Raw genomic sequence first — 72,089 nt, 5'->3', positions numbered from 1 at the left:
CATTTGGCCCATGTCCCTCTATACCCATCTTATCCATGTAACTGTCTAAATGCTTTTTAAAAGATAAAATTGTACCCGCCTCTACTACTACCTCTGGCAGCTTGTTCCAGACACTCACCCCCTCTGTGTGAAAAAATTGCCCCTCTGGACACTTTTGTATCTCTCCCCTCTCACCTTAAACCTATGCCCTCTAGTTATAGACTCCCCGACCTTTGGGAAAAGATATTGACTATCTAGCTGATCTGTGCCCCTCATTATTTCATAGACCTCTGTAAGATCACCCCTCAGCCTCCTACGCTCCAGAGAAAAAAGTCCCAGTCTATCCAACCTCTCCTTATAACTCAAACCATCAAGTCCCTGTAGCATCCTAGTAAATCTTTTCTGCACTCTTTCTCGTTTAATAATATCCTTTCTATAATAAGGTGACCAGAACTGTACAGTATTCCAAGTGTGGCCTTACCAATGTCTTGTACAACTTTAACAAGACGTCCCAACTCCTGTATTCAATGTTCTGACCGATGAAACCAAGCATGCCAAATGCCTTCACTCTGTCCACCTGTGACTCCACTTTCAAGGAGCGATGAACATGTACCCCTAGATCTCTTTGTTCTGTAACTCTCCCCAACGCCCTACCATTAACTGAGTAAGTCCTGCCCTGGTTCAATCTTCCAAAATGCATCACCTCGCATTTGTCTAAATTAAATTCCATCTGCCATTCGTCAGCCCACTGGCCCAATTGATCAAGATCCCGTTGCAATCGGAGATAACTTTCTTCACTGTCCACTATGCCACCAATCTTGGTGTCATCTGCAAACTTACTAACCATGCCTCCTATATTCTCATCCAAATCATTAATATAAATGACAAATAACAGTGGGCCCAGCACTGATCCCTGAGGCACACCGCTGGTCACAGGCCTCCAGTTTGAAAAACAACCCTCTACAACCACCCTCTGGCTTCTGCCAAGAAGAAGTTTAACAACACCAGGTTAAAGTCCAACAGGTTGTTGGACTTTAACCTGGTGTTGTTAAACTTCTTACTGTGTTCACCCCAGTCCAACACCGACATCTCCACATCATTTCTGCCAAGAAGCCAATTTTGTATCCATTTAAATACCTCATCCTGGATCCCGTGAGATTTAACCTTATGCAACAACCTACCATGCGGTACCTTGTCAAAGGCTTTGCTAAAGTTCATGTAGACAACATCAACTGCACTGCCCTCATCTACCTTCTTGGTTACCCCTTCAAAAAACTCAATCAAATTTGTGAGACATGATTTTCCACTCACAAAGCCATGCTGACTGTCCCTAATCAGTCCTTGCGTCTCTAAATGCCTGTAGATCTTGTCTCTCAAAATACCTTCCAACAACTTACCCACCACAGATGTGAGGCTCACTGGCCTGTAGTTCCCAGGCTTTTCCCTGCAGCCCTTTTTAAACAAAGGCACAACATTTGCCACTCTCCAATCTTCAGGCACCTCACCCGTGACTATCGATGCTCCAAATATCTCTGCTAGGGGACCCACAATTTCCTCCCTAGCCTCCCACAATGTCCTGGGATACACTTCATCAGGTCCCGGGGACTTATCTATCTTGATGCACTTTAAGACTTCCAGCATCTCCTTCTCTGTAATATGTACACTCCTCAAGACATCACTATTTATTTCCCCAAGTTTCCTAACATCCATGCTTTTCTCAACAGTAAATACTGATGAGAAATATTCATTTAGGATCTCACCCATCTCTTGTGGATCCACACACAGATAACCTTGTTGATCCTTAAGAGGCCCTACTCTCTCCCTAGTTACTCTTTTGCCCTTTATGTATTTGTAGAGTTTTTGATTCTCTTGATATAAGTCACACCACTTCACCAAGTCCATGATGTCTGAGTCGAGGCCAGGCCACCAGATGTAACTCCTAACTAGCAGTTTCATCTTGGATACTCCAGGGTGGCTGTTATGTAGTTCCGTTAATATCGGACTCTGGGTGAGGGACAACTACTTGGGACCCCCAGAGAATCATCCCATCCGTAACACTGAACACGTCTTTCTTAGTCCGATAGGGATTCATTTCTTCTGAGGATTGTCCTTGGAATCCATCATGTAGGATCATATGCCTTATTTTAGACAAGATTGGATCCTTTTGTGTCCAGGCGTTAATCTGCCTTCTGGACACCAGCAGTCTCCAAAAAATGTAGGTTCACCACGACCACTTCCAATACTGGTAAAGAAGCCAGGCTTGTGGGCAACAGGAGGCGTTGGTGTTGGCAATCTGAGTTCCAGGACAGTGCTTTAGAAGGTGTGCATAGGCCACAAGTAGCAAGGCCCAACGCTGTATCCGGGCGGAAGCTATAGGGGCATTGCCTTATCTTCTTTAAAACGTCCCGATAAGGGTTTATGGTCGGTAACTATTATGAAACATCTGCCATTGACATATTGATGGAACTTTTTCACACCAAATTTGGCCGCCAATCCCTCCCTCTCGATCTGAGAATACCTCCGCCTGGCAGTGAGAGGGCCCTGGATGCATATGCAATGGGCTTTTCTGTCCCATCTTTTGGGCGGCATGGTGGCACAGTGGTTAGCACTGCTGCCTCACAGCGCCAGGGACCCGGGTTAAATTCCGGCCTTGGGTCACTGTCTGTGTGGAGTTTGTACGTTCTCCCCAGGTCTGCGTGGGTTTCCTCCGGGTGCTCCGGTTTCCTCCCACAGTCCAAGGTTAGGTGGATTGGCCATGCTAAAGTGTCCCTTAGTGTCCAACGATGTGCAGGTTAGGTGGATTGGCCATGCTAAATTGCCCCTCAGTGTCCAAAGATGTGCGGGTTAGGTGGATTGGCCATGCTAAATTGCCTCTTCGTGTCCAAAGATGTGTAGGTTAGGCAGATTGGCCACGCTAAATTGCCCCTTAGTGTCCAAAGATGTGAAGCTTACGTGGATTGGCCATGATAAATTGCCCTTTCGTGCCCAGGGATGTGTCGGTTAAGTGGTAAGTGCACAGGGTTAGGGGATAAGGCAGGGGTGGGCCTAAGTGAGATGATCTTTTGGAGAGTCAGTGCAGACTCGATAGGCCGAATGGCCTCCTCCTGCACTGTAGGGATTGTGTCTGAAATAACGGCCCTAACCCTGTATGCCAGCACGAGTTCTTCCTTGGAGTCAAATGGGCCAATAGGTTAGATGACAGTAGCTGTTGTGTAACTTTGTCGAAAGCCTCTGCCTGTGGTGCTTCCCAGGACCCCTTTGGTATTTTCATAATAGGATATGCAAAGGGGTCAGCATAGAAGCCAAATTCAGGATAAAGTTTCCATAATAATTGACTAATCCCAGGAAGGATTTTAACTCTGTGATGTTTTGTGGAAGTGGTTTTTCTTTGATGGCTTTCACCTAATCATCTACTAGGTATAACCCTTTGCCATCTCCCCGATAGCCAATTCACGTGTACTCCAGCTCTTGAGAATCTCTGCAAGACCACTTCTAAGTTTGCCAGGTGTTCTTGTTCCAAAGCCCCCATGGCCAGAATGTCATCCAAGTACACTGCCACTCTGGGTAGCCCTTGGAGTATGTTCTCCACAACTCATTGGAATATGGCACACGCTGATGAGACCCTGAAGGGCCGGCGGGTATACTTGTATGGTCCCTTGTGTGTGTTGATCTTCACATATTTTCAGGAAGACTCGTCCAATTCAAGTTGAAGATGGATGTGGCTCATGTCCAACCTGGAGAACGTCTGGCTATCTGCTAACTGAGAATACAGTTCTTCAATTTGGGGCATGGGGTACCTATCATGTTTGGAAACCCGATTGACTGTTAGTTTATAATCCCCACAGAGTTGAACCGACTTGTCTGGCTTAAGGACGGGGACTACAGCCCATTCTGCAAATTGCACAAACTTTATTATGTCTAAACTTTCAGGGCCCCTTAGTTCAATTTCCACCTTCTCTAACAGGGAGTGTAGGACTGGTCTTGCTCTGAAATATTTTGGTGTAGCATCGGGGTCAATACAGAACTTGGATTTGGCCCATTTTATGTTTCCCAGTCCTCCTTGGAAAACACCAGGGTATCGACGAATAACTTCACACAGTCCCCTCACGCCAAGCAATGGAGATCTCCACCCAGTTCAGCTGGATCTGCTGGAGTCAATCTCTTCCCATAAGGCTTGGTCCATGCCACTGTACAACAATGAGTGCAAGATGAGCTGATTGCTACCTGGGAGTCATTGGGGGCCATTGTAGTGCTTTTCATTTGTCAAGTTTTCCCTGTGCAGCTTGCTGGGTTGGGTTCATGTCTTCTAAACCAGGAGTTGGATGTCTGTTCCCCGATAATAGACCGAAGCTCTTGTATCCACCTCCATTTACAAGGGATGACCATTCATCAGTAGTTCTACAACTATAGGGGTGACCTTTGTTGCGATGATGCGATTCAACTGTAATGTCACTATTTCTGGAAGTGGGTCGGTCAGCTACTGACCTTGGCTTCTTCACGAAAAGCACGCATTTTACCAATTGCTAAAAAGTTCACCTTGGCTGTGCTGTTTGGCAGTGCGAGCCATTGTCTGGCATCCGCACCCCTCTGGAATATATTCCCTCATATTCTTGGGGCCGTCACTGCCTTTCCTTGATTGCCTGGTGGTGTTGTGCGATCTTCGATGTTGTAAGGGACCCTCTTAACATCTTCTTGATGCAAGCACTCTGCTCTAAGAACTGATTGCATAAGGCCCCTCCCCCTAACTGGAGGACATTGCTGTAGCGCCTGCGCCCCTTTTTCTGCATTTTTAAAATCCAGGTTGGGTTCTGCCAATAGCTTCTTTTGGGTAGTCAGGTTATTTATGCCGCATACCAATCTGTCTCACAACATTTCATTTACAGGCAGTCCGAATTCGCAATGTTCTGCTAATTTTCGTGACCTGGCCAAAAATCCGGTGACAGGTTCACCAGGGGTTCTCCCTGCTGTGTTAAAGTGGTGTCTCTGGAGTATAACAGAGGCCTTCAGGTCGCCGTGTTTTTTCACCAAGCTTACTAGCTCATTAAAAGTTTTCAAGTCAGGGGCATCCGGATAGGTCAGACTTTCTATCACGCTGAATGTTGGGGCTGTGCACGCTGTCAACAAAATTATTTTGTGTTTTTCGTCACCTTCTGTTGTTAGCGCAGAAGAAGTAACCCATGTGTTCTGTACATCAGGCCCAGTCTGCCCTGCTGGTATCATAGGGTTCAAGTTCCCCGAAAAGAGGCATAATTGCTTTCTCTTCCTGGAGAATAGTTGCTTGTTCGTGACTATGGAGGTTGTCCGCAGAGAAATAAATTTGTTTTTCCTCCCCATCACCAATGTAATAATTCTGCCAAGGCCAGTCTTCCATCACCAAAAACCCTTTAATGATAACACGAGGAAGAGCCGCACCCACAGCTTACAGCATGCAAGTCTCTACCTGGGAACCTACAGAATATGGGTTCACGTTGAAGCAATGGGTTTTAACCCCTTGCTGCTCACTTCCCATTGGGTGAGCCTCTGCTCACTCAATAAAGGAGTTTGTACTCCACAAGCCCATGGGAAGATCTATTGATGATCCCCCGTGCTCATCATAATACACACCTTCCCTTTTATCCTTCCTCCTTCCCATCTCTCTGTGCCTCAGTGCTTGTTTAAAACCTGTTACAGCTGTAACTTTTCCCAGTTCTGACACTGGCCTGAAACAATAACTCGGTTTCTCTCCCCACAGAGGCTGTCTGACCTGCTGAACACTTCCAACATTTTCTCTTTTTCGCTCGGATTTCCAACATTCACAATATTTTGCTTTTGTGGAAGGCAGTGCTGGATAACTGAGACAATAAACAGGGTGGTTACTGTCACTCACTCAACTTTCCTTGGTTTCCCATTACTAGTCAATCACCTCTCAGAGAGTTAGACATTTCCTTCCCTGTTTCTTTCACTTGTGTTAAATATGGGCAGATTTAAAGCGGTGTTTCCTCACAGTGAGGTGGACGTGATGACGTCTCAGGTTGGGTGGAAACGAGGGAGGGACAGGTCCCCTCAATCAGAGTGTTTAAACTGCCAGCCTCTACCCTACAAACACAAAATTAAATGCCTGCATTGAAAACTATTGGAGGAGCGATGAACCAAACTGATTGCTCTGCAACTAACAGCAAGTTCCGTTTCTTAGGCCCTCTTTTTAAGGAATGATTCATAGATCGCAGAGAGTAAAGTCTGGGTGGCAAATGCCATCCTAGCCTCTTATTTCACTGGCTGATTTCATGTGCCCATAAACCCCCAGGATGGCATGTGTGGCAGTGATCAATGCCAGTGCCCTTACTGGCTACATCTGATGATCAGGCGGTGGTGCTCTCTGTCAACGATGGGATTATGTCACAGGGAGTAAAGTCAGCAAGTGTGAAGGGAGTCTGATGTTACCCGAGGGTGAGCCAGTTTAATCTCAACACTCACTGGGGTTAAGGCCCAGGGCGGGACTTGTCCTAAATACACATCAGTCACATCCAGTTACAGAGTCTCACAAAATCCCACTCCCGTTCACTGGGCAGATTTCAGTTTTAAAAAGGGTTCCATTCCTACCTCAATGTTAAAGCCTGTTGACTAGGCCTCGTCCCTCTGGAGTCCCGGCACTGAATCCATCCGAGGAAGCTGTGATCAAAGCCGTCTCCTGCTGATGTTTGTTAAGATGCAGAGATTGAGTGTGTGGACACATTCTCAGTTGTGGTCTTCTCCACGGTATAAAACTATCCTGTCTACGTATCCAGTAAAGGAATCCATCCCAGAGACAACATCCAGCAGTGGCCCCTTTGTGTTTCCCCCCAGATGACTGACAGATATTCAACATTGAACCAATCGAGGTGTACAGGTCGCCCTGTTACAAACATTGCATCCAAATATCCTGTTGCTGCGAGTAGCTGATTGTTGCCATGTCGGTATTTATCCCACATCAACAAGTGAATCTCAATTCATAAAGAGAACTTGCTAGAAGCATCCCACCGGTCAGGCAGCGTCTGTGGAGAGATAGAAACAGAGTTCATGTTTCAGCTCTGGGACTTCTGGCCACAAGAGAATCTCACCATTTGTCCAAGTGATTGCAGCATTGAGGTTTGATGGTGAACCAGTTCCCAATGTTCTTTGGGGAACTGCTGAGGTTGTTCCAGCTGTTTGTCTCCCACTGCCAGTGACCGTCAGCCTATAGTAAGAGAAAAAGACATTGTCAGCATTTCCTGTCCTGAGAGGATTTTGAGCTGAAATCAGGCAGGCCAGAGGCAGGAACCTGATATTTGTACTCAGTGACACTGGGCTGGATTTCTGCTCTCCAGAGCGGACTTTGGGTGGGGATGAGAATTGGAACAACTGTTAGAGAAGGATTGTGATGTGAAGGATAATGGAACCCTGGTCAATCCAAATAACACACCCACCACACACAATCATATGTTAAAACCCACTTCAGCCTGTGTCATTGTGTGTTAAAGATATGTTTACACAGAAATCTACAAGTGTGGAGGGGGACTGATGTTACCTGAGGGTGAGCTAATCAGGTCTCAGCACTGGTCTGGCTTTGAGACCTGACACACACCCACACCAGTGCCATCCAGCCAATCACTGTCACAAAAATCACTTCCAATCACTTACCACCTTCTTTCATTAAAAATAAAAGATGACTTTACGTGAGGAGAAACGAATTCCTTTTCTTTGGTGGAGCCTGTTGACTAGGCCTCGTCCCTCTGGAGTCCCGGCACTGAATCCATCCGAGGAAGCTGTGATCAAAGTCGTCTCCTGCTGAGGTTTGTTAAGATGCAGAGATTGAGTGTGTGGACACATTCTCAGTTGTGGTCTTCTCCACGGTATAAAACTATCCTGTCTACGTATCCAGTAAAGGAATCCATCCCAGAAACAACATCCAGCAGTGGCCCCTTTGTGTTTCCCCCCAGATGACTGACAGATATTCAACATTGAACCAATCGAGGTGTACAGGTCGCCCTGTTACAAACACTGCATCCAAATATCCTGTTGCTGCGAGTAGCTGATTGTTGCCACGTCGGTATTTATCCCACATCAACAACAGAATCTTGATTCATAAAGAGAACTTGCTAGAAGCATTCCACCGGTCAGGCAGCGTCTGTGGAGAGATAGAAACAGAGTTCATGTTTCAGCTCTGGGACTTCTGGCCACAAGAGAATCTCACCATTTGTCCAAGTGATTGCAGCATTGAGATTTGATGGTGAACCAGTTCCCAATGTTCTTTGGGGAACTGCTGAGGTTGTGCCACAGTAAGACAAAATAGACAATGTCAAAATTTCCGATTCCAGTTGTCGGAGCTGATACCAGCCTGATCAGAGATAGCAATCGTGACAAGATTATGACGAACTCAAAATAAGCCATGGACACAAAGCTGAGAATCCTGGAATGATGCATCAAACTGATTGGACACACGGGAGTCAGTATTGAACGAATAGTCATAGAATCATAGAAACCCTACAGTGCAGAAGGAGGCCATTCGGCCCATCGAGTCTGCACCGACCACAATCCCACCCAGGCCCTACCCCCACATATTTACCCGCTAATCCCTCTAACCTACGCATCACAGGACTCTAAGGGGCAATTTTTAACCTGGCCAATCAACCTAAACCGCACATCTTTGGACTGTGGGAGGAAACCGGAGCACCCGGAGGAAACCCACGCAGACACGAGGAGAATGTGCAAACTCCACACAGACAGTGACCCGAGCCGGGAATCGAACCCGGGACCCTGGAGCTGTGAAGCAGCAGTGCTAACCACTGTGCTGCCGTGCCACCCGTGAAGCAATGCAGGGAAGAATTGAAGTTGCAATTCTGTGGTTTTCTTTAGTTTTGCAGCATAGAAAGAGACCCTTCAACCCATCGTGTCTGTGCCGGCCATCAAGCACCTATCTATTCTAATCCCATTTTCCAGCACTTGGTCCGTAGCCTTGTATGCTCTGGCATTTCAAGTGCCCATCTAAATACTTCTTAATGTTGTGAGGGTTCCTGCATCTACCAGCCTTTCAGGCACTGAGTTCCAGATTCCCACCACCCTCTGGGTGAAAAAGATTTTCCTCAAATCCCCTATAAATCTCCAGCCCCCTAATTTAAATCTGTGCCCCCCGGTTATTGACCCCTCTGCTAAGGGGAAATGTTCCTTCTTATCCACCCTACCTCTGCCCCTCATGATGTTGGACACCTCAATCAAGTCCTCCCTCAGCCTTCTCTGCTCTAAGGAAAACAACACGGTAGCACAGTGGTTAGCACAGCTGCCTCACAGCGCCAGGGTCCCGGGTTCGATTCCCGGCTCCCGTCATTGTCTGCGTGGAGTTTGTACATTCTCCCCGTGTCTGCGTGGGTTTCCTCCGGGTGCTCCGGTTTCCCCCCACAGTCCAAAGATGTGTGGGTTAGGTGGATTGGCCATGCTAAATTGCCCCTTAGTGCCAGTGAGATTAGCAGGATAAATATGTGGGGTTACGGGGATAGGGCCTGGGTGGGATTGTGGTTGGTGCAGACTTGATGGGCCGAATGGCCTCCTTCTGCACTGTAGGATTCTATGATTCTAACCAGCCTCTCTTCAGAGCTGAAACGCTCCAGCCCAGGCAGCATCCTGGTGTATCCTCTGCTGCACTCTCTCTGGTGCAGAGGAGATTTTGAGGTGAATAATGAAGATATCCTGGACAAGCCGCACAACCAATGAAAAGGGGCTGGTAAAATCTGAGACCTAAAGAACCCTCCTGACCAAGATCAGGAAGAGACAGTTGGAATTTCTTGGGCACATAATACAAGATCTGGATATAGACAGTCTGATACCCACAGGAAGGATTGCTGGTTAAATAGATCAAGGTAGAATCATAGAATTCCTACAGAGCAGGAGGCCATTTGGCCCATCGAGCCTGCACCGACCACAATCCCACCCAGGCCCTTTCCCCATAACCCCACATATTTACCCTAGCTCGTCCCCCTAACACTAGGATCAATTTAGCACGGCCAATCCACCTGACCCACACATCTTTGGACTTTGGGAGAAAACCGGAGCACCCGGAGGAAACCCACGCAGACACAGGGGAGAATGTGCAAACTCCACACAGACAACGAATGCCCTTTCTAAAGAGTCTCACAAACTGGATGAAGGTACCACCAACTCAGATGACCCATGTCTCGCAAGAAAGATTAACATGGAGGTGCATGGCCACCAACAACCTCTTAGGGCAGGGTGTCTGAAGCGAAAGATAGTGTGATTGGGCTGCATTCCTGCACTGCGACGTGCTCGAGAGTGCTCATGTGTAGACTGCAGGTGGGGACAAGAACAGGAGCAGCTGCGAAAGAAGAACATTCCCTAGTTAGATCAGCACCAGCCGGGTCGTGGGGGGAATGTTTCTTTTTCAATTTAAGGACCTTTTTGAAGGCAACGCATTTCCCAAGTGCATTTCCATGGAAGCGTTACAATTTCTGTTGAAAATCTTTGAAACAGCTGGTTCTTGACATTTATCTCTGAAATTTCAAATTAGTTTTGATTTAAGCTCTGATCAGTTCCCCCTTGCAAGGTCCTATTACTCTCCGGCACAAACTAACTCGCCATTTCCACTGAGTTGGGATTTCGCCACATGAATCCTGCCGTCCATTTCACCCCGAATTCAAACAGAATGCTGCAAATAGACCAGGGCTTTCCCTTCACAGTGAGGGCGGCACGGTAGCACAGTGGTTAGCACTGCTGCCTCACAGTGCCAGGGACCCGGGTTCGATTCCTGCCTTGGGTCACTGTCTGTGCGGAGTTTGCATGTTCTCCCCATGTCTGCCTGGGTTTCCTCCGGGTGCTCCGGTTTCCTCCCACAATCCAAATATGTGTAGGTTAGGTGGATTGGCCATGCTAAATTACCCCTTAGTGTTGGGGGGCTAGCTAGGGTAAATGCATAGGGTTATGGGGATAGGGTCTGTGTGGGATTGTGGCCGGTGTTGACTCGATGGACCGAATGGCCTCCTTCTGCACTGTAGGATTCTATGAGTTACTAGTTGTGTTCATTATTTCTGAGGATGGTGGGCAAAAGAGTGTCACGCACTGTGTAGGGGGCTCCCTAGAGTTGCAGGCTGGTGCATCAGATAGTTAGACCAATCAATGAAACCGGGGTGAGAGGGAGCACTGTCACATGTCTGTCGGATCTGTTGGGCTGCTCTGGGACCACACTCAGTAAGAAGTTTAACAACACCAGGTTAAAGTTCAACAGGTTTATTTGGTAGCAAAAGCCACAAGCTTTCGGAGCTGCAAGCCCCTTCTTCAGGTGAAGAAGGAGCTTAAGGCTCCGAAAGCTTGTGGCTTTTGCTACCAAATAAACCTGTTGGACTTTAACCTGGTGTTGTTAAACTTCTTTCTGTGTTTACCCCAGTCCAACGCCGGCATCTCCACATCATGACCACACTCTGTCACAGAGCACAATTATGAAGCAACTGCTCGGGCTGTCATGCAGTCAGTCAGCATCGACTTAGCCTATCTACCCAATCACCTAACACCACTGAGGGAGCATGGTCGACCCCAGACCTTGGCAGTTACAACTTGGCTCACAGCCACCTCTCCAGAGTTGGGCAATACATATTGGTCTGGCCTCACTGAACCACTCACTGAGAGGACACGATGTGGCTCACACACCTACCTCAAAGAAGCAATTTGAAGATAATTACGGAGGAGAAAGGTTAATTGCCCCATCTTAGACCACCCAGCCAGAGAGAGTCGACAATCCCCACATTGCAACATCAGGTTGTTTTTTAAAGTATTCCTGGGTGCTTTTTTTGTTCATTTGTGGTTCATTTGCTGGCTGGCCCAGCATTTATTGCCCATCCCTAGTTGCCCGAGGGCAGTTGAGAGTCAACCACATTGCTGTGGCTCTGGAGTCACATATAGGCCAGACCCGGTGAGGACGGCAGATTTCCTTCCCTAAAGGACATTCGTGAGCCAGATGGGTTTTTCCGACAATGGTTTCATGGTCATCAGTAGATTATTAATTCCAGATATTTTATATCGAATTCAAATTCCACCATCTGCCGTGGCGGGATTCGAACCCGGGTCCCCCAGAACATTAGCTGAGTTTCTGGGTTAATAGTCTAGTGATAATACCACTAGGCCATTGTCTACCCGTACATTAACCACATTCGATCTGGGAATTCAGTTCAAGTGTCGATCTGTGAAGAAAACCTCCTGCTATCAATCCTAAGTTTCCCTTTTACTGGTTTAAACCTGTTTGGCGAAAGCTCTCACTTTTAATTTAACCTTGCCTGAATTTATCTTTTCCACATTGTTTACCATCTCTGTTTGATCACCTTCGATTCTTCAGGCCCAGCAGTGCATCGCTGTTACCCTGCTCCAGTGGCCTTGTAAATCCCTCGACCTCCAGGTATAAACAGCCCAAGTGGTCTTTCTGCAACCAGTGCATTGCCCTTGTGTCCTGCAGGAAAAACAAAAGATACCTTTGCCAATGAGAAAGCCAGCATCAGTAGTAAATGCGCCTAGTTTGGGGGCGTTTAAGAGATCCGTAGATAGGTTCATGGACGAAAAGAAATTGGTTTAGGTTGGAGGGTCACAGTTTTTTTTTAACTGGTCGGTGCAACATCGTGGGCCGAAGGGCCTGTTCTGCGCTGTAATGTTCTATGTTCTATGTTCTATTTCTAATACAATGCACATTTTGGCAAAGACTCTTGTTGTGAAACTTTACCAGTTGTTACTGTGAAATCTCAGTATGAAATTGCTTCACTGAGCCAATCAGAGCAAAAAATTCTATCTCTGCTCCCCCAGAGTTTCCTCATTTCTCCTGCTCTGCGAGCTTTTATCTTCTACTTTGCCAGGATACCGTTCTGTGGACAGCAGCATCCTCACAGCCTTGCACTAATTGTCACCTTTCAAGTGGAAATGGCAATAGTCAAAAAGCTGCTTGACTTGCCCCAGTTGAGCTGAATTGTCTCCAAACATGTAATGAGCTTTCCACCAGGGGGCACTGGAGAGCAGGCTGGCGTGGGAACACCAGCTGATGTTGAGAGAGGACGCTTTCCGAAAAACACAGTGAACAATTCTTGCCAGGAACCTTGAGGCCTGAACGAGAAAATAGCACGTCCAACTGATTTCCCGCCTGGCCGCCCAGCTGCAGTGACAAGATCAGATTGAGGAATGTTACAGGCCCTTTGGAAGCTGCTCTCCCTCACCCCCCGCGCCTCCTTCTCCCCCCACATCCTCCACTGAAATCAAACCAATTATTGTTCCTCTCCAAGTCTCAAATCTGTCCCGTGTCCAAGAAGGACAGAGTTCTCCAAATCAGCTGTAAAAAAAAGGGTGTCTTTTCTGCACTGAACTGCCACTTATCTTGTGCATCAGCTGATGACGCCAAGACTAGGCACTGACCTATCTCTGTTCCCCACTTTTAGATGGTATGTAATGAAGTTTGAAATTAATGAACATTCCTTACAATGAAGGAGTAAGAATTGCCCATGTTTGAACATAGTAGGAACAGAGGATCATAGGACTTAGCAGCAGGAGTAGGCCATTCAGCCCCTTGAGCTTGTTCTGCCATTCAATAAGATCATGGGTGATCACCGGTCGTGGTCTATGCTCCACTTTGCTGTCTGCCAGCCACACCGCCCCCCCCCCCCCCCCCACCCCCCCAGTAACCCTCGACTCCCTTCTCTGTCAAACTCAGCCTGAATAAATTCAATGACACAACCTCCACTATTTTCTGAGGAAGAGAATTCCACAGACTAATGACGCTTTGAGAGAAGAAAATCTCCTCAACTCCATCTTAAACATCCTCTTCTTCTTGTGCCCTAGTCTCTCCTACAAGAGAAAACGTCCCACCTGTATCCACCCTGTCAAATTCTCTCAGGACCTAATATGATTCCAGAAAATCAAAACTCATTCTTCTAAACTCCAATGGTTCTGTTCAACCTTTCTTCATAAGACCAGCCCTTCATCCCAAGATTGAATCGACTGAACCTTCTCTGAGAGAGAAATAGCGCAGAGACAGGTGGAGAAGTGAGTTAAAACAGCGCAGAGAAGAGCAGCTGGAGGGGGTGGGGGGAAGGTTGGAGAGCAGCGGTGGGGTGAGAAGCAGCGGAGGAGGAGAGAGGAGCAGTGAGAGGAACCCCCACCTCCACCCCCACCCGACCCCCACTCAACCCCACCCCACCCCCAACCCCACCCCACTCACCCAACCCCACCCAAGCCAACCCCACCCCCACCTTAAGCCTGTTGACTAGGCCTCGTCCCTCTGGAGTCCTGGCACTGAATCCATCCGAGGAAGCTGTGATCAAAGCCGTCTCCTGCTGAGGTTTGTTAAGATGCAGAGATTGAGTGTGTGGACACATTCTCAGTTGTGGTCTTCTCCACGGTATAAAACTATCCTGTCTACGTATCCAGTAAAGGAATCCATCCCAGAAACAACATCCAGCAGTGGCCCCTTTGTGTTTCCCCCCAGATGACTGACAGATATTCAACATTGAACCAATCAAGGTGTACAGGTCGCCCTGTTACAAACACTGCATCCAAATATCCAGTTGCTGCGAGTAGCTGATTGTTGCCACGTCGGTATTTATCCCACATCAACAAGTGAATCTCACCATTTTTCCAAGTGATTGCAGCATTGAGGTTTGATGGTGAACCAGTTCCCAATGTTCTTTGGGGAACTGCTGAGGTTGTTCCAGCTGTTTGTCTCCCACTGCCAGTGACCGTCAGCCTACAGTAAGAGAAAAAGACATTGTCAACATTTCCTGTCCTGAGAGGATTTTGAGCTGAAATCAGGCAGGCCAGAGGCAGGAACCTGATATTTGGACTCAGTGACACTGGGCTGCAGAGTGCACATGTGTGGACTTCGGGTGGGGATAAGAACTGGAACAACAGTTAGAGAAGGACCTGCCCTCATCACCGGCAGGGGCGCAGGGGAAAAGTGTTACTTTTCCATCCAAGTACATGAACCATTGAGATCCAACCGTGGTTGATTCAAGGAAACACATTCACAAAGAAATAACTGACATTTCCCAAACTGGTTTCTATCTGACTGAAAGGAAAAGTGTTTTCTCACAATCTCTCTCTCGCATTCTCTCTGTGTATCCCTCTCTCTCTCTCTCTGGGTGAATGAAGTGTCTCCCACTCTCTCTCTCTCATTGCGCACTCTCTCTCTTTCCCTCGCTCTTACTCCTTGGAAGGCTGAGGGAGTGTTTTCTCCCTCTCACACTCTCTCTCTCTGGGTGAATGGGGAAGTCTCTCTCACCAACTCTGACTCTCTCTCTCTCACTCTCTCTGGGTGAATGGGGAAGGTTTGTGCCCTCCCATTCTCTCCATCCATTCAATCTTTGAATCTTAACAAACATCAACAGGAGATGACTTTAATCACATCTCCCTCGCTGTGAACGGAGATCTTGTCTCTCACTCTCTGGGTGAATGGAGATCTATTTTCTCTTTCTCTGGGTGAATGGAGATCTTGTCTCTCACTCTCTGGGTGAATGGAGATCTATTTTCTCACTCTCTGGGTGAATGGAGATCTATTTTCTCACTCTCTGAGTGAATGGAGATCTATTTTCTCACTCTCTGGGTGAATGGAGATCTATTTTCTCTCTCTCTGGGTGAATGGAGATCTATTTTCTCTCTCTCTGGGTGAATGGAGATCTATTTTCTCTCTCTCTGGGTGAATGGAGATCTATTTTCTCAATCTCTCAGTGAATGGAGATCTATTTTCTCACTCTCTGGGTGAATGGAGATCTATTTTCTCACTCTCTGAGTGAATGGAGATCTATTTTCTCACTCACTGGGTGAATGGAGATCTATTTTCTCACTCTCTGGGTGAATGGAGATCTATTTTTTCTCTCTCTGGGTGAATGGAGATCTATTTTCTCTCTCTCTGGGTGAATGGAGATCTATTTTCTCACTCTCTGGGTGAATGGAGATCTATTTTCTCACTCTCTGAGTGAATGGAGATCTATTTTCTCTCTCTCTGGGTGAATGGAGATCTATTTTCTCACTCTCTGGGTGAATGGAGATCTATTTTCTCTCTCTCTGGGTGAATGGAGATCTATTTTCTCACTCTCTGGGTGAATGGAGATCTATTTTCTCTTTCTCTGGGTGAATGGAGATCTATTTTCTCACTCTCTGGGTGAATGGAGATCTATTTTCTCACTCTCTGGGTGAATGGAGATCTATTTTCTCTTTCTCTGGGTGAATGGAGATCTATTTTCTCACTCTCTGAGTGAATGGAGATCTATTTTCTCACTCTCTGGGTGAATGGAGATCTATTTTCTCACTCTCTGGGTGAATGGAGATCTATTTTCTCTCTCTCTGGGTGAATGGAGATCTATTTTCTCACTCTCTGGGTGAATGGAGATCTATTTTCTCTCTCTCTGGGTGAATGGAGATCTATTTTCTCACTCTCTGGGTGAATGGAGATCTATTTTCTCTCTCTCTGGGTGAATGGAGATCTATTTTCTCTCTCTCTGGGTGAATGGAGATCTATTTTCTCACTCTCTGAGTGAATGGAGATCTATTTTCTCTCTCTCTGGGTGAATGGAGATCTATTTTCTCACTCTCTGGGTGAATGGAGATCTATTTTCTCACTCTCTGGGTGAATGGAGATCTATTTTCTCACTCTCTGGGTGAATGGAGATCTATTTTCTCACTCTCTGGGTGAATGGAGATCTATTTTCTCTCTCTCTGGGTGAATGGAGATCTATTTTCTCACTCTCTGGGTGAATGGAGATCTATTTTCTCTCTCTCTGGGTGAATGGAGATCTATTTTCTCACTCTCTGGGTGAATGGAGATCTATTTTCTCACTCTCTGAGTGAATGGAGATCTATTTTCTCTCTCTCTGGGTGAATGGAGATCTATTTTCTCACTCTCTGGGTGAATGGAGATCTATTTTCTCTCTCTCTGGGTGAATGGAGATCTATTTTCTCACTCTCTGGGTGAATGGAGATCTATTTTCTCTTTCTCTGGGTGAATGGAGATCTATTTTCTCACTCTCTGAGTGAATGGAGATCTATTTTCTCACTCTCTGGGTGAATGGAGATCTATTTTCTCACTCTCTGGGTGAATGGAGATCTATTTTCTCTCTCTCTGGGTGAATGGAGATCTATTTTCTCACTCTCTGGGTGAATGGAGATCTATTTTCTCTCTCTCTGGGTGAATGGAGATCTATTTTCTCACTCTCTGGGTGAATGGAGATCTATTTTCTCTCTCTCTGGGTGAATGGAGATCTATTTTCTCTCTCTCTGGGTGAATGGAGATCTATTTTCTCACTCTCTGAGTGAATGGAGATCTATTTTCTCTCTCTCTGGGTGAATGGAGATCTATTTTCTCACTCTCTGAGTGAATGGAGATCTATTTTCTCTCTCTCTGGGTGAATGGAGATCTATTTTCACACTCTCTGGGTGAATGGAGATCTATTTTCTCTTTCTCTGGGTGAATGGAGATCTATTTTCTCACTCTCTGAGTGAATGGAGATCTATTTTCTCTCTCTCTGGGTGAATGGAGATCTATTTTCTCACTCTCTGGGTGAATGGAGATCTATTTTCTCACTCTCTGGTTGAATGGAGATCTATTTTCTCACTCTCTGGGTGAATGGAGATCTATTTTCTCTCTCTCTGGGTGAATGGAGATCTATTTTCTCTCTCTCTGGGTGAATGGAGATCTATTTTCTCTCTCTCTGGGTGAATGGAGATATATTTTCTCTCTCTCTGGGTGAACGGAGATCTTGTCTCTCTCTCTCTGGGTGAATGGAGATCTATTTTCTCTCTCTCTGGGTGAATGGAGATCTATTTTCTCTCTCTCTGGGTGAATGGAGATCTATTTTCTCTTTCTCTGGGTGAATGGAGAGCTATTTTCTCACTCTCTGGGTGAATGGAGATCTATTTCCTCTCTCTCTGAGTGAATGGAGATCTATTTTCTCACTCTCTGGGTGAATGGAGATCTATTTTCTCTCTCTCTGGGTGAATGGAGATCTATTTTCTCACTCTCTGAGTGAATGGAGATCTATTTTCTCTCTCTCTGGGTGAATGGAGATCTATTTTCTCACTCTCTGGGTGAATGGAGATCTATTTTCTCACTCTCTGGGTGAATGGAGATCTATTTTCTCACTCTCTGGGTGAATGGAGATCTATCTTCTCTCTCTCTGGGTGAATGGAGATCTATTTTCTCACTCTCTGGGTGAATGGAGATCTATTTTCTCTCTCTCTGGGTGAATGGAGATCTATTTTCTCTCTCTCTGGGTGAATGGAGATCTATTTTCTCTTTCTCTGGGTGAATGGAGATCTATTTTCTCTCTCTCTTGGTGAATGGAGATCTATTTTCTCTCTCTCTGGGTGAATGGAGATCTATTTTCTCACTCTCTGGGTGAATGGAGATCTATTTTCTCACTCTCTGGGTGAATGGAGATCTATTTTCTCTCTCTCTGGGTGAATGGAGATCTATTTTCTCTTTCTCTGGGTGAATGGAGATCTATTTTCTCACTCTCTGGGTGAATGGAGATCTATTTTCTCTTTCTCTGAGTGAATGGAGATCTATTTTCTCTCTCTCTGGGTGAATGGAGATCTATTTTCTCACTCTCTGGGTGAATGGAGATCTATTTTCTCTTTCTCTGGGTGAATGGAGATCTATTTTCTCTCTCTCTTGGTGAATGGAGATCTATTTTCTCTCTCTCTGGGTGAATGGAGATCTATTTTCTCTTTCTCTGGGTGAATGGAGATCTATTTTCTCTCTCTCTTGGTGAATGGAGATCTATTTTCTCTCTCTCTGGGTGAATGGAGATCTATTTTCTCTTTCTCTGGGTGAATGGAGATCTATTTTCTCACTCTCTGAGTGAATGGAGATCTATTTTCTCTCTCTCTGGGTGAATGGAGATCTATTTTCTCACTCTCTGGGTGAATGGAGATCTATTTTCTCACTCTCTGGGTGAATGGAGATCTATTTTCTCACTCTCTGGGTGAATGGAGATCTATTTTCTCTCTCTCTGGGTGAATGGAGATCTATTTTCTCACTCTCTGGGTGAATGGAGATCTATTTTCTCTCTCTCTGGGTGAATTGAGATCTATTTTCTCTCTCTCTGGGTGAATGGAGATCTATTTTCTCACTCTCTGGGTGAATGGAGATCTATTTTCTCTTTCTCTGGGTGAATGGAGATCTATTTTCTCTTTCTCTGGGTGAATGGAGATCTATTTTCTCACTCTCTGGGTGAATGGAGATCTATTTTCTCTCTCTCTGGGTGAATGGAGATCTATTTTCTCTTTCTCTGGGTGAATGGAGATCTATTTTCTCACTTTCTGGGTGAATGGAGATCTATTTTCTCTCTCTCTGGGTGAATGGAGATCTATTTTCTCTTTCTCTCAGTGAATACAGACGTGTTCTGACTGGATGAGTGAGAACATTCTTTCCTCTCTTGTGTGATATCTCTGTTTTCTCTGCACACTTTTATTACACATTCAAAAAAACCTCTGGCCATGAGGTTAATGGCAAATAGTCTGGGAAAAATACGTCCGACCAATGAAACTTAAGAACAGAATTTAAAGACTACTTTAATAACATGATGTGACTACAAAGCATTTTTCGTTCGAAGAAGGTGCCAAACATAGAATGCTGCTCGAAAGCACATGGATAATCAAAATCCATAAATAATGTTTCTGCTCTGGATAAAAAAACCTTTCTTTAAATAGAAAGAGCTTGCATTTACACTGTGAGGCATTACATCCCCAGGACATCCTGACCCGCTTTATAGCCAAATGGCAATCACAATTGTGCACAGAAAATCCCACAATCAGTGATGCGATATATTGTCAGATAACCTGGGCAGAATTTGATCCTATTTTGGCTTAGTGTCAACTCAGACAGGAAAGGCAGGCTGTAGTCCATCGATTCCCCTGCCAGGTTTTTCCAACCATACCTTTTGACACTTAGTCAAAAACAGATCTGGAGGTGGGTCCCATGACATCATGCTGGCAGAGCCCACCCTGCCAGCAACCTTGGCTTTCCGATCAAAAGGAAAATTTGCTCCCACACGGACATGGAGACCCCTCCCCCCGCCCCCCCCCGTCCTCTGCACTGCCAAGGTACTGCCCGGGCATGGCACTCTCCCCGTGGGTGGCCGTACTTACCCATGCGGGTCTGGCAGGGACTGCTCGCCAGGGCCCCGTTGGCCCAGGCCTGTTGTGAACCCTGCTGACGTGGCATCACATCGGCAGCGGGGGTAGGGTGGAATCGTCACTTGCGGGGGGGGAGATAGTAGAGCGGGGAAGCTTTCAGGGTGGGAACCCCATTATGCCATTGATGAGGGGGGAGGGGAGGGGGAGGACGATCGAGCGGGGAAAACCCGCTGGCGTAAACGCCATTTTGGCACTCCCCCTTGATTCGCTGCCCCCACCAGCTTTTCCGCCCACTTAAAACGGGGGCGGAAAATCTGCTCTGATGGTGATAGTTAAAGGAGGAATGTTAGCCAGAATACTGGGAGAGCTCCCTGTTCTTTTTCAAATGCTGCCATGAGATCCTTTTCATCCGCTGGAGCTCACAGAGATTTGGTTTTACAGCTCATCTGAAAGACGGCAACACTGAGAGGGCAATACTCACTGTACAGCACTGAAATGTCAGCCTGTAAAACATGCTGGAATGGGGCTTAAATCCACCAGCCCTGATTCAGAAGTAAGAAGGATGCCAACCTATCACAGGTGGACGTTTGTAATATGACCGTAAACGATGGGGGTCCGAACCAATCATGTTAAAGAACAGAAAAGCTCCGATGATCAGATAGCAGTGCTGTCTATCAAGGATATGATTGTACCATGGAGTGTAAAATAAGCAAGTGTGAATGGAGACTAATGTTACCAAGGGTGAGCTAGCCAAGTGCCGGCACCATGTGAGCTGGCTTTGAGGCTGGGTGAAGCTGTCACAGATACACATCAGAGACACCCAGGAGTCTGTCACAAAATCACGCTTCTTCCCACTTACCGGCTTTTTAAAAGTGGTCCAACACAAAGATGACTTTACGTGAGGAGGAGAAACGAATTCCTTTTCTTTGGTGGAGCCTGTTGACTAGGCCTCTTCCCTCTGGAGTCCCGGCACTGAATCCATCCGAGGAAGCTGTGATCAAAGTCGTCTCCTGCTGAGGTTTGTTAAGATGCAGAGATTGAGTGTGTGGACACATTCTCAGTTGTGGTCTTCTCCACGGTATAAAACTATCCTGTCTACGTATCCAGTAAAGGAATCCATCCCAGAAACAACATCCAGCAGTGGCCCCTTTGTGTTTCCCCCCAGATGACTGACAGATATTCAACATTGAACCAATCGAGGTGTACAGGTCGCCCTGTTACAAACACTGCATCCAAATATCCTGTTGCTGCGAGTAGCTGATTGTTGCCACGTCGGTATTTATCCCACATCAACAAGTGAATCTCACCATTTGTCCAAGTGATTGCAGCATTGAGGTTTGATGGTGAACCAGTTCCCAATGTTCTTTGGGGAACTGCTGAGGTTGTTCCAGCTGTTTGTCTCCCACTGCCAGTGACCGTCAGCCTATAGCAAAACAAAAGTCCCCTTTAAGTATTTATCCAATTCTCTTTTGAATGCTATTATTGAATCTGCTTCCACCACCCTTTCAGCCAGATCCCTTCCAGATCGCAACAATGTGCTGTGTAAAGGAAATTCTCCTCATCTCCTCTCGCTGGTTCTTCTGCCAATCCTCTTTAATCTGTGTCCCTTTGGTTACTGACCTGTCTGTCATCGGAAGCAGTTTCTCTTTACTCCATTAAAACTCTGCATGATTTTGAATGCCTTGATTAATTCTCCCCCTAACTTTCTCTGCTCTAAGGAAAACAATCCCAGCTTCTCGAGTCTCTCTGCAGTGAGTGAAGTCCCTCACCCCCTCATACCATTTTGGTCAATCTCCTTTGCAAAGTCTTGACGTCCCTGCTGAGTGTTTTATAAAGGTTGAGCATACCATATTTGCTTTTGTACTCTGCACCTTTATTTATAAAGCCAAGGAATCTATGTTTTGTTTAACAGCCTCATCAACTTGTCCTTCCACCTTCAAAGATTTCTGTGCATGAACCCTCAGGTCCTTTTCGAGCTGCCTACCTTTAAAACTCTCCCAATTCGTTCATACTGCCCCATTTTCCTTCCAAAATGCATTACTGAACTCAATGGAAATGGATCACAACTCTGTGCTTAATGACAAGCTTTACTTCCACAAGGACGAGAATGTCTCTCCTGATGTCTATGGTGCTTTGATATTCTGATACTCTACCATACTGGCCCAACTAGGGAAGGGGCCAAACTGGACCTGGTATTGGGGAATGAGCCCGGCCAGGTGGTCGATGTTTCAGTAGGGGAGCAGTTCGGGAACAGTGACCACAGTTCAGTCAGCTTGAAGGTACTGATGGATAAAGATAAGTGTAGTCCTCAAGTTAAGGTGCTAAATTGGGGGAAGGCTAATTACAACAATATTAGTCAGGAACTGAAGAATGTAGACTGGGGGCAGATGTTTGAGGGCAAATCAACATCTGGCATGTGGGAGGCTTTCAAGTGTAAGTTGATAGGGATTCAGGACCGGCACATTCCTGTAAGGATGGAGGATAAGTACGGCAAGTTTTGGGAACCTTGGATGAGAGATATTGTGAGTCTAGTCAAAGAGAAAAAGGAAGCATTTGTCAAAGCAAGGAGGCTGGGAACACACGAAGCAAGTGTGGACTACAAGGAAAGTAGAAAGAAACTTAAGCAAGGAGTAAGAAGGGCTAAAAGGGGTCATGAAAAAGCATTGGCCAGCAGGGTTGATGAAAATCCCAAGGTTTTTTATACATATATGAAGAGCAAGAGGGTAGCCAGGGAGAGGTTCGGCCCACTCAAGGACAAGGGAGGGAATCTATGTGTGGAGCCAGAGGAAATGGGCGAGGTATTAAATGAGTACTTTGCGTCAGTATTCACCAAAGAGAAGGACTTGGTGGATGATGAGTCTGGGGAAGGATGTGTAGATAGTTTGAGTCGTGTTGAGATCAAAAAGGAGGAGGTATTGGGGTTCTTGAGAAACATTAGGGTAGACAAGTCCCCAAGGCCTGATGGGATATACCCCAGAATACTGAGAGGGGCAAGGGAGGAAATTGCTGGGGCCTTGAGGGAAATCTTTGTATCCTCACTGCTTACAGATCCCAGAGGATTGGAGAACAGCCAATGTTGTTCCTTTGTTTAAGAAGAGTAGCAAGAATAATCCAGGTAATTACAGGCCGGTGAGCCTTACATCAGTGGTAGGGAAATTATTGGAGAGGATTCTTCGAGACAGGATTTATTCCCACTTGGAAATAAGTGGATGTGTTAGTGAGAGGCAACATGGTTTTGTGAAGGGGAGGTCGTGTCTCACGAACTTGATCGGGTTTTTCGAGGAAGTGACGAAGATGATTAATGAGGGTAGGGCAGTGGATGTTGTCTACATGGACTTCAGTAAGGCCTTTGACAAGGTCCCTCATGGCAGACTGGTGCAGAAGGTGAAGTCGCATGGGATCAGAGGTGAGCTGGCAAGGTGGATACAAAACTGGCTCGGTCAAAGAAGACAGAGGGTAGCAGTGGAAGGGTACGTTTCTGAATGGAGGGCTGTGACAAGTGGTGTTCCTCAGGGATCAGTGCTGGGACCTTTGCTGTTTGTAATATATATAAATGATTTGGAGGAAAATGTAACTGGATTGATTAGTAAGTTTGCGGACGACACAAAGGTTGGTGGATTTGTGGATAGCGATGAGGACCATCAGAGGATACAGCAGGATATAGATCAGTTGGAGACTTGGGCGGAGAGATGGCAGATGGAGTTTAATCCCAACAAATGTGAGGTAGTGCATTTTGGAAGGTCTAATACAGATAGGAAATATACAGTAAATGGCAGAACCCTTTAGAGTAGTGATAGGAAAGGGGATCTGGGTGTACAGGTACACAGGTCACTGAAAGTGGCAATGCAGGTGGAGAAGGTAGTCAAGAAGGCATATGGCATACTTGCCTTCATCGGCTGGGGTATTGAGTTTAAAAATTGGCAAATCATGTTGCAGCTTTATAGAACCTTAGTTAGGCCGCACTTGGAATATAGTGTTCAATTCTGGTCGCCAACCTACCAGAAGGATGTGGAGGCTTTGGAAAGGGTACAGAAAAGATTTACCAGGATGTTGCCTGGTATGGAGGGCATTAGCTATGAGGAGAGGTTGGAGAAACTTGGTTTGTTCTCACTGGAGCAACAGAGGTTGAGGGGTGACCTGATAGAAGTCTACAAGATTATGCGGGGCATGGACAGAGTGGATAGTCAGAAGCTTTTTCCCAGGGAGGAAGAGTCAATTACTCGGGGGCACAGGTTTAAGCTGCGAGGGGCAAGGTTTAAAGGAGATGTATGAGGCAGATTTTATACACAGAGAATAGTGGGTGCCTGGAACTCGTTGCCAGGGGAGGTAGTGGAAGCGGATACGGGAGTGACTTTTAAGGGGCGTCTTGACAAGTACATGAATAGGATGGGAATAGAGGGATATGGTCCCCGGAAGGGTCGGGGGTTTTAGTTCAGTCGGGCAGCATGGTCGGTGCAGGCTTGGAGGGCCGAAGGGCCTGTTCCTGTGCTGTAATTTTCTTTGTTCTTTGTTTATTGGGACAGCTCTGGGACAAACTATCATTCACGGAGCCCAATTATGAAGCAATCATGTGGATCAGAATACTATCTGCAGAATACTATCATTGACTTTGCATATCTAATTGTGTGACGTTAGTGTACCTTTAAGAGGTTTTTTAAAAAAATCATGTTCTCTGCAGTTGTAAGCAGGCCTTTTGGGTTTCAGTGTTGCTGGGCCAGCTGCTAGAAGTCCTTTTATTGCTACTTCAGTACTTAAATGGGGTTTGTTTTCACTCTGGGATCTTTTATGACCCTGCATTGTCAGGAGGAAGGTCATATGTTTTGGACAGTTTTTCCTTGGGAATTTAAGGTTTCACTTTCTGTTTTGGCTGGCAGCAGTGTTCGTTTTAGAAGGGACATCAAGCTGAATTCCTCTCTCTCCCTGGTTTTGGAAATTCTGCTGGTTAGCTGAAAGCAAGGCTTCTTGCCTTCCTGGAGTAGAGAATCTGCTGTTGGTGGTTGGACCAGACTCTCTCCCTGGTGTCCTGGGAAGCTGTTCTGACTCCAAGCCTGTCTGCGTGTGCTTCAAGAGAACTGCAGCATTCATCCAAAGGACTCAGTTCCAGTGAGCATTAGTCTTTACTGTGCTAAACCTGTGGAAAGGGTTTTTGTCTGTGGGAAGTTTTGCTTGATTGGAACATTTTAGATATATTTGTTAAGGATTATACATTATCATGGTTGTTTTGTTTTTGTTTGTAATTGTGTGGAGTTTGCACATTCTCTGTGTGGAGTTTGCACATTCTCCTCGTGTCTGCGTGGGTTTCCTCCGGGTGCTCCGGTTTCCTCCCACAGTCCAAAGATGTGCGGGTTAGGTTGATTGGCCAGGTTAAAAATTGCCCCTTAGAGTCCTGAGATGCGAACATTAGTGGGTAAAATATGTGGGGGTAGGGCCTGGGTGGGATTGTGGTCAGTGCAGACTCGATGGGCCGAATGGCCTCCTTCTGCACTGTAGGGTTTCTATGATTTCTATGATTATTGCCAATTTTCTTACTATCCATGTTAACTATATTCTTAAATAAACTTTGTTTGATAAAAGCTCCCCAGTGGGTCAGTTGAATCATACCTGAGGTGCAACATCTCATGCTTTTCCGAGCCAAATTCAAAGTGCAAAACTTATGATCCAGGCGGGCTTCATAAAACACTTTGGAGTTTCTGACCTTGAATAATAACAAATTGTGAGCATCGGTTTACCTGTCGAACACCAATGTTCAAGGATGTGGAGATGTCGGTGTTGGACTGGGGTGGGCACAGTAAGTAGTCTCACAACACCAGGTTAAAGTCCAACAGGTTTATTTGGAATCACGAGCTTTCGGAGTGCTGCTCCTTCACCAGGTAAGTGGAGAGGTAGGTTTCACAAACACGGCATATATAGACAGAGACACAATTGCAAGATTCCAACCATTATCTTGCAATTGTGTCTTTGTCTATATATGCTGTGTTTGTGAAACCTGCCTCTCCACTCACCTGATGAAGGAGCAGCGCTCCGAAAGCTCGTGATTCCAAATAAACCTGTTGGACTTTAACCTGGTGTTGTGAGACTTCTTACAATGTTCAAGGACTATTCACCACAGGGCCTGTGGTGATTTAAATACCAAATGGTCATGGCAACCGGGGTTGGACAATAAATATCAACCTGGCCAGCAACGCCCACACCCCAGGAGTAGATAAACCAACATATAATTTCACTGTCGTGAACTATTGAGCCTGGACTGCACAGGTGCTGGAATTGAGGGAAGATTATACCTTAAAAAATTCAAATCTTCCTGTCGCCCTTCCACTGGAAGGCAGCATCTGGGCCTGGTAACAGATTATAAAGTGTCACTGATCTTGGAAATCCTTGGTGCGGAAGAAAGTTTTGGTAACTCCACATTTTATCACCTGTAACAGAATTGGGACACCATAAACAAAGCAGCTTCCACAGGACTGTTACTCTTGCTCCTAACGAATCACGTGAATCTTAAGGCTGACTTTTACCATTCCTTCACTTACAGAAAGCTATTATGGGCTCAGTGAATCTATTCAGTCGATGGGATTGTACCAAATAGAAAGCTGCCAGAGTACATCTCTGTGCTGGGTCAGTGGATCTCAGTTGGGGTGAGGCTAATGGTGCAACAACTGGTCTGAGTGCCAATTGCTGTAGCAGCCCTGATAGGATGGCACAGGGTGGGGTGCCTGTCAACACACATTGCCCTGACTAGATTGTGAATAGTAATCACAGCGAGAAATGTTGGCGGCTGTTCGATGCTCATTCTAACAGGGTGTCAGCCTCTCCAGGAGGGGAGGGGGAGAAGGGACAGAGAAGAAAAACAAAACAAACACATTACTTTTCAGCTATTATCTTTGGAATCAACGGTGACACCTTCTAAGTGACCTTCAATTTATTTTAACCAGCATTTTATAAAGAGATGCTACACTAATATCATAGAATCATGGAATCCCTACAGTGCAGGAGGAGGCCGTATGGCCCATCGAGTCTGCACCGACCACAATCCCACCCAGGCCCTATCCCCGTAACCCCACATATTTACAATGCTAATCCCCTTGGCATGGCCAATCTACCTAACCTGCATATCTTTGGATACTAAGGGACAATTTAGCACGGCCAATCCACCTAACCTACACATCTTTGGACACTAAGGGACAATTTAACAGGGCCAATCGACCTAACCTACACATCATTGGACACTAATGGGCAATTTAGCATGGCCAATCCACCTAACCTACACATCTTTGGACACTAAAGAGCAATTTAGCATGGTCAATCCAACCTAACCTACACATCTTTGGACCGTGGGAGGAAACCGGAGCACCCAGAGGAAACCCACGCAGACACGGGGAGAATGTATAAACTCCACACAGACAATGACCCAAGCCGGGAATCGAACCCGGGTCCCTAGCGCTGTGAGGCAGCAGTGCTAACTACTGTGCCACCGTGCCGTATGAAGCTAATGCTTTCCACTCTGTGGCATGAAATGTTTGTGCTCCCAGGCGCTATGCTACGATCCTGCCCTGGACAGATCAGATTGCGCTTTTCCGCAGTACAGTGGTGTTGAAAAAGAAAGAGGATCCATTTATATAGCACCTTTCCCAACCTCAAGACACCCCAGAGCATGTTACAGCCAATTAAGTGCTTTTGAAGTGTCGTCACTGTGCCGCAATGTTGGAAAAGAGGCAGCCAACCTGTGCACAGCAAGACCCCACGCACCACTTCAGTTTAACATCTCATCCGAAAGACAGTGCCTGGGGCAGTGCAGTGTTTCCCCAGTACTGCACTAGGATGGTCAGCCTGGAGTATGTCTCCAAGCCTCTGGAGTGAGACCATCAAGCCATAAGTTTCCGACTCAAGAGAGATACCCACTGAGCCACGACTGACGTGGTATCCTCACTGCTCCTGCTGAGTTACAGCCCTACAGACATCTTTTCCCCCTCTCTGATGGACTTTCTTCATGTGTGAGTCAAAATAGTGAATGACAACCAGCTATTTGATTGCAGGAGGCACCGTATTCACAGCCAATCTGACATACACACCTGCACACAGGGTTTATGAGAACACAATGAGGAGTAGGATGCCTGGCTGGCTTTGCGGCTCCCCATGACATATGGTTGCATTTCTGCATATTCTGAAGACAGTGGGAGTGAAATTAGTGTGGAAATCATAAATTCACAGCTGAATTTACACCATGTTCGATTTAATTCTGCATTCATTTCAAGGGGAAGGAAGTCTGGGCGTGGCGCAAAACAAGCTGCCAATTTGCTGTTGCACGCGGTCCACGCCACTGGCAAACATACATTTTACCCGTGTTCATGTCTACACATGCATGCTATTCTATACAGTAGTGAGCACATTGAGTGGGACCAGCCCTTCATCCCTCCGCTCTGAATCAAGTGGTTGAAAACCTGGTGTGGCCCTTTCATGGTTACGCTCTTGAAGAAACAGGAACTCCACACACAATTTGCCATAACAGATCAGTTCACTTCTGGGAATGTGAACAATATTTTGCAAGAACTGTCGAACCAAGTGTCCGACAGTCACTCCATACTGGGGTGTCAGAGATAAGAACGGTCTGAAGCAGCAAGCGTTTGCACGTACTGCAGCTTGGCTTTGATAATGAATTTGAGAGCGAAAGAGTTATCAGCCTCATCACGCAGCCTCGTGAGAATGTGTTTGAGAATTTCCTCCTTAAGAATTCAGGTACTGGTAGAGCCTCAAAGATCTTGGACTAAGCAGAATTACGCATAGATAAAATGAACCTTCAAAGAAAGATTTATTTTAATTAAAAATAATGGAATCTGTTCAAAAACAGGAGCACTGAGAGAAAATGACACAAATGCTGGCTTGCCAGGAACCACCTGCAGGTGGCAGTCTCCCTGAGTTTTCAATATCACTCTGATATGTTCTAACACCCGCCTCATTCCCTCTAACATTGCATCACCACTTGCCTTTACAAAAGAGCACATTTTCTGTTTCACTTTTGTGCCTGCTGAGAGCACCACACAGGAAATATACTGCGGATGCTGCAGTCTGAAATAAAAACAGAAAATGCTGGACAATCTCAGCAGGTCTGACAGCATCTGTAGAGCCAACGTTTCGAGTCTGGAAGACCCTTCATCAGAGCTAAAGACAAGGAAACTAGGACAAGATTTATACTGCAAGGGTGAGGTGGTGGTGGGGGGAGGGGGGGTGTAATTGATAGGGATGGTATGGACAAAGAGACAAAGGATGATGATAAAGGCTGAGAATGGTGCGAATAGCGTCCATTTAGAGATCGGAATGTGGCAGTGTGAGTGTGAGTGGCAGTGTGAGTGGGCGTGTGAGTGTGAGTGTGTAAATGACAAAATGGCCATCTTTGCTCTGCCAATTATACATTCTAATTCTTAATGGACACTATTAGCGCCATTCTCAGCCTTTATCATGACCATTTACATTCTCTTTGCCTTTTTGCTAATGCCATTCCTATCAATTACAGCCCCACAGTATAAATCTTGTCCTATTTTCCTTGTCTTTAGCTCTGATGAACGGTCATCCAGACTCGAAATGTTGGCTCTATTCTCTCTCCACAGATGCTGTCAGACCTGCTGAGATTTCCCAGCATTTTCTGTTTTTGCTCCATCACTTTCTCTCTACCACATCTCAAAAGTCTGTCACAATAGGCCTGAGGCAAAGTGACCATTGTTATGTAGGTGGCTGCAATGTCCAATCCACACCAGCAACTTCGCACGAACAGCCAGGTTATTGAAAAATTGATTTGTTCATTGGGTGCAGTGGTTGGAGAAGGAACAATGGCCTGAGCTTCCGAGATTGCTGATCTGATCAGGTGATGACACTGTCACCTCCAGCCTCCAGTCCAGGGCTGCTCTACCCTTCAAAACTGATGAACCACAAAAATAACCTTTGATCTGACCAAGCGCGAAAGGTGTTCAGCAGTTTTTATGGGACTCTTTGGTTCCTGGAAGAATGACTCCAAGAGTGGGTGGCCTCTGCTGTTGGCTCTACAGCGATCCACTTCTTCATGTTCAGGAGCTGCATTGGCAATACAAGAGCCATGCATCTGCAGTCAATGGCACTCTGATATGGCAGCAAGGCCTGAAATTAAGATATACTACTGGATGCGCAGTACGGATGTTTAAAGCGTTACTTAAGGCACATGATTTTTGATGGGTAGAGCTATGACAAAAAAAACTTATGAATGGTCCAAAATTTAAAATCTCAGTAATTAAGGGTTAACAACAAGCAACACAACACAGTCATTTCAGATAAAACACCCGCACTATTGGCAGTACTGCCATGCTGTTTTGCCAGTGACTTCTGCATCTCAGGGGCTGTAAAGCTCCCTACAATCGGCAAGTCTACAACTGACTGCAACGCACCTAGTGGGGAAGAAGCCAGGGTTCCTGTTCCTGACTGCTAACTCGTGACCTGTTGGGAGGCCTGGACTGAGGTGAAGTTAGATTTGGTCTCGGTTTTGGAAAATATTCCAGATGGTGCTGACTCCTTGAAGAGGTTTCTTTCTGCAGGTCAGCCAGTCTGAGCCTGCTGAGGGTGCTTCTGGGACCTTTGAGCACCAAAACAAACTCCTCTCAACATTTATATATGAAATGGACTTGACTTAGGGCCTGATTGTAACCCATCCACTTGAACAGGGTTAAAATCAGGCCTGACGTTCACCTGCAACTCCCTAGCAACACCATCAGGGCCCAATATAGACTGATTTCAAGCTCATTCTGCTTTCTCTCTTGTTTCTTTCCTCCCCATCGCCCCACTCTCCTCCTTTCCCCATGAAGGCACCCACACAACTATTAAGCATGAAGAGTCAGGAGGGGAGGAAGGCAAATTCATGGACGAAAAGAAATTGGTTTAGGTTGGAGGGTCACAGTTTTTTTTTTAACTGGTCGGTGCAACGTCGTGGGCCGAAGGGCCTGTTCTGCGCTGTAATGTTCTATGTTCTATGTTCTAATTGTCAGGGGAAACAAATGAAAGTACACCCCTTCAAATTCTCTCCCCACCCCCTATCCTTCCCTTGGTTACAGTGTGGGCAGCCTGCTCCAATCTTCAGCCAAAGTCTCTCTGAACTGCGAGGAGATGTGAACAAGTTGCCCTTTCTTCATTGCTGTCTCTTATGTTGTGGCTCTTAGTGTCACCAAGAGATTTTAGACTTTGTTAGGAACAAAAGGCATTTATTGAATAAGAGACTTGGTTCAGGACGGTTGTAGCTGCCTTGGAGCAGATTCTTCACACACTGAGAACATGGCTTCAGAGAGAGGACTCCACACTCTGGGGTGATCACTCTCTCTCAGGTCCCATTGGTTCCTCAAGTCAGGTGACTCACTTCTGCTCTACTGTCTTAAAGAGACAGATACCACATACACATATCTATTCGAAGATATTGTTCTTGGGGCTAAAGGGATCAAGGGATATGGGGGAAAGGGGGGATCAGGATATTGAATTTGATGATCAGCCATGACTAGAATGAATGGCAGAGCAGGCTGGAAGGGCTGAATGGCCTCCTCCTGCTCCTAGTTTCTGTGTTTCTACAATACTGTCCACCCAGAGCAGTGTATCCAAGATAGGGAACACAGCTATATGGGTCAGTGTCATTGTTTTATCCCACTCACACTGCCACCCACACTGCCACTCACTGCACTCACACTGCCACCCACACTGCCACTCACACTGCCACCCACACTGCCACCCACACTGCCACTCACATTGCAACCCACACTGCCACTCACACTGCCACCCACACTCCCACTCACACTGCCACCCACACTACCACCCACACTGCCACTCACACTGCCACCCACACTCCCACTCACACTGCCACCCACACTACCACCCACACTGCCACCCACACTGCCACCCACACTGCCACTCACATTGCCACCCACACTCCCACTCACACTGCCACCTACACTACCACCCACACTGCCACCCACACTGCCACCCACACTGCCACCCACACTCCCACTCACACTGCCACCCACACTGCCACCCACACTGCCACTCACATTGCCACCCACACTCCCACTCACACTGCCACCCACACTACCACTCACTGCCACTCACACTCCCACTCACACTGCCACCCACACTACCACCCACACTGCCACTCACACTACCACCCACACTGCTACCCACACTCCCACCCACACTGCCACCCACACTCCCACCACTGCCACTCACACTGCCACCCACACCGCCACCCACACTGCCACCCACACTCCCACCACTGCCATTCACACTGCCACCCACACTGCCACCCACACTGCCACCCACACTCCCACTCACACTGCCACCCACACTGCCACTCACACTGCCACTCACACTACCACCCACACTGCCACCCACACTGCCACCCACACTGCCACCCACACTCCCACTCACACTGCCACTCACACTACCACCCACACTGCCACCCACACTGCCACCCACACTGCCACCCACACTGCCACCCACACTGCCACCCACACTGCCACCCACACTCCCACTCACACTGCCACTCACACTGCCACTCACACTGCCACCCACACTGCCACCCACACTCCCACTCACACTCCCACCCACACTGCCACTCACATTGCCACCCACACTGCCACCCACACTACCGCCCACACTGCCACTCACACTCCCACCCACACTGCCACCCACACTCCCACTCACACTCCCACCCACACTGCCACTCACATTGCCACCCACACTGCCACCCACACTCCCACCCACACTGCCACCCACATTCCCACTCACACTCCCACCCACACTGCCACCCACATTCCCACTCACACTCCCACCCACACTGCCACTCACATTGCCACCCACACTCCCACTCACACTGTCACCCACACTGCCACTCACATTGCAACCCACACTGCCACTCACACTGCCACCCACACTCCCACTCACACTGCCACCCACACTACCACCCACACTACCACCCACACTGCCACCCACACTGCCACCCACACTGCCACTCACATTGCCACCCACACTCCCACTCACACTGCCACCTACACTACCACCCACACTGCCACCCACACTGCCACCCACACTCCCACTCACACTGCCACCCACACTGCCACCCACACTGCCACCCACACTCCCACTCACACTGCCACCTACACTACCACCCACACTGCCACCCACACTGCCACCCACACTGCCACCCACACTGCCACCCACACTGCCACTCACATTGCCACCCACACTCCCACTCACACTGCCACCCACACTACCACTCACTGCCACTCACACTCCCACTCACACTGCCACCCACACTCCCACCACTGCCACTCACACTGCCACCCACACCGCCACCCACACTGCCACCCACACTCCCACTCACACTGCCACCCACACTACCACCCACACTGCCACCCACACTCCCACCCACACTGCCACCCACACTCCCACCACTGCCACTCACACTGCCACCCACACCGCCACCCACACTGCCACCCACACTCCCACCACTGCCATTCACACTGCCACCCACACTGCCACCCACACTCCCACTCACACTGCCACCCACACTGCCACTCACACTGCCACTCACACTACCACCCACACTGCCACCCACACTGCCACCCACACTGCCACCCACACTGCCACCCACACTGCCACCCACACTGCCACCCACACTCCCACTCACACTGCCACTCACACTGCCACTCACACTGCCACTCACACTGCCACCCACACTACCGCCCACACTGCCACTCACACTCCCACCCACACTGCCACCCACACTCCCACTCACACTCCCACCCACACTGCCACTCACATTGCCACCCACACTGCCACCCACACTACCGCCCACACTGCCACTCACACTCCCACCCACACTGCCACCCACACTCCCACTCACACTCCCACCCACACTGCCACTCACATTGCCACCCACACTGCCACCCACACTCCCACCCACACTGCCACCCACACTCCCACCCACACTGCCACCCACATTCCCACTCACACTCCCACCCACACTGCCACTCACACTGTCACCCACACTGCCACCCACACTGCCACTCACACTCCCACCCACACTGCCACTCACACTCCCACTCACACTGTCACCCACACTCCCACTCACACTGTCACCCACACTGCCACCCACACTGCCACTCACACTCCCACCCACACTGCCACCCACACTGTCACCCACACTGCCACTCACTGCCACTCACACTCCCACCCACACTGCCACTCACATTGCCACCCACACTCCCACTCACACTGTCACCCACACTGCCACTCACACTCCCACCCACACTGCCACTCACACTCCCACTCACACTGTCACCCACACTCCCACTCACACTGTCACCCACACTGCCACCCACACTGCCACTCACACTCCCACCCACACTGCCACTCACACTGCCACCCACACTGTCACCCACACTGCCACTCACTGCCACTCACACTCCCACTCACACTGCCACTCACACTGCCACCCACACTGTTACCCACACTGTTACCCACACTGCCACTCAAGCCTCTGAACATAAGAAGGATATTAGAATTGATATCACCTGAGAGATTCAGGGCCCAGCCTAGCAGAAGTCAGAGGAAAGTTTCATGATCGACAACTATGCGTCTGTAACCGCTTAGTTTCTGGCCCATGATTAGAAAGCAAGTGAAATTATACACAAAACCACGGCAACAAAAGACAATGGAGAGGTTTTGCCACTCACTATTTGTGGCAGTTTAATCGCCCAAGGACAGTTAACCCTTGTAGAAAACTTGTCAGGAAACGATTAAAGTTCAGGGTTCAGTCATATTTGTCTGTAAGAAAAGAAAATACCCATCTCAGCTCAGGTGCAGTCCTGTAGGTGTCAGTTGTCCTTTGGTACCTTGCCCGGTTTCCAGCCTCCATGTACGAGAATGGGCAGTGAGTGTTGGCAAACTATTCAACTACAGGGAGCATTGCAGGTAAGCCTGATTACAAACGCAAGCACAGATGCACGCCATTGCAGCAGGAGGAAAGAATCTGGCTGACTTCTTGTTCTAGTTCAAAGACGAGTTGTATAGCCCCTACCCGCTACCCCAACTGTGGGACTGTGGGAGAAACTTGATTCCTTCCTGCGAAACCATCATTCTCACTGACTGAAATGAGAAGATGCTTCCCAATCAGGGCAACTTTCCGATTCTCACTCATTGCTCCTCATCGCACAGAAACTGCACCATCTGTATAAAGCTAACGTCACAATAATTGAGATGTTGGAGTGAGGGGTTGTTGGGGGGGGGGGGAGAGTGCAGAGATTGGATACAAGTAAGCAAATGGCCTTGTGTGTGAAGAGGAAATCAGGAAAAACTGCAGAGAAGCTATCCAAACAACAGGAAAATCCAGCAAGTTTATACCATTGCCTCTCACTCCTTCGATTCCGGAGTATGGCAGCAGACAGAGAGTGCAACAGCAGAGTGGAGAGCGTCACACAATGCATAGAGACCCTCACGTTGAACATCACAAGTAGCTACTGACACAAAGCTTTCCTGCAGTTCAGCAAACATTCAGAAGCCACTCAGCACCTTCTGTACTCCTCCCTTGTAAACACTCACTGAACAGCTGAGGGGGATGCAGGGGAGGAATATTTCTGACTCATCCTCTCATAGCATAGATCAGCAGCGTAAATACCCAGAGTCACGGGAATAGGGTTTGGGTGGGATTGTTGTCGGTGCAGACTCAATGGGTTGAATGGCCTCCCTCTGCACTGTAGGGATTCTATGATTTTAATTCTATGATTCGTACTCAATTAAAGGGACACCATCATTTCTGTAATCCTATAGGTTTTACCTGGACCTCGCTAAAGCAGCTGGTCACTTCATATCATAAAAACATAAAATCGGCAGCCCATAAGGAGGCTGTTCGGCCCGTCATGTTCATGCTGGCTGACAAATAGCCATCCATTCTAATTCCATTTTCCAGCTCTTGGTCTGTAGACTTGAAAACTATGGTGCTTCAAGTGCATATCCAAGTACTTGGCACGGTGGCACAGTGGTTGGCACTGCTCCCTCACAGCACCAGGGACCCGGGTTCGATTCCCGGCTTGGGTCACTGTCTGTGTGGAGTCTGCACGTTCTCCCCGTGTCTGCGTGGGTTTCCTCCAGGTGCTCCAGGTTCCTCTCACAGTCCAAAGATGTGCGGGTTAGGTGGATTGGCCATGCTAAATTGCCCCTTGGTATCAGGGGGATTAGTGGGATAAATTTGTGGAGTTCCAGGGTTAGGGCCTGGGTGGCATTGTTGTTGGTGCAAGGTCCCTCGGTCCCTCCACACTTCCCAGTATCTTAACCATTTACTGTGTATTCCCTTCCTTTATAAACCTTCTCCAAATGCGTTACTTCACACTTCTCCAGACTGAACTCCACTTGTCAATGTTCCATCCACCTGACCAGTCCACTGACATCTTCCTGCAGTGTACAACTTTCTTTCTCACTATCACTGCAGAGCCATTTGTTTTGTATTGCCTACAAATTTCTTCATCATTCAAGTCCAGAATATTGAGATATTCCACAAAAAGCAAGGGAACTCATACTGAGCCCTGTGGAACCCCACTGCAAACAGCCTTCCAGCCATACAAACACCCAGCGACCATTAACCTTTACTTCCTGCCTCGGAGGCTATTTCGGATCCAATTTACCACTTTGTGACCAGTTTGCCATGTGGGACCTTAGTCTTGCTAAAATCCATATCAGCGACCTCAAATTCACTCCCCTCATTGACATTACTTGTTACCTCCTCAAAACACCCAATCATGTTCGTCAGACATGATCTTCTCTTCAGAAATCCATGCTGACGGTCTTTGATTAAGCTATGTCTTTCTCACTGAAGAGTTATCCTGCTTTCAGAATGTTTTCCAATCATTTTCCCTTCACCGAGATTAGGCCAATTGGCCTGGGCTGCCTCGGTCTGTCCCTTTCTCCCCTTTCATACCACGGTACAATCTATATGATATAAACTGGAAAGACTGAGGGCGGAACTTTCCGATCCCGCCCACCATGGGAATCATAGTAGGTAGGGGCGGACCCCATGCAAAGATCCGTTGACCTGAGGTGGGAATTTCCGGCTTTGGGGTGAGCACAGCTGGAAAGTCCTGCCTTTAGTGAAAAGAGTGAGTCTCAAGGATGACGGCAGAAAGAACTCTGATGGGAAAGCGTCATTCCAACCTACAAGGCAGGACAGCATCTCTGTCCTATAAGGACAACCCCTAATTTTAAACCAGTGCCCCCTAGTTCTGGACTCCCCCACAAGAGGAAACATCCTTTCCATGTCCACCTTGTCAAAACCATTCAGGATCTTAGATACTTCAATCTTGTCACCCCCTCACTCTTCTAAACAGTGGAAACAAGCCCAGTCTGTCCAACAGTTCCTCATAAGACAACCCGCTCATTCACAGGTATCAATCTAGTAAACGTCCTCTGAACCGCCTCCAATACATGTACATCCCCTTCCCATCCAGAAAACATGAAGGAAAAAATATATATATCTATACATCAACCGAGTTACTTGATCAAATTATTATTTTATTTTTAAAATGGATGAAGGCTTTCCCCAGACATGCCTGACTAGCCACGATTCATACCAGAGGAATTTCTACTGTTCAGATCCAACAGGGACCTCATTAACTTTAAAGGGGAGCTAATGGGGAGTGAATTTGAGGTCGCTGATATGGATTTTAGCAAGCCTAAGGTCCCACATGTCAAACTGCAGACAATCAAATTCCAAAGAAATGTTCCAACACTCTTTGCATTCCTAAGTCAGGGTTCTGGCTGACTGTGGTGACTTCAGCCAGGCTAATGAGGTTGGCTTGCTAGAGTGTCTTAATTGATGGTTAAATTGGGGAGCCTCATGCTCCCTATTTAAAGCAGGTGTGTCAGACTCCCAGCCTGCATTTCAGCAGGGAGCAACTGGAGAGCTGGCTGTGTGCAGATGTATGGTGTAAATAAAGTAACTTGGTGACGGGACTTTTGCCTCTGTGGAGTTATTACACTGATGAAGACAGTATGTCTCCAAGGACAATGACTGCTCTATTAAACCTCTCAAAATTCCAAACATACACCCTTTTTTCAAAACCCAGCAGAAGACGTGGGAGGTATGTGACATGACCTCCTCCAAGCTATAAGAACCTATAATATTGCCCTGTGGAACTGAACTCAGGCAGTCTACCATTTTATCACCCAACAGGTAGCAGCAGAAAGAGTTCTGTCCAGGTACATTGCCTGGCCCTCATCTACACTGCATATGACTGGAACACCAACTGTGCCTATAAGACTAATTCATCGCTGCGTGCCTTTTTCCATCATGGAAGTCCTCGCTTCCAGAAAGACAGATCATCCTGTGACAGTTTCAGCCGGCTACCCTCTGAAGGAATATACCATTGGACTGTTAATTCTGGACTTTGGACCCAAGTGGTCTTTCATTGTGGTCTTGCAGTGAACCCCATTCTTTCCCTTATCCCTTTTTTATTGTATAAGTGTAAAAAAGGGCTAGCGTTGTGAAAACCCCTTCCCATACTTTGTGTGTGTGAAAAATAAACCAACACTCCTATTTACCCTATCTCGAGTTTGCTGTGGGGTTACAAATAAACGGCTGGATCCCACAAAACTGAAGGGTTGGGGAAAATACACCACTACCTATAAAGGGGGAAATCAAAAATCAAAAACACATTTCTGTTTATGGGCGGGTAGCGAAAGGGGAAATTCAGCCCCCTCCTGTCCACATTTCCTTCAATAAGGAGACCAAAACTGCACACCGTATTCGAGGTGTGTGCCGGAATTCAACCACCCCGCCCGCCACGGGAATCGGAGCGAGCGAGGGGCGGACAATGGGAAGGTCCGTTGACCTCGGGCAGGATTTTCTGATCTCGGGTCGAACAAGGCCGTAAAATCTCACCCACGGCCTCACCAATGCCCTGCATAACTGAAGCATAACAGTCTTAGTTTTATGTTTAATTCCTTTTGTAATAAAGGAGAGCATTCCACTAGCCTATTTAGTCACTTGCTGCATACTAGCTTTTTGTGACTCATGCACTAGAACACCTAGATCCCTCTACACCTCAGAATTTTGCAGATGTTCTCATTTAAGTAATACATTGAGCTCATTATCAACAATATTGTTAAGCTGTTCTAGCACTTCACTATGTTGTACCGGGTTCTGACTCACTCCATTTCTGCAGTTAAGCATTTTTGTCGAAGGAGTAAAAGGAAAACATTTTTGCAGGTGACCCAGGATGTTGGTACTTGGAAACATTCAGCAGGACCACAGCATGGTATCCCATAAGGCTACAGCTGTCAGGATGGCTCCTTCACACATTTTGGATGGAATTGTGAATGAACTTTGTCACAACTCTATTTGTAAATCCCCTCGAAATGGTTTCAGTGACAGTGGGTGAATGCACTGTGTGGCGTGACATGAAGTCGATGAACCAGTAAAATCCAAACCTGGATCCCTGAATTCTGCTGCGTTAACTGATTGCAGCTAGGGTAACATGTGGCTGTCTACAACTGACCTTGGTGCTCAGGGTCAGCAAGAGGCAAATAATATCCAACCAGCCCTGTCCCCGCTGATCACTATCCAGACACTTACTGCTGTCAGTCAGCTAAAGGCACGATTGGTTACTTAGGTGAGGCACCAGAGGACACCCAGAATAGGTGCAAGTGTTTTCAAACCAGAGGCAGCAGCTCCTGACGGACTCTGCACCTCCAGAGTGATGCAGCATTTCCACACAGTGTCAGCACCTGGCACCCAGTCAGTACCTCCAGACAGAGGAAGCACCACCAGAGAGAACCAGCTCCTCCAGCCATTCACTGCTGTCATGATCCAGCAGGTGGTAAGTGCTGCTTATTGAAAAAGGTGCAATGCCCGGACCTGCTCCTTCTGTCTGCAAAGGATGGAGTCCAGTGTGTGAATAGCATCCAGTATGCAGAAGTGTGCCGCTATGATGACTGTCGGGTGCAATTCTTAGCAGTTGTTTTTTATTCTTTTCCTGGTGTCCTGGGCAACATCCATCAACCGACACTCCCAGAATAGATTAGCTGATCATTTATCTCATTTCTCTTTGTGGGAACTCATTGGAGGCGATCTTACCATCTCATCATGCCGGTTCATCGGCTTTTGGAAGGGGGGTTACTCTGCGTGGGGGACCAGCCGGGCCAGCGATCGGCCGCGCAGGGGGGGGTTCAGGACCAGCTTGCCCAAAAAATGGACACAATTCTCTCCCATTTCCACACTCGTTTGGCATTTAGAATTTTTTGGGTAAGATCGCCTCTGTTGTGTGCCATTTGGCTGCCTTATTTCTTACATTGCAACATTGACAATACTTCAGAAAGTAATTAATTGGCTGTGGACTGTTTTTGAGATGTCTTGAGATCATAAATAACACTAACTTCACTGGTTACTCTACATCTTACAACAAGTGACATGCTCACTTCTAGGTACCTTCAGCTGCCTCAGTCCTAACCTCTCCCTACACCTCTCTCGCCTCCTGTAAAATACTCTTTAAACTCCACTTGTCTGCTTGGTGTGAAACATTGTTGCTTGGTGCTCCATGAAGCACCTTGGAATGTTTTACTACATTAAAGTTGCTACATAAAGGCACAGGGATGTTGTTTTCTCTATTACGCAACTAGATGGCACCACCCACACTTTTGAGTTAGCTGTGGCTAAGAAGGACCCTCAAGAGGAAGTTTGTTTTGAAAAGGGATTGTCTCAGCATTGTCTCTGGTTTTACCGTGTTAAAAGTGCCAGGTAAATGTAACTTGTTGTTGTTGTAAACTATGGGAGAGCCATGAGAGTGCTGACACCAGTGAGTTTTTGCCTCTGAGACAAAAACAGAAAACGCTGGAAAATCTCAGCAGGTCTGACAGCATCTGTGGAGAGAGATTAGATGTGCAGATGCTGGCGTTGGACTGGGGTAAACACAATAAGAAGTCTCAACACCAGGTTAAAGTCCAACAGGTTTATTTGGTAGCTAGTGGCTTTTGCTACCAAATAAACCTGTTGGACTTTAACCTGGTGTTGTGAGACTTCTTACTGAGAGAAAATAGAGCCAACGTTTCGAGTCTGATGACCCTTCGCCACAGCTCTGACAAAAAAAGGATGAGATTTATACTGTAAGGGTGAGGTGGGGATTTGTGTAAGACAAAAAGACAAAGGGAATGTAAATGGTGATGATAAAGAATGGTGCTAATAGCATCCATTAAGAGATGGGAATGTGTAAATGGCAGAACAAAGGTGATCATTTGCATTTACACATTCTGATCTCTTAATGGATGCTATTAGCGCCATTCTCAGCCTTTATCATCACCATTTACATTCCCTTTGTCTTTTAGTCTATGCCATTCCTATCAACTGCAGCTCCTCCCACCCCCTCCCTCCCACCTCACCCTTACAGGATAAATCTTGCCCTATTTTCCATGTCTTTAGCTCTGATGAAGGGTCATCTAGACTCGAAACGTTGGCTCTACAGATGCTCTAAGAAGTCTCACAACACCAGGTTAAAGTCCAACAGGTTTATTTGGTAGCAAAAGCCACTAGCTTTCGGAGCGCTGCCCCTTCGTCAGGTGAGTGAGAGTTCTGTTCACAAACAGGGCATATAAAGACACAAACTCAATTTACAGAATAATGGTTGGAATGCGAGTCTTTACAGGTAATCAAGTCTTAAAGGTACAGACAATGTGAGTGGAGAGAGAGTTGAGCACAGGTTAAAGAGATGTGTATTGTCTCCAGACAGGACAGTTAGTGAGATTTTGCAAGCCCAGGCAAGTCGTGGGGGTTACAGATAGTGTGACATGAACCCAAGATCCCGGTTTAGGCCGTCCTCATGTGTGCGGAACTTGGCTATCAGTTTCTGCTCAGCGACTCTGCGTTGTCGTGTGTCGTGAAGGCCGCCTTGGAGAACGCTTACCCGAAGATCAGAGGCCGAATGCCCGTGACCGCTGAAGTGTTCCCCAACAGGAAGAGAACAGTCTTGCCTGGTGATTGTCGAGCGGTGTTCATTCAACCGCTGTCGTAGCGTCTGCATGGTTTCCCCAATGTACCATGTCTGGAGACAATACACATCTCTTTAACCTGTGCTTAACCCTCTCTCCACTCACATTGTCTGTACCTTTAAGACTTGATTACCTGTAAAGACTCGCATTCCAACCATTATTCTGTAAATTGAGTTTGTGTCTTTATATGCCCTGTTTGTGAAGAGAATTCCCACTCACCTGACGAAGGGGCAGCGCTCCGAAAGCTAGTGGCTTTTGTTACCAAATAAACCTGTTGGACTTTAACCTGGTGTTGTGAGACTTCTTACTGTGTTTACCCCAGTCCAACGCCGGCATCTCCCCATCATGGCTACAGATGCTGTCAGACCTGCTGAGATTTGGCAGCATTTTCTGTTTTTGTTTCAGATTGCAGCATCCGCAGTAATTTGCATTTGTTTCACCTCTGAGGCATGGGCTGCAATCCAGCCCCAACATGGGATGAAAATATCACTTTTCCCGAGCTGTCAAAACATTGGGAAACGAGAGCAGGATTAATCCGAATTCACAGCGCACAGCATTATTTCTTGGATAATTGTGCAAGATGTTATCAGTCAGAGGCAGCATTTTATCTGCAGTTGAGAGCTGGGAGTCAGAGACATGTGACAAATCGTTAATCTCCCAGTGCTTTACTTCCCGTCCCCCGATCAGCAACACTCACACGCACGGGGATTAGACACAGTCACTGCAACCAAATGGGCTGCAAAATGTTGAAAGAGCTGATTGTCTGAGGGATCCACAGCCAACAAAGCGTGAATCACAAGATACAGCTGGGCCCGCTCTTCTCAGTTTATTAATAGCAAGCAAATGAGTTGTTGGGAAGTTCAGCCATTGCAGCCCTCATTACCTTCAGACTCCCACACTCACATCACCGGCTGCGTATCACTGTGCTCAGTCAGAAGCACTCTTGCTGCTGAGTCGCAAACTTGTGGGTTCAAGTCCCACCTCAGCATAGAACCTCTGACTTCAAATCTGGACTCCTTCCTATTGTCTCCTCTCGAGTCCCTGTGTACAAAGCAGGAGATATCTACAGTATCCTAATCAGTGCTACATAACTAGGCCTATGTAACTGTGCATTCATATTCCTCTGGACCTGAATCTATCAGTTCCATTTTCACTTCCTTATCTACCACTTCTTATTTCTTTACCCCTCTGAGATCCTTTCCTCCTGCTGTCATGTCTTTCATTTCACCATTCTCACGTACTCTGCCCATCCAAATTGCTTCCTCAACCCTTCCAGTTTTCTTTGACCTTCCTAATCTCCTGCTGCTGTCCCAGGTTTGACTTCCTGTTAGATAAGCCGACAACTTCCCTCTGTGCCTCTCTTGGCATCTTCTGAAGGGCCAATCCGGGCACTCCTTGTTGCCTCCTTATGGGCAATAACCCCAACTGCCCCATCCCACGCTCTCACTGACCTCCCTGCCCAGCGCACCTACTGGGGCCTAATTTGACCAATTTCCTCCCCATCCGACCCACCTCTCTCATTGCTGATCCTTCCAGTGGATCTGTTCGCACCACTCCTCTCTGCATCTCCCTCTAGAATATCCATTCACTTGTGAACAAAGCCTTTGCCATGTGTGAGCTTCTTGCAAGTGATTGCATTGCTATCATGGTTTTGACAGAAATATGGTTGAGGGGTGATGAATCTTCCCCCGCAATGAAGCCTCCCGACTTGGCTGTGCCTTTCATCGCTTACCTCACCCAGAGCGTCACTGTGGCAGCGCGGCTTGTATGACCTTACGTCTGTCCCCCTACTCCTTTTGAGCTCTCTCATCCTTTGAACATCTCACCTGGTCCTTCTTTCACACCTCTCCTTTAAAACCCTCGTTCTCCACTGCCTGCCCAAGTAACACAATCTTCTCCCTGGCACCCAGTGCTTTTGTGCTTAGAATTCCAGGCTTCCAATGGTTGTAAGTACTTTGGGACACCCCCAGGTGTTGTATAAATACAAGCCTTTCTTTCTGATGTTCTCTCTGCCTTGAACTCAATGGTTTCAATCCTCAACCTACTACCATTTCTTGACCGAACCTTATGTTCAAACAAAAACAGCTGCTTTACCAACTCTACTTTGCCAACCCCCCCCCCCCCACTCCTGGGGTCCACAAATGATAGCACCTGACCTCAGGTCCAATAAGACAAACAACTGTGTGAATTGGGAGCCATAATATAGAAATGGGCCATGTAAAGTGTTCTTAATTTTCTGTGATGAAGAATCATCCAGACTCGAAGCGTTGACTCTATTTTCTCTCCACAGACGCTGTCAGACCGGCTGGGATTTTCCAGCATTCCCTGTTTCTGTCCTAATTGTCAATGTGTGCTAGTATGAGGTTCACAAGGCTTTAATCAAGGTCTATGTCAGGCTCCAAAGATGTGTAGGTTAGGTGGATTGGCTATGCTAAATTGTTCCTTAGTGTCAGGGGGATTAGCAGGGTAAATATGTGGGGTTGTGGGGATAGGGCTTGGGTGGGATTGTTATTGGTGCAGGCTTGATGGACCAAATGGCCTCCTTCTGCACTGTAGGGAGGGGCAAGTTTTTTACACAGAGAGTGGTAGGTGCCTGGAATGTGTTGCCAGGGGTGGTGGTGGAGGCAGATATGATAGGGGCATTTAAGGGGCTTTTAGGTAAGCACATGAATACGCAAGGAATAGAGGGATATGGAGCAAGGGCAGGCAGAAGGGATTAGTTTAATTTGGCGTCATGTTCAGCACAACAGCGTGGGCCAAAGGGCCTGTTCCTGTCCTGTACTGTTCTTTGTTCTATATGCACAAACACAGTAGATATGTTCGCTAGCTCATGATTTGTTGGATAGTGATTGGGTACGAGATGGCCCTGATCTTGCCAGGCAAAATAACCGACGTGAGAAAATCCATGGCCATGCTACTGCTAATTTGGCTTAATTACCAAGAGGTATATACAATAATTTTCCCTCTGTTGTGCAGAAAGGCTCTTGTGCCATCGCATATAGACAGTGAAGACCAAATATAGCCTTCAGGTGAAAGCAGCATTTAAGGGAAGGCATCATTGAACCAGGGTGTGCAACCACAATTCAAGCCCCATTTGTAAAGATAGATTTGCGGTGACCCACTGTAACTACGTATTATATGCCTGGACACACCCCTGCTGTGCCTGACCCGAGACTCCTCCCTTTCCACCTGATCGAGGTATAAAGGTAACGGTTCCTCCTCTCTGCCTCAATCTGGACCAGGCTAGCTACAAGGATGTGTTCCAGTTCTTTGTGATTAAAAGCCTGTTTTATTTCACACTCGCTATAGTCCTCGTGAATTGATGGTGCATCAAGATTCTTTCTTTATTTTTATAGGGTAGCTTGATTTTACACTATTTTTGGCATAATTGAATAACACAGAGTGATTTGGGAAACAGAGAAGTCGAGCTGTTTGGAATCCACCAGTTTCTCTGCAGTACAGCCTGAGGAGCTGGGAGACACACAATAGAGGTCAGTAGTGCCTCCATAGGCTGGAGGTTGTAATTAGGGTGTGATATGTTTACATGGGCAGCTCCCATTCTAAGTGTGGACTTAAGAGTTTGTAATATGTGACAAAACCATGGCAGCAGGAAGTACAATTGACGAAGAGGGCAGCACAGTGGTTAGGGCGGCACAGTAGCTGGCACTACTGCCTCACAGCGCCAGGGGCCCAGGTTCGGTTCCTGCCTTGGGTGACTGTGTGGAGTTTGCATGTTCTCCCTATGTCTGCGTGGGTTTCCTCTCAAAGTCCATAGATGTGTAGATTAGGGGGATTGGCCATGGTAAATTGCCTCTTAGTGTCCAAAGTTGTGCAGGTTAGGTGGATTGGCCATGCTAAATATGCAGTTACCCTGGCACTACCCCTGCATTATAGTCCAACACCTACTACAATCTTGTGTGTGTGTACATTATATTTTCACACCGACGAGAGCTATGCTTACATGTACTAAAATTCTCTACAGCCTTCCATACATGTACAGCCTATATATCCGGTCAAAGTTCACCAATTCACCCAGAAATAACTACTTAGTCCATTTGAAAAAGCCTGGGTTGTTTCAAGGACTATGTGAGTACCAACAAACATTTTCATTTCTGCATCATAACGAAACTTAGCAGCATGTTGCCACTGTTGCTGTGAGCACTGTGATTCATTCAGGAAACAGTGACAAGAGGTCAGTCACAATGACTGTCCCTCTGGACTCTCTCAGTAAAAATATTTAGAAAAAAACAATTTAGCCAACTAAAGTTTTGAATCAGGATGTAGCAATAAAAACAGCCTGGGCCCAATACTCCCAAATTAAACAGTAAGTGCTGCATAGCCCCAGATTATGCTATATTTAAACCAGAGAATACTGTGCATTACATGGATTGAATAATGCTCTGCTGGAGCTCTGAGATGCCATTTATTCTGATGTAAGAAAACTGCTGAAATAGAAAAGTTGACCCGAAGATTTTCAAGACATCATCCAGGTGTCCATTTGGCGTGTGTTAGTGTGCACATTGAGGTTTATTACAGAATTTTTACAGAGCAGAAGGAGGCCATTCGGCCCATCCAGTCTGCACTGGTTCTCTGAAAGAACATTCCCCCTAGTCCCACTCTCCTGCCTTATCCCTGGAACCTTTCCACATTATCTCTTATCAGATAGCAATCCAATTCCCTTTTGAATATCTTGATGGAACCTGCCTCCACCACCCTCTCAGGGAGCTCGTCCCAGACTCCAACCACCCTCTGGGTAAAAAAACTCTCCTCACATTACTTTGTGATGAGACTGCGCCTTTAAGAAATGTGTTTGTGTCATGTTTCGTGTGCAGGATTTTTTTTAACAAGTCAGTCCTATTTACCTAGTGCCACTTTGTCTGTAACCAGCAGCCCCTGTTGAAACTGCAGAAGCATAATTGCTCCTAATTGCTGGAAAGTTTGTTTTAATCTGGACTAGTTTTGTTATTTTAGTGTTTTCTCCTGGGTTTTTCAGAATAGGGCTTGATTAGGTTGATTGACAGGAAAAATCATGTGACTAGGTGGCTTACACAGAGAAATCAAATCAGTTGCTGTTTGGGATCTTCAGAGAGAAGTGCCTCTTTTTTTCTCTCTGGAGTTGGAGTCTGGAAACTGCTAGGGAATAAGTCCCTTTCTCTGGAGGCTGCTGTATGGGAGTCAGAAGACAGGCGTCTTTCTGTATCTGTCCAGAGGGGTTAAAAGGTTGGAAATCTAGCATCCACTTGAGCATATCTGTTTTTTGTGCTAACTTATTCTGAAGAGGGATTTATGTCTGTGGGAATATTGCTTACATTGGAACTATAACAATAGTTAAGAATTATACCTTGTCATGTTTTAAGTATTTCAATTGGTAAAAGTTATGCCAATTCTTTTTGTTATATTTTAACTATGTTGTTAAGTAAAGTTTGTTTTAATAAAAACTTCCTAGTGGATCAATCAAAAGATACCTGGAGCAAAACACCTTACACTCACACTAATGCCAAAATCAAAGTTGGGGTCGAGGCTAACTGTATACTATATCTTGAAGTTTCTGATCTGGTTTCCAACAACTTCCAATCCTTTTGTCCATTATTTTGAATCTGTGCCCTTTGATTCTTGATGTGCTCTTGAGTGGGAATAGTTTCTCACTATTTACCCTGTCCATCCCCTCAGGATCTCAAATACCTCGATCAAGTCTCTTCTCAGCCTTCTCTTCTCCAAGGAAAACAGTCCCAACCTCTCCCATCTATCCTCATAGCTGCAGCTGCTACAGCCAAATCTGACTCTGCCCGTACCCAAAGTCCGCATAGACACTTGTCAGTAAGGGTCACTGGATAGCAAATCGGAGCCATTGCCACTTCCAGACTTGTGTGTTGGCACTGAGGCATTCAAAGCATCTTCTCCAACCTCCCTTGCGGGGTCAAACGAGCCCCATGTTGGCAGTTCCTACTTATAATGTTGAACAAGATATCATCGACTGTTGAATGTCCCTCTCATCCCACTGGAGGTTTTGTGCATGGTCACGAGCATTTTCAACTGTGAGTAGGATGACCCAAAATAAGTCATAAAAATCTGTACTTTGTCAGTCAACTTGGTGCAAAAAGCCACTGCTGAAGACCTGAACATTTCTACTTTTCCAACTAATTTGTTGTAGGAAAGGAGGACAACGGATTGCTTCATATCTAGGTTGCCTCTATTATATCTGAGTAATACATCATAATAGCCTGGGATCAACACTCCCAGCAAAGTTAAGAAAACTGTAAGATTTAAAATGAATGGGAATAGCCCCTCTTTTTGCAAAGTGATTTTCTGGAATGCAATTTTTTAGAGTAAGTAACTAAGCTCCCAGTTTGCAACAAGGGAAATACACACACAAGCCTTGGCTTGGGGTCATTTTTGATTTTCTTCTGTATAGTTTTTGTTCCCCTTTGTATCCCGATATGGTGGACCAGGTTTACAATTCCGCACATTAATCATAGAATCCCTACAGTGCAGAAGGAGGCCATTCGGCTGATCGAGCCTGCACCGACAACAATCCCACACAGGCCCTATTCCTGTAACCCCACATATTTACCCTGCTAATTCCCCTGACACTAAGGGACAATTTAGCATGGCCAATCAACCTAACCCGCAAATCTTTGGAGTGTGAGAGGAAACCGGAGCACCCGGAGGAAACCCACGCAGACATGGGGAGAACGTGCAGACTCCGCACAGACAGTGACCTGAAACCAGAATCGAACCCGGGTCCCTGGCGCTGTGAGGCAGCAGTGCTAACCACTGTGCCACCCCTTTCAAACACCATCACAACAGGGGGGGGGGGGGGGGGGGGGGGGGCTAGGCATCTCCTCCCAAGGACTGAGGAGGGGTTGTGCACCTTTTCACTGCTAACTCACGTGGCATTGGCAGAGACACAGTAATACTTTGCCTGCCACCCTCTTGACCAGACAATACTATGTTATGTGAGGTGAACTGGACAAATTGAAGTTGAGTTTCATCCTGTCCTCACCCAAAATCACACATTTTGACTCTCTTGTTGGCCAAGGATCTATCTACCTCTGCCGTAAAAATATTCAGTGACCCTGCCCTCTGGCACTCTCCAGGGACGAGAGTTCCAAAGACTCATGATCCTCTGAGAGAAAAGCTTTCTCCTCATCTCCGTCGTAAATAGGAGAGCCCTTATTTTTAAACAGTGTCCCCTGATTCTAGTCTCCCCCACAACGGGGAAACATCCTCTCAGCATCCACCATCCATCAAAGACACGTTTGTCATGGAATCCAACAAAGATGTTTCTGAGAGCTGGACCTAGAGGGGATGCCATAGCAACACCATCTATTTGAGCAGACATAATTTTGTTAAAACTGAACTGCGTGACTTGCTGAGTTCATAAGCTCAGTAAATACTGATTCACACAATGGTGGTGGGTCTAGATCAGCATGATATAGTGCTGCAGCACAAATACTGTGGCTTCCTTAAGTGGAACGTTGGTGATGAGGCCAGCAATGTCAAATGAGCACACGGACACAGCATTGCTATTGATATGCTAGTCCTGTACAGTCTTTGCAAATGTGAAGGGATCCTTCACTGTATATGCGGCAGACTTGCTCAAGACTGGTTGTGACAATTCACCTAACCATTTGGCCAATTCATGTTGTACATTTGCCTTCCTAACCACCCTGCTGTACCTGCATATTAACATTTTGTGATTCATGTACCAGGACACTCAGATCCCTCTGTACTGTAGACTTTTGCAATCTTTCTCCATTTAATACGCTGTTTCCTATTCTTCCTGCCAAGGTGTACAAGTTCACATTCCCATCCATCTCATTTAACCTACGTCCCTTTGCAGACCCCTTACATCTTCATACCTTATCCCGGCCTGAGTGTCATCAGCAAACTTAGCAACTATACATTCGATCCCTTCGTCCAAGTATAGATTGCAAATACAGTGCAGCCCCGTTGTAACGCGATGGTTGGGGTCCATAAAATGTTATCGGGGTCGCGCTAAATTACTAAACCAGAAAGAGCAAAAAAAGGGTCCAATGATTCATCATGTCATATCCGATTTCGCGCTAAATCGGGGCACGTAAAATCGGGGTTCCACTGTAGCTGCAGCCCCAGCACTGATCTCTGTGGCACTACACTTGCCAATCCAGAAATGACCCATTTACGCCTACTCTCTTTTTCCTGTTAACTAACTGTTATGTATTTGTATTTATTCCCATTGGCTCACTGGAGCTTTGCTGTATTAATGTATGCACTGGAATTTGCGTAATAGACCTAGCATGGGAAACAGAGAAGAAGCAGCCATGGAAGAGATCACACACCATTAATAAAGCTCTGTATTTCCTATCTCAGCAGCGACTTATTTTAAGACTCTAAGATGATTTCATAGCACCGTCAGCCACCATTGAAGTACTCAGACCAGATGGTGTAAAACGGCCTGTCAATGAAGGCCAGTAATAAAGTCTCACAAAGGTCGGAAATTTATCTGCATCACTGCGACAGTTGCCCTCATGTACACTCACTCAATTTCACTTTAAATGCAGTCCAATTTTGAGCCAGGCAAAGCTGCATTTACAATTCTTGACTCCTGTCTGGCTGAGAAACAAAGAGCCTTGCCAAGAAGGAGCCATGTACTGTTTGCCAGCAGGCATGGCTAGATCTGCTGACCGTTCAATGTGCAAATGTTGCTTTCAATAGTTAGAAAGCAGAAAGGGAAGAACTTGCATTTAGTTGGCGCCTTGCATGACTTCAAGGCAATCTTCGACGAATGCCAGGAATGGGTGGGTTGTTTTATGAGGCAAGGTTGGAGAGGTTTAAGTTTATTTATTAGTGTAGGCTTACATTAACACGGCAATGACGTTACTGTGAAAATCCCATCGTCGCCACACTCCTGTTCGGGTACACTCAGGGAGAATTTAGCATGGCCAATCCACCTAACCAGCACGTCTTTCAGACTGTGGGAGGAAACCGGAGCACCAGGAGGAAACCCACGCAGACACGGGGAGAACGTGCAGACTCCACACAGACAGTGACCTGAGCCGGGAATCGAACCCGGGTCCCTGGCGCTGTGAGGCAGCAGCGCTAACCACTGTGCCACCCTATTAGGTTCGTATCAACTAAGAGTAAGCAGCAATCTGATTGAAACCTTTAAGCTCCAAAAGGTATTGACAGGGTGGATGTGGAGAGGATGTTTCCTCTTGTGGGGAAACAATATCGAGGGGTCACAGTTTAAAAATAAGGGCTCGCCCATTTAAAACAGAGACGAGGAGAATTTTTTTCTCTGAGGGTCATGAGTCTCTGGAACTCTCTTCCTCAAAAGGCAGTGGAAGCAGAGTTTGAATATATTTAAGGCAGGGTTAGGTAGATTATTGACTAACAAGGGGATGAAAGGTTATTGGGGTAGGTGGGAATGTGGGGTTGCTCAAATCAGATTGGCCATGATCTTAGTGAATGGTGGAGCGGGGCCAAGTGGCCTACTCCTGCTCCTAATTCATATGAAAGCAGAAGCTTGCTGGTTGACATGCCAGGCTTGCCTATCACTACTGCATGACTGCCATTGGCAGCTGAGAGTTTAGGCCCAACCTTGGGCTACACAATAAAATGACACATGGGTTCAGATGGCATTTGCTGACGGATGATCTTGATATGATAAAATTATGATAAACAGCCCAACTTGCCCCATGTCTCTGGCTACACTACATGTGCTGACAGGAGTAAAAATAAATCTGAAAAATGTTTAGAATCCAGTTTAAAACCACCTTGAAATTTCGAATGGAACAGCAGCTGATGTGTAGGAGTATGGCGTAGGTTGCAACTAAGGTACAGCTTAACTGAAGAGAGAGCCACAAAAAAATTCTTAAATGAATCTCTTCAGTTAATCCCTTGAATGGTTATGCATTTATCCTTACATAAAGAAGCCACCTGTCTTCATAGAGAAACACTGCATGGGGAACAGCCATACAAACCAGCAAGTCCCAGGTTTATTCCCCAATCCATACTGTTAGCTGATTTCAAGTCAGTAGGGGCGCTACAATAGAGACAGAAACCCTTGGATTTTGCAGTGGAGAGTTTCTGATCTGTGTACCATTGTGTGGATGTCAGGCTTTTTTGTTAAGTTCATTTACAGGGCAGGCATCGCTATCTAGGCCTGCATTTATTGCCCATCCCTAATTGCCCTAAAGATGGTGGTGAGCTGCCTGCTTGAACCACTGCAGTCCATATGGTATAGGTACACCCACTGTGCTGTTAGGGAAGAAGTTCCTGGATTTTGACTCAGTGACACTGAGGAAAGGGGTATCTATTTCCAAGTCAGAATGGTGAGTGACTTGGAGGGAAATGTCCAGACGGTGGTGTTCCCATGTATCTCTGCCCTTGTCCTTCCAGCTGTTGCAGATTTGGAAGGCATGGTCAATGGACCCTTGGTTGGTGCATTGCATCTTGTAGATAGTACACACTGCTGCTACTGTGTGGCAGTAATGGAGGGAGTGAATGTTGAGGGTGGTGGATTGGGTGCCAATCAAGCGGGCTGCTTTGTTCTGGAAGGTGTTGAGCTTCTTGAGTGTTGTTGGAGCTGCACTCATCCAGGCAAGTGGAGAGTATTCCATCACACTCCTGACTTGTGCCTTACAGGTGGTGGACAGGCTTTGGAGAGTCAGGAGGTGAGTTACTTGCCGCAGGATTCTTAGACTTCAACGTATACTTGTAGCCACAGTATTAATGTGGCTAGTCCAGTTCAATTTCTGGTCATTGGTAACACCCAGGAGATTGATAGTGGGGGATTCAGTGATGGTAATGCCATCGAATGTCATGGGGTGATGGTTAGATTCTCTCTTGTTGGACATGGTTATTGCCTGGCCTAGCTGAGGTTGTAGACTTGCTCACTGCATTAGCTCACCCGAGTATGGTCTCCCAGGCAAGCTGTTCGAGAATGTTTTTGTTTCTCTGATTAGCCCTCAGGAACTACATTGATTTTCTACATTGAACACAAGTTGCTTTTGTCTGGGAGGCCTGAGTTGGCAATTTGAGGGGATGGGAGGAAAATGAACAAAGTAAACATTAATGACAGTACAAAGCTTCAGAAAGCGGTCAAGCAGTTAAAGACACTGTGATCACGGCACAGGTATAGTTGGATGGAAAGATGAGTCGTATAACCTCCATCTGCAGTGATCATCCCATTATTGCTGGGTCAAAATCCTGGAACTCCCTCCCTAACAGCACTGTGGGTGTACCTACACCACATGGACTGACTGATGTCCAATAACAATCCTGGAACTCCCTCCCTAACAGCACTGTGGGTGTACCTACACCACATGGACTGACTGATGACCAATAACAATCCTGGAACTCCCTCCCTAACAGCACTGTGGGTGTACCTACACCACATGGACTGACTGATGTCCAATAACAATCCTGGAACCCCCTCCCTAACAGCACTGTGGGTGTACCTACACCACATGGACTGACTGATATCCAATAACAATCCTGGAACTCCCTCCCTAACAGCACTGTGGGTGTACCTACACCACATGGACTGACTGATGTCCAATAACAATCCTGGAACTCCCTCCCTAACAGCACTGTGGGTGTACCTACACCACATGGACTGACTGATGACCAATAACAATCCTGGAACTCCCTCCCTAACAGCACTGTGGGTGTACCTACACCACATGGACTGACTGATGTCCACTAACAATCCTGGAACTCCCTCCCTAACAGCACTGTGGGTGTACCTACACCACATGCACTGACTGATGTCCAATAACAGTCCTGGAACTTCCTCCCTAACAGCACTGTGGGTGTACCTACACCACATGGACTGCAGTGATTCAAGAAAGCAGCTCATCACCACCTTCTCAAAGGCAATTAGGGATGGACAATAAATGCTGGTCTTGGCAGCCTCATGCCCATTCCACAAAAGAATAGCTAGTTGCCAGTGACAGAATGAGCTCCTTACAAGATGTGATAAAGTCCTAGACTGAAACAAATTTGCACAACTGAAATCCAAACAGCTCTTCACTCATTGGGCCATATTATCAAGAAGAAACCAATAGGAAGGATGAAATATCAGAGGGTGAGTGAACTTGAACTGCTATTGTCTGAGTGAGAAACTGACAGGAGCGGATATGGGTTTGCCCAGTTACCTTTGCTGGGGAATTATTGTAAGAAACGTAGGGGTTGAAAATGAGGGGACAGTTGAAATTTGCTTTAACAACAGTTTTCACATTGACATCAGAGCTTCTCCAAGCAGCTGAGATTTATTTTACTTCTAGCTTTCTGTCCCGATTGTACATCTAGAATTAGTTTGGGGTGAAACTTTTCACACGGATAAACCACATCTGTAATAGATCCAGATGGCAGTCAGACACCATATTCCTACATTGCCTTCTGAACGGGCAGAGACCTTCGTTGTAACATTTAAACTATCATTCACCTGAAGAAGACTGTGACATTCAAAATGACAGGTTGTCTGTTTAAGTAGGCTTTTTATACGCAGCACATAGACACAGACCTAGTCATTTAAGACATTCAGTCGCAGGAGTTTTGCCTCCAAGTAAAAATCAAAAACGATATGGTTAAAGAGCGTGGAATGCTGGGCAGTGCTTACTGTTCAGATTCCCCACTGGTAGCCCTCGACTACATTATCCCTCCATCCCCAAAACCTCAATCACCAATTACCTCTTGACCACGTCTTAATATTCCTTATCATCCACATCTCTCCCACTCCCCCTTTCTGATCTTCACTGTCCACCTATGAGAGAAAGCCTTCCTTAAGCTCCCTCACAATCACAGGGCACCCCAAAGCACTTTACAGCCAGTTAAATAGATTCATTGCTGTCATCTAAGAAATGTGGCAGCAAATTTGTACACAGCAAGCTCCCACAAACAGCAATCCGCTTTAGTGATGTTAATTTAGGGACAAATATTGGCCAAGACACGAGGTTAATTCCTTGCTCTTTGAATGCATCTTTTGTGCCCAAAAAGGGCAGATGGGACCTCAATTTAACATTTAATCCAAAAGATGGCACCTCAGACAGTGCAGCACTCCCTGCCTAGATTTATGTAGGAGTAAGACTTGAATCCACAATCTTCAGACTACTGTGCCTACTTAGCCAGATATTCATTCTTAAACTTCCCAACTTCCTTTCTAATGGCTTTCCACTCAACACCTCTGGCTAACCTGATGCACTGTTTGAATTTGACCTTCTGTGGTCACATCATCTAATTACATACAAGCAGAATCTGTGGGACACCAACCCATGGGCGCAGATGGAGAAGTCAGAAAGTTGTTCACACATTGCAGATAGTTGTAGCTTAGAAATCTGTGGTAGTTCTGTTTTAAAAGGAACACACTGCTGCACTCCCAAGAGCTTCATAATACAAGAATTTTAACATTTTAAACTGCAGCAATAGATCAATAATTATTTCTACTTCATTATCCTCTCAAGTCACTAAGTTGCTTAATGAGGTACAGCTCCATGAGCATTGTCACTCTCTGGTATATCACCCCACGTTTGAGGGGTATTTTATCATTGAGTCATCAGAGGCAATGCCAACCTGATCTTGTCCCAACAAAATGAAGAAGGGGGAGCCGTGGATTGTGACGGACATTGTGAACCACGGATGATTTTCCTTCCCAGCACCCAAGGACATGGAGGTCAATTGCAGCACGCCGTACGGCTTTCCTGGCTGATATCAGCTCAGTCAAGACCAAGCATGGGAGCTGGGATCTACCGCGACTGCGTGTTCAACTACTCAACGTTTCTTGAAAAACGGTTTGATTTGCATCTAACCGAATCGCTATCAGTCAGTATTCAATTTGCAATTATGCAATGCGCACAGATAATTTGCCCTTCAACAGTCTTGCGCTTCTACAGTGACACCTCAGGATGTTCCAAGCACTTATAGCGAACAGAGTAGTTGTGCTTGCCATTGTTGTAATGTAGGAAATGCAGCAATTTGCACATCGTCTCACAAATAATATGACCAGATGATTTGCCTTACTGATACCGATTGAGGAATAAATGTTGACCAAAATATCAGCAGGATGTTATCAAAAATAGTGCCAGTGTTAACCCAAGGGCAAAGCATTGGTTTAACATTGCAGCCAGGGACAAGCTCTCAACAATGCAGCACTCCGTCAGTACGTTTTATTCATGTGGGTGGCGCTAGCTGGCCAGCATTTATTACTCACCTCAAATGGCTCAGAGAAGGTGGTGGCGAGTTGCCTTATTGACCCGCTGCAGTCCACGTAGTGTAGGTACACCTACAGTGCTGTTAGGGAGTTCCAGAATTTTGACCCAGTGACTTTGAACGACTGGCACTGGCAGGATTGGTCTGCTGACCTTGTCCTTCTATAGAAAGACTGGAGTGTCAGCCCAGCTTCTGTGCTCAAGTCACCGGAGCTGATCTTTATCCCATAGCTTTCTGACTCAGATAGTAGCCCATGGCTTGGAATTTGAAACCAAACCCAAAGGCTCATATTGCTCCCAAGTGATTGTTTAGACAAACTTATCATGCAGCAATGTCCAGCTAATATTTCTCCACATTGGGTACCCAATGTTTTGTGTAAGGAATCATAGCTTCATTGCAACTGGGGTTTAATAAACTACCATTTAATATCTGGGCTAAAAGCAAATCAGGTGATTACTGAGACCCCACAAATTCACCTTGAGCTATGTCCTGGATGAACAGTTTTAATTTTATTTTTAAATTAATTCCTGGGATATGGACGTTGCTGGCTAGACAGCATTTACTACCCAGCCCTAGTTTAGAGGTCAGTTGAAAAATTTCTACACTCAGAAGATTGTAAATCTTTATAATGCTCTATCCCTGATGCTCAATTATTGAGTACGTTCAAACTTTTTTTTATTAATTCGTGGGACATGGGTGTCGCTAGCTGGCTAGCATTTATTAGCCATCCCTAGTAGCCCGAGGATAGTTGAGAGTCAACCACATTAACACACACGTAGGCCAGACTGGGTAAGGACAGCAGAGTTCCTTCCAAGGATATTAGTGAACAGGGTTTTTCTGACAATCGACAATGGTTTCATGGTCATTAGTAGATTCTTGATTCCAGATATCTTTTATTGAATTCAAATTCCATCAGTTGCTATGGCAGGATTCGAACCCGGGTCCCAGAACATTAGCTGAGTTTCTGGATCTAGCGATAATACCACTAGGCCATCGTCTCCCCTTAATTAAAAGCAAGCACAGGCATTGATTGATCACATATTTCAACTTTATTCACTAGCTCTGGAAAAAGCTTTTTTTTAAAAACCAAGTCACTGATAATCCACACATCACACACAGCAAGCAACACATTTGATAGTTACTTACAGTAAAACATTTTATTTCCATTTTTCTTCTAAGTTTCAATCCTGTTTAAAGTCAAATATTCCAATACCATGAACTGGGTGGTGAATGCTGGATATCTCAACAACACCCTTCAATCAAACTCATCATGTAATGAGTGAGCTGGTACCAACAGACAGAAGTGACTCTTCCATTCTTTGTGGGGAGTGAAAACCTGTTGCAAACTGTGGTACCAATCTGCAGGATTCACCTTCTTTGGAAGCATCCAACAAGTAAGAGAACAGATAACAAAATTAGCTTCCCAAGTGACCTTATGAGTAAATGCATCACTTCCTGAGATGCTAAGCCATACAAACTAGGAAGCATCAGACTCAGTGTCTGCTCTGTGCTCCGTTGGCTATTAGCAAAACATCTATAGGAATACTGATACTACAAAGCTTAAGACAGGAAAGTCAAGCCAGGCTCCCGCTCACTAACCAATGATCACTGCTGGAAGCACACGTGTACGAACACGAGGAGCAGATAAAAATGGGGTCACGCTGTGATGCCCTGGATCAAGATAATCTGCCAGCACCCAATATCAAACTCCTATTTTAATGGCCATTAAGCAAGGTACTAATGGGTGGCTAAGAGCTGCACACCTGTGAGGAAACAAAGCCTGAGGGAAGATAAAGATAACACAGTAATACCAATGAGTTTCAGGTTTGCTTAACCCATACTGAGATGAATAACACTATTCAGCTTTTAAAAATCATACTTAAGGACTCAATTTCAACCCCACTGACCATCTTATACTCCCTGCCCCAAAAGAAAAATCCTAAAGATTCCTAAAGTCGAAGATGGTCTGAAAACTTCAGTTTGTGCGCATTCAGCACTGACCTTCTAAAAAGTCCCCTGCCAATAGAAATCTACCGATTTCAAAGATACTGACTAGCTGAAGTGGCCAATCATGCTCAAGTCTAAACTGTGCATCAATCCTAATGGTTACCAGTTGCCCAAAGATGCATACTTTCAGAAGTTACTGAATAGCAAGCGGCAACTCTAACCCTGACTGCACTGCAGCCATATAACAACCCAAACTACTCCAGCGATCAGCTAACTCCGTATAGGCTGCCAATCAAGCCTTCTAGACGGTCAAGTCTGTGTAGGGCAGTGCTACCAGGGCAGCTCAAGTCAGACAGAAGACAGTTTATTTCCTAATTTTACCTAGTTCTGTACAGAAACCATAGGCTTGCCCCTTGATCATGAAAAGTGCTAGCAGGCGAGGTTGGAGTGGCAAAAACAAAACAGGTCACGGAAAAATTTGAGAAGCCGAAGTAATTACAAAAATATAATCTATGAAACATGGTCTTCATTTTATTGCTGTAGGTTGTGACTGAGCGGTCAAGGTTTTGGAAAAGCACGCAATGCTGTCAGTTAAATATTGTGAATTATGTTAACCATTTCAGGTGATTTTTTCCAAACTCACTTAGTGTCTTAATAAGTAAATACATCACTCAAGTGGTACCGAGTTCTTAAAGGACCCAGACTCAAATGTCCAGTTCTTTACAGTCCATGTTAACCCATCCACAATGTGGTGGTAGTCAGGGAACTACAATTAGCCAGTGCTGTTGGGCTTGGGAACATGGCCCCTGCAGGAAGGGCACGTGTGTGGATGCAGTATGAGCACAAGATTATGCTTGGGTTGAATGAGTTCAACCACGGGTGGCACAGTGGTTAACACTGCTGCTTCACAGCACTAGGGAATTGGGTTCAATTCTGGCTTTGGGTGACTGTGTGGAGTTTGCACATTTTCCCCGTGTCTGCGTGGGTTTCCTCCGAGTGCCCCGGTTTCCTCCCACGCTCCAAAGATGTGCAGGTTAGGTTGAAAATTGCTCGAGTGTCAAAGTAAATTAGAGTAATTATGTGGGGCTATAGGATAGGGCCTGGGTGGGATTGTTGTCGGTGCAGGTCTGACAGGCTGAATAGCCTCCTTTTGCACTGTGATTCTATGATTCAAATAGCCTGTGCTCACCTACCTAGGTATCAGAGACTGCCAGCACTTCTGGGAGGTGATTATTGGACATCACCAACTAGTGCCTTCCAAACAATAGGGAGAAAACTGGATTTGAAAAAAAAAGTTCTCCTACATCACAGGTTGCCCTTATACAAGCACATGTCAAGAGAACAGGCCTCTGCCAGTGCTACAATTCCCAGGTAGGTTCACACGTTTAGTAAACCAAGGCAACTGATCCTCCAGTATCTCATTTTCCACTCCCCCTATTTGCATAGGAACCGTTGGCAGGAGCCAGCGTCCACAATGTAATGCCACATTATTGCTGCAACAAGTTGCACCCACTTTAAGATGGGTTTGGCCCAGGTTTACAGTAAATATTATCAAAAACATCAGTGCTGTTCTCCTATCAATCCAGGCAAATTATCCGATTAAATTTAAATAAAAATGTATAAAGTGACAGGTGGGGTTAAGTTCCCATTCAGTTGTGTCCATGTGGGATAATACACATACACCCTGAACTGTCTCAGAACCTGTGGTAACACGAGTGCTTCAGAAGCCAAAACTCCTCGCACTAAAGCTGAATCTTCACCACTGCACTGAGGTATTCGCTGATTTGCAACCACTAAGAAATTCAAAGGGAATTCACTGCCTGTATTCAACACTTCCACAACCTCTTGGTATTTAACGAGAGAACACTTGTAAAAGGATGATCTATATTCAATCTGGATTATATTCAACAAGACTGCAAGTCAGACAGATACACCGTAAAATCTACACTGATCACCAGCTGCCACTTTAAGTCACACCTGTGAAGGATTTTGCTCCGTTTGTTAACTCTAGATTGCGTGCATTTCAGATTACTTTCCTCAATGTACATCTAAAATATATACAATATACAAAAGTTAAAATGTCAATGATGCAAGGACTAAAAACTTGCAAAGTCCCAGCAAACAATGCAATGTTGGCAGCTTTCATTTTGAATCTTTAAACCGGGTCATAAAAATAAATTATCTTGTAACTAAATTAAGAAAACTGGTGGAGTTGATTTTAGGATCCCTTTAAAATGAACAATCTAATTATATAAAATATGGCTTTTAACCCTTAGCCAATTAACTGGCATCCTCATTATATAACACTGAATTTAGACAACTGCAATATGTTTGCCTCTGTATCACACAGATAGAGTGTTTGAGATGGTTGTTAGCATATGGGGACAGATATATTACCTGTGTAAATTATTGGGGCAGGTAATCTGCTCCATATTGAGAATTAATCCAGCAGTTCTGGTCTCTTTTGCCAACTTCCCCAGAGTATTGCCATTTGGCAGCAAGATCACCAATGCCACAGCCCATTCCATACCCATCTGCAGCCAATGCATCACATTGAAAACGTCATACTTGAAATGACCTCCATTACCTGAATCGAGAGTTTGCGATAACCGTTAGCATGCGAGGACAGGTGTGCAACATTCATGACTTACTTTTGGGGTGCACAACCTGGTTTTATATCTCAAGCCAATGATTCCAGTGGTCAAGATATCTCTCACCACTCCCCCCTCCTCCACCCCATATGAGGGCCACCTAGCAAGTGGCCAACCCTATCCAAACATATTGGCATTCAATATAGATGGGCAGTTTAAAAGAAAGAAATTGCATTTTTATTGTGCCTCATCTGAGAAACATCCCAAAGAATTTCACAGAGTGAATTTCACTGCAGCACAATGGCTGCTCTGTAGATCAATTCTTGATAACCCATGGTGATGCTTGTTGTCCATATTCAGGGACTGCTGCACAGCTCTGTAATGATACTGATGACATACAAGACAGACAGTGAGAAAATCAAAGCTGAACAAAGGTTAACAGCACCATTCAAGTCAACGACTTCAAACGAGTATTGCATTGTTAACTTTTACACCGGTTAACGCACAGCCGGCACATCATTAAAAAATGCTTATCATTTTCATTCTGCAGTTTTGAAGGACGCACAAAAATGATTTTTATTAATGCCTTTCGACAAGCGGTCACCAATGGGAGACATACAAATAGTAATTTAATTATCCCCTATCGCGTTCTTGGGAGCAAGCACAATTCAAAAATAATTAGAAGTGCAACAGCATCCCGAAGAGGGCCATTTCTACTTCAACAATCCATCTTACTCCCCCTCAAATGTGCTCAAATACAAAAACAAAGGGGTGGGGTGTTGCCTTGAACAGTTCTGCTGAATTGAACACTGGATTTTTTTTCCTCCCCAGCAACGTGAAGGAATGAGATGACGATCAGGCTCCTCGACATGGTGAATCCCTTAGTCCAGACCAAGTACTCGATGATAGGTGCAGTGTACTGACAATATTCTGAAGTCACGTGGTCTAACAGAGAATACCCAATGCAGTCCACTGAACAGTACATTTATTCCATACCTCTTTCTCAAGGCTTAGGAATGAAACTTTTCTGAAAAATATTCCCTCCGTTTCTAATAAAACTAACAGTGTGAAAGGCAGCACGAGGACCAGCGTGGACGATGATGTCCTATTGAGACCCTTGGTCTCTAAGACTCAAGCCTGTATTATCTGATAGTTATTCGGCGTGGATATCTTTTGTGGGTATGGAACAATGACTCGCCCAGTATCCTTGGCGGCATACAACAGTTATTACTATAAACCCAGTTCCAAACCCTCCAGCTCCTCCACCAGCAGTTTCCGGCGGCTCAGCTTTTCCAGCTGCTCTTTCGTCGCCTGTTTAATCTCACCAGAGTCTAGTTTTTGCTGCAGTTCATTGATTTGGCGCAGTTTCTTTTTAAGATTTTTTACCTTCTTCGCCTTTTCTACTCCATCATGATCGCCTTGCGACACAGCAGCCTGCGAGTTCGGACTGCTGCCGCTACCGCCACCAATGGTGGTTTTCTGCAATGTCTGACTCAGCTCATCGGCCTCGGCGGTGCCGTCACTTTCCTGCTGCTGTTTGCGCTTCTCTTTGCGCTTGAGGTTGCGTTTAGCTGACTTGGATAACCCAGCCAACTCTCCGTCGTGCTTTGACTGTTGCTGCTTGCTTTTGGCGGATTCATCGGGGTTAAGGCCAGGTGGCAGGTCGGGTTTGCTTTTGAAAAACTTCACATACTTGTTTTCGTACCTGCACACAACAAATACAGATAATAACAGGCCATGCGAAGTGGGATACAGACTGGTCATCAAAAACAGTTTAATCTACTTTTTCTGATTTGCTCCTCTCCTGACACTTGCTGGGCTACTGATCCATGGGCACTAGCCACCCTCTGCTAATCCATGGGCACTAGCCACCCTCTGCTATCTCACTGAAGTGACTACTCTGTGCCTGAACTGAGACAGTGTGCCAACTACGCAGGGAATGGCCAAACTTGATCCTGCCATCCTCATTTGATGTCTAAGTGCATCACTGCCAAATCAAGCCCAAGACCCCCCAGCTTTTGAAACAGTCGTGTTTGAAAGTGATTGGCCCATTGGTCTAAGTTTTTTTAATGCTTTCATAGAATGTGGGTGTCACTGGCACGGCCAGCATTTATTTCTATCCTAAATGTCTTCGAGAAGGTGGTGAGCTGTTCGGAGTCAAAAATTACCCACCCCTTACAACAGTGTATTTTCTGGTTAACATGCCCTCCTGCCACACATCTCTTTTTTTCCCTTGATGCCCCTGCTAACTAAATTTGTTATTGAAACTGACAGTAATGACAGACACTTGGGACGAGATGCTGGATGGCACCTAATGAATTACACCCCATTAACTAGAGCCCGGGGTGGGGGGGGGGGGGAATCCGGCTGTCAGTAGATATAATGGCTATTGTGCCAATGTACAGCACATCTGCTCCTACACACGGAGAACATGAGAAAAAGCATAACAGGGTACAGCTAGAAACAATTGTAACAGAGGCACTTGATTGACTCTGGTGGTTGGTGGGAACATGAAGATTTGGAGGATACTGTTGCCAACAGTCAACATATCCCTGCAAGGATTACCTTTGACTCAGGGCAATTGTAACAGTCTGACCATGGCTGTCTCAAGGGATAACGGAATAAACTCCTTCATAAAAGGCTTCCCACAAGAACAGCAAAATGTTTCAATCAGATCCCTTCCCCAGAGGTGGTGTTAAATTAGTTCCCAAAAATTGCAGCTGTTTACAAACCAGCCTGGAGGTGGCCAAGTGCAAAATAAGCTGCTTCCATGAAGCCACATCACCCAAAGCAGTAAAAATTAGTAGAAAGTAACCACCAGGGTCAATATGGCAAGCCATCTTTGTTACGGTTGTTTGGCAGAAAACCCTAAAAAAGAGATCCATAATACACAATTATAGGCTGATAAAGGGAAGCAGTAATAAACTCTTGCCTGCACTGCGCTGAAGACTGGTGCACAAATAGCAAGTTGTCCACCTGGCAAGCAAGTAGCTGTTGCAAATTACCAATTTAGGGGCATGAAATTAAGATTAACTTGCTTTATATAAATTTTGCATCACTCTCTGAACAATTTTTTGTAGTTATTGCAGTCACAATTTCCTCCTTTGACATAAAAGACTGGCAACTGGACAGTCAAAAGGTGCAACTAGATAATTTGCCTGTTCAGCGCTGCCCCGAGCAACCTTGCACTTCAGCGTAAATGTTCACAAAGAGAGCTCAGTTGGTTATCAACAAACTTGTGCAACATCAAAAAGGGGGGCATTTTACATCAGCTGAACAAACAGTCATGGTATCACCATTACAGTGATTGAAATGAAATGAATAAAACAGGCAAAGCAGGTGGTGGCGTTGATAGAATATTAAACATCTCCAAATTATGCAGTTACTTTTGCGCATGCAGTATTGCGAGCATAACACATGGGGGATGGTGGGTGTGAAAGAGAGGAAGATAAATGTTAAAGCATGCTGTATTTGTTACTTGGAGAAACGTAGGTAAAGCAGTACATCAAGGTTGAAAAAGAATGAGAGAAGCTGGATTTATCAAGCTTGAAAAGCATGAACTGAACTTTCCATCAAGGCATGAAGCTTTTCAGCACTGAATCAGGTCCTGTTTATTAGAGGCGGGTAAAACAATGGAAGATGGAGCAAGTATGAAGAAAATGAAATAGAAGGTTAAAAACTCAAGCTCCAATATTAAAAATGACAAGTGGTCTCAGGATTCCTAAAGGTGCTCCATTGACAGAGCCACCAATATGATAATTAGGAAGTGGAGTCACCATTTAACATGATGCAACAGCCCAAACAATCTCTCAAATTCTCACATTAAGCACAGAAAGCAGGATAGAAATGCAAGCGGAAATCTACTTTTATTAGGAAAGGAAGCAAAAATATGAAAAGCCACAGACAGGGTGATTTGATCCAAAAGATGCCCTTTACATCCTGCTGCCTGCCAACCCTCCACGACTCATCCCATCATCTGTTCCAACCCACCTGCTGGTTCAAATGGACCAACACAACTTCACTTTGGAGCTTTCCCCTTAGCCCTCTTAACATTCCCAGTCTCATTTCCTAGCCACGCCAACATCTTCCCCTGATGGAAGAACTAATCAGAATCCCTACAGCGCAGAAAGAGGCCATTCGGCCCACCAAGCACAATCAACCCAGCCCCCATCCCCATAACCTTAACATCCTGACACTAAGAAGCAATTTAGCACTGCCAATCAACCTAACCTGAACAACTTTGGAGTGTGGGAGGAAATCCACGCAGACACAGGGAGAATGTACAAACTCCACACAGACAGTGACCCAAGCTGGGGATCGAACCCAGGTCCCTGGCGCTGTGAGGCAGCAGTGCTAACCATTGTACCACCGTGCTACCCCCAAATTCCCAAAACTCACTGAGCTGGACCCCTCTTGTTCAGTAAAACAGCTAGCTGAATTGTCCAGTCATTATCATTTCATCCCCAAAAACTTTGTATTGAAGTCTTCCAAGGCAGAGATCTATTTCAACGACCATCACCCATTTTATGGTGGTCCTCCACTACCAGTTCTTCCCAACTCTCTTCACTCCATCCCACCTCATTCATTTGCCTCATTCCACCCTGCCCCCAACCCAGTTCCACTATTACACATCCTCCAACCCAACTCGATCTGAAAATAAATTTGAACTATGTCGTGGCCATCTGCAATGTCACAGGAGACAAATTAGTAAAAGGTAAAACAGTTCAAGCTGAGAGTCATGCAAAACTAGAGAAATATTTCTAGTTATGAATGCAAACTTTGGAAGGATATTCATAGTGAGAGAAAGCTATGATTTATAATGACTGCTGTATTTCTTACTAACCTCTGGAGATCAACATGCTAACTGGCTTTATTAAAATTCAAAATATCTTGAGTTTTCACAATGGTGTGTGTTAATTCGATGTCATTTGTTGAAATAATTTTTAATTAGAAAATTTGCACATGTATTTTATCAAGAACTGCTACAAAAGCAGTGCATTGCAATCCAGCAACACTTGAAACTTGACTTTCATTGGGTGCCAATATGATGGATGATGTTTTCCTATTAAGACAAAACTTAACATTGCATTGTGCCAAAAATCAATATTAAAGCTACTTTGCGCAGTGAGCGAGCGTGGGAATCAGAGGCGTGCATTATTCATCACGAGGGAGCAGTAAAGACTCAGATCCAATACCTTTTACAATGCAGAAGATACGCCCCTGGAAATGCAATACCTGTTGAGTAAAATAGCATTCTCTCAACTTTTGCGTAGCCATTTTTGTACAAAATTGCGCACATCAGCTGAATTAAAGGTTTCCAATATTTGATATTTATCCCAATTAAGTGGGCTCTTAATGCCAAGAAACATTAAAGGATTACAGGTTTGTCCCGATTTTGATTTTTCATTCAAGAATTTTGAAAAATTAACCATTTGCGGAAAATGTACATGCCTGCAGTAATTACATTAAGTCAAAAATAACTGATTGTTATCCAGTGTAAAAACAGAAAATGCTGGATAAACTCAGCAGGGATTTCCAGCATCCGCAATACTTTTGCTTTTATTTAAATGTTATTCCGTGTTTAAAAGTTTACCAGTTGGGGCAATATTGCATGTTTCCTAAGAGCTTTTTTTTGGGTCCCTGATGGCCTTACAGGTAAAAGGTACATGTACTAGGCCTGGGTTCAATCGTTTGAGATGGGGAAGGAGAAAGAAGGGAAATAAAGTCAGCCATCCCCAAACACCATCCAGTCTCATCTACCAGAAAGTGCATGTGTGGACATGGGGTGAAGGTCAGAACTAGGTTCTTGATGTATCCTCCCAGCCATACAGTCTGGCCATACATTATTTCAGCTCACACACCAGGACTTGGAATAGGAAACCTCAATAAGAGCCAGTGCCTTCAAGAGCAGGGTGGGAAGACAGGTTTAAAAGTATTTTTGCCTTTCCTCTCCAGATCTTAATTTTGGCTAAAAGGGCATGCGAGCAAGCTGCCTGCAAGCCTTTAACGTTCTTCTGCAGCTTGCCAAGAGGAGCAGCCCAGTATAACTTTCCTTGCCTCTTCAGGGTCACCAGTGTCCAATTCTCTCTCCAGTAACGTGATTGTGATCAGGCAGTCTCTGCAAGCCCACATCCCACAAGTAGTTGCTAAAAATTATAGTCCCAAAACATCACATTCTAGGCACTTCATTAATACACATCTAAAGGTTGACTTAATTGCTTTAAGAAACAGTAATACAAGGGATCCTCAACGCTCATTGAGTTACAATATAGCACTGCAATTAAGCACTTTTGATACCATGAAATTGAAGCCCAAGAAATCAGGAAGAAAAGCAAAACCACGTCACTGAATCGCTGTCTGAAATTCTCTCCCCCGCCCCATGCACGACAGTGTCTTCTTTGGCAACAGCTAAAGGAAGAGGCTTAGAACAGATTCCCTACCACTAAGTCCCCAGCTGTCAATTGCGTTAAGAAGCGGATTCCACATACAAGTGAAGCATTATGTATTGCAAGTTCGAAGGATTTTTTGCAACACAAGGAGCGGTCCCTCTTTATCCTTGATAATGGATCTGCTGGACACACTAGTGGTTATCAGATTTTTTCACCTCAACTTAAAGATAGGCATGTGGATGGAGAAAATGTTACATTGTACTGGTTTCAAAATGTTTTACTTAGAACTCCACATCACTGTCCCGGAGCAGGGATTATGATTCAGAGCTGGGGGCCCAGATGATTTTTCCCCTTCCTAGCCCTTGCATGCTGAGGTTATACACAAATGAGAGAAATTAAACGTGGGGCTTCTTAATCATTATTTCTCAGTTCAACAAGGAACAGTGTCTTTCCTACGAGGCCAGTAGGGTAGATGCAAGTGAAATTCTTTGAACTCCAGGAAGTGAGACAGTTCAGGGCTCAGATCGTGCCAGCAAGAGGGCCTGCCAGTGAACATTTCTGCAGAGCATAGCTCAGTTCAACTTCTTCCATTGTTTCAAGGGACACTGACGTTTTAATTAGCACCCAAATCTAATCTTTTGTGCATGGCAAATGTACATTAAGCTGGCTTGTGACAACAAGACTGGAGTTGATAGTGTGCATAGACTGAAGAAAATGAACGATATTTTAAATACGTCCAAAACAAATGATTTTGCTTAATTAATGCAACTGGGCCTCAGTATTGAAAGCATTTCTTCCCATCTGTTACTATGGTCATCCTCTTACATTTAATGAAAATACCACTACACAATTGAAGACACAGATCAGGCAGACCTTCTCCTGCAGCTCATGCGTAAGCACTTGTGAAACACAAGAGCTGCCTTCTGCAAAACATCTGACTGAACAGTTTAAAAATCAAACCCCAACACAATGCACTTGCAGATATGTTCTACGACTGTGATCACCTGGCAAGTTCACTCATTTGTAACTTCCTAAGACAAAGCTGATATTTGATTGCCAGTTAGAATTAAAACTAAATGATATGCGCAGATGTAATGCAAAATGCTAGAACTTGAGAGCGAAAACACTCCCAGGTAGCTCATAGGTTTTAACTGTCAGCAAGTGACAAGTAATGCAATGCTGAAAAAGGCAGCAGGTCGTAAGAGACAGTTAGTAGAACAGCTATGGAAAATAGACACCTCCCCATACCTTTTCACAAAAAGTTAGAAACATTTTTGCCTTTCAAATATTTAGTTTCTATAAAATGTTACTTACACTGGGACCTCCTCTTGAGGTACATATCCTTCCCTTACTCGCCTTGGCTTCCGCCAGGTCCCATCAGGGCGCTGTGACGCAGGAATATATTTCCCTACAAATGTTGAGAAAAAATATAAATTTAAATATTTATATAGCTCGGTGGTTCCGGGGGGGGGGGGGGGGGGGGGGTCCTGACCCAATAAGGTAGAAGAGGTTACTGAAAGAAATCCACCGGATTAAATCCCACAATAACTTTATCTTCCAAGTGACCAATAGAAGAATATAGCCCTGTTAACCACACTTTAAAACTAATGATTTAGTAAACGCCCAACATTTTGTTAAGAAGAATACTTCAAGATATTCCTGCAAACCCTCAGCTCTTGCCCAGCCCTGGTGCTCCACCTCCACTGAAGCGAGGGTAAAATATTGGAACAGTTAGGTTTTGAAGGACCATTTGGCCCATCGAGTCTACACTGATTCTCCGAAAGAGCATTCCACCCAGGCCCTATCCCTACATATTTATCATGGCCAATCCACCTAACCTACACATCTTTGGACCGTGGGAGGAAACCCATGCAGACACGGGGAGAATGTGCAAACTCCACATGGTCACCCAAGGCCGGAATTGAACCTAGGTCCCTGGCATTGAGAGGCAGCAGTGCTAAACACTGTCCCACCCGAGTCAAACTCTAATGCAGCACTAGCCATACTTAAATTGTGGGAATACAATTCCATAGGCAACAGCAACCCTCAAGTGTCTAAATCAACCATTTTCATGCATTAATTGTGATAATTTAGTGACAAACCCTGTACAGGATACATTTTTCTTAAATTTCACAACAGTAGGAAACAAATATACAATCAGGGAAGGAAAAAAAACCTGCTTCCAGGCATCTACCAGCAACTTTCATTAGTGCCTGTGAACATAGTTTGTTGTCCACCCATCAACTCCTATTTAGCTTCATCAATTCTGCCTTCCTTTGGAAGTCAGTCCTGGCTGTCATTCAGCAGCTTGCTACAGTGACCAAGACCAACCAAATGGGAAATAGGAGCAAAAGCTCATCTTACAAAATCAGTGGTGCCCATTTTAGTTATTGGGTTATACATTTTAACTTTTCAAACATGACCTTTATTTGGGAAAACAAGAATCACGATTTAGAATGGCAAAACAGGGATGAAATGGAGCTAGTCCAGGATCCTGGGCAATTTATTAAATTGGTGATTGGAATGTGAACCCACAGCATCTTCAGACATTTCATATCAAGACTTAGACGTGATTAACTTTTGACTCCCCTTATCATAAGACCGAAACAATGAATTTAGTTTCAAAAATGTAATTTAATAAAAATATTTTAATAAAAATTGGAATATTAGGTCAAAAGATAAATCTTGGCAACATTTTACTTGAACATCTGAAGAAAATAGCTGGCTTTATTAATTAAAGGCGGCGATTGGATTTTTTTTCTGTACTAGGCCGCAAACACAGCCTCGGACTTTCCTGATTCTTCTGGCCGGGTCAAGCTCCTAATGGACGCGGCCTGGGCGGCAGCAAAGGGAGCAGCAGCGGTGGGTAATTCGGGGAGGAAGCTCCCGCCGTGTTTGGCGAGCGGGAAAGGAGCGCAACTCACCGGTCTCGTCCGTCACATAGGCCGCCATGATCCCCCCCCCCCGCCGGAAGTTGCGCCTCTACCATGGCGGCGACTGGATCGCCGCATCGAGAAAAAGCTGAGGTAAAAGTGGCTGCGATTTCCTCAGGGGACGGAGTTGTGGAGATCGGGGGTGATGAGGGAGCCGCCAATCCTCCATTTTCTCCCTCCCCTTCAGCGCCTGCCTTGGGGTCCGCGTCGACTCCTCCCGTAGGCCCCGAGCCCCCCGCCAAGCCTCGCTCGATTTTAACGCTCGGTAAAGTGACCTACTTCACTCCTCCAACATTAAACCACCCCTCCCCGCCTTTCAATAACCCCTTTTGTTCATTTTACATCACCTTTTTCCACAAAAATGTGGAAGAGAAACCCCCCCAAAAAAAGAGAAAATCCTACCAGAATCGGTAGCAGAAGCGGCCTCCATAGCAGCGCTGCAAAAGGACGATTTTAATTGCGCCACTAGGGTGAGACTGGGTGTGGCTCCAGAGTCATCAGGACAAGAACCAACACACCGAGTGCTTCCTCAAGCAACCCCCTAATAACCACACGTCGTCCCATTAAACCGAAAGGGGAAGGAAGCAGTCCTTAAATCAGGATTTTATTTTCTATGTGCACTCTCAAACAATGAAGTCACCAGCATGGCCAATCTGCCAATGTTTTTGGCCAACCAAATAAACAAAATCAAATTCAGAGGCACTCTGCCTGTTTCTTACAATTGTACTCAATATTTTCTTACAATTGTACTCAATATTTTCTTTATTCATTCATGGGATACGGATGTCATGGCAGCATTTATTGCCCGGGCAGCACTGTAGCACAGTGGTTAGCACTGCTGCTTCACAACTCTAGAGACCCGGGTTCAATTCCTGGCTTGGGTCACTGTCTGTGTGGAGTCTGCACATTCTCCCCGTGTCTGCGTGGGTTTCCTCCGGGTGCTCCGGTTTCCTCCCACGCTCCAAAGATGTGCGGGTTAGGTTGATTGGCCATGTTAAAATTGCCCCTTAGTGTCCTGAGATGTATAGGTTAGTGGGTAAAATATGTAGGGATATGGGAGTAGGGTCTGGGTGGGATTGTGGTCGGGGCAGACTCGATGGGCTGAATGGCCTCTTTCTGTACTGTAGGGTTTCTATGAATTGCCCCCTTTGCATACAAGTCTTCAATTCTCAGGGGGGTTAGCACTGCTGCTTCACAGCAAGAAGTCTCACAACACCAGGTTAAAGTCCAACAGGTTTATTTGGGAGCAAAAGCCATTAGCTTTCGGAGCGCTTGCTGCTCCTTCGTCAGGTGAGTGGGATTTCAGTTCACAAACAGGGCATATAAAGACACAAACTCAATTTACAAAATAATGGTTGGAATGCGAGTCTTCACAGCGCCAGGGACCCGGGTTCGATTCCTGGCTCGGGTCACTGTCTGTGTGGAGTCTGCACGTTCTCCCCGTCTCTGCATGGGTTTCCTCCGGGTGCTCCGGTTTCCTCCCACAATCTGAAAGACGTGCTGGTTAGGTGCATTGACCCAAACAGGCGCCGGAGTGTGGCAACTAGGGAATTTCACAGTAACTTCATTGCAGTGTTAATGTAAGCCTTACTTGTGACTAATAAATAAACTTTAACTTTATCCAGCTTGGCGGTCTGATTTCAATATCTGTCTGGTTTCAATATCGGGATTTATAGGTGCTCCCGAATCTGAGAACTGAACTGGGTGGACTCAATTTCCACATTCACTGTATCGATTTTGCCCTAAATAGAGAGATTAGCCTTCAGGAGCAAGCAAAGTAAAACTTGAAATAAAGAGAAAGACATATTTGAAGTAAAAAAAAGTTATGCCCAACTAGATGAGAACTGTGACCCAGATTTGAAAAGATGAAAATTGGAAAGAAGGCAGAGATTTACTGCAGTTAAATTTCAGAGACTAATAGGAGGGAAAAAGCC

At 45.9% G+C, this 72,089-nt stretch overlaps 1 protein-coding gene across 3 annotated transcripts; it reads right to left on the bottom strand.

Annotated features, from left to right (window-relative positions):
- Positions 1–57,331: 57,331 nt before the first annotated feature.
- On the bottom strand, positions 57,332–70,659 carry pym1 (PYM homolog 1, exon junction complex associated factor). Of its 3 annotated transcripts, XM_078201117.1 has the most exons (4): positions 70,558–70,636; positions 68,537–68,630; positions 66,029–66,068; positions 57,332–62,538 (listed from the first exon to the last, which is right to left on the bottom strand). In XM_078201117.1, the coding sequence occupies exons 2-4, from the start codon at positions 68,559–68,561 to the stop codon at positions 62,064–62,066; spliced, it is 540 nt and encodes a 179-aa protein (XP_078057243.1). In that variant the 5' UTR covers positions 68,562–68,630; positions 70,558–70,636; the 3' UTR covers positions 57,332–62,063. The 3 variants fall into 3 exon arrangements, with proteins under 3 accessions (XP_078057243.1, XP_078057241.1, XP_078057242.1); XM_078201115.1 differs by lacking the exon at positions 66,029–66,068 and having other exon boundaries at positions 70,558–70,659; XM_078201116.1 differs by lacking the exons at positions 66,029–66,068; positions 70,558–70,636 and adding an exon at positions 70,147–70,334.
- Positions 70,660–72,089: the final 1,430 nt, after the last annotated feature.

Source organism: Mustelus asterias, chromosome X (genome assembly GCF_964213995.1).
Source record: "Mustelus asterias chromosome X, sMusAst1.hap1.1, whole genome shotgun sequence".
Taxonomy (NCBI): Eukaryota; Metazoa; Chordata; class Chondrichthyes; order Carcharhiniformes; family Triakidae; genus Mustelus; species Mustelus asterias.
Note: the sequence above shows the minus strand (reverse complement) of the source record. Positions and strands in the feature narration are given on the sequence as shown.

Bases quoted from the DNA above. Each gene is read 5' to 3' on its own strand.
- pym1 (XM_078201115.1), bottom strand. From the start codon at position 70,585: ATGGAGGCCGCTTCTGCTACCGATTCTG. The intron at 68,631-70,557 runs GTAGGATTTTCT...CAACATTTGTAG, and splicing joins CGCTTCTGCTACCGATTCTG to GGAAATATATTCCTGCGTCA. The intron at 62,539-68,536 runs GTAAGTAACATT...TGTTGTGTGCAG, and splicing joins CCTCAAGAGGAGGTCCCAGT to GTACGAAAACAAGTATGTGA.